The following is a 72,089-nucleotide window of genomic DNA, read 5'->3' on the forward strand; positions in this document are numbered from 1 at the left end:
TGCTTTAATGAAATGTCCCTTTTTAACATGATTTATGTATTGTGTGCATGTGGTCCTATACTTAGTACAAGTTATATTATAACCCATTTATCCCTTTTTCTCCAACATTTTAGGTTCCGGCAATCGAAGGGCTTGTGACGACTCTGAAGGAAGACTTGGATTCTCATTCTCCAAGTTGGGTAGGTCCTCACTACTTCGAGGACAATGCCACTTCTATAGCATTGGATATTGATTAGTCTTAAAGACACTATGTTCATTTCCTTTTATTTGAGTACTAAAGATTGTATAGATCATAAGTGGCTCTTAATGTATTGAAATTCATTAAATTGTCCAAGTATGCTCTATCCTTGGTTTCTAACCCAATGGATGAGATGAGTCATTTTCTTACAGGGGTGTCCAATGACTTGGAGGAAGAATGTCGTTCGTCTATACTTCATGATAATATGAATATTCTCGTCTCATGGTTCATGCTCAACAAGTGGAAGAAACTAGGAAAAGGAGAAAGAGAAGGGAGGCTAAGAAGGACAAGTCTTATGAAAGTGTTTCTTGAAAGGGTAGGCTTGACATTCAATACAAGCGTAGGTTCAAGAAGAGGTTTTCTAATTAATTTCCCACAAAATTTCCCAAGGCTCGTGATGATAGGGTGTCTAACCCTAAGTCTCAAAAAGAAAGAAGTACTAGCTCACCAAGCAAGAAGCCAACTTGTGGAAAGTGTGTCAAGAAGCATTATGGTAATTGCCTTGTCGGGATGGACAATTGCTTTGGGTGTGGCAAGAATGGCCACAAGTTTAGGGATTGCCCAAATTTGAAGGGTCAAGACAAAGGTAGCGGGAAAGCTCAAGCTAGTGGTTCTTGTGTGGATCCTCCAAAGAAGAATCACTTTTGTGCACTTCGCTCTAGGGGTGAACAAGATAATTCTCTCGATGTGGTAACCGGTATGTTACAAGTCTTTTCTATTGATGTATATGGTTTTCTTGATCCGGGTGATACATTATATTTTGTTACTCCCTTGATAGCTAGAAAGTTTGATATTTTGCCTGATATTCTTAATGAACCTTTCATGGTAACTACCTAGATATTTTAGTCGGTGGTTGCAAAAAGGGTATAGAAATTGTCTTATAATGTTTCTCAATTGAGTAACTCATATTGAATTAGTAGAACTTGATATGGTGGATTTCTATTTCATCTTCAGAATGGATTGGTTGCATGATTGTTTTGCTTCCATTGATTGTAGAACTATAATTGTCAAGTTCAATATTCCAAATGAACCCATTTTACAGTAGAAGTTTGAAAATTTTAGTCATAGAGGTCGTATTATCTCTTGTCTTAAGGCTTGTAAAATGATCTCAAAAGGGTGTCTATATCACTTTGTAAGAGTTAAAGATTTAGGCTCCGAAAATCCTCTCATTGAGTTAGTCCCCGTAGTAAGGGAATATTCAGAGGTCTTTCCTAATGTTCTTCTTATAATCCCACACGAACGGGAAATTGATTTTGGTATTGACTTGCTACCGGATACCAACCCCAGTTCAATTCCTCCTTATCGGATGGATCCGGCCGAATTGAAAGAGTTGAAGACTCAACTTAAGGACTTACTAGACAAAGGCTTCACTAGACCTAGTATTTCTCCATGGGGTGGTATGGTATTGCTTGTGAAAAAGAAGGATGGGTCCCTTAAAATGTGCATTGAGTATCGCCAACTCAATAAAGTCACTGTTAAGAATGAGTATCCCCTCCCTCAGATTGACGACTTGTTTGATCAACTCGAAGGGGCAAGCTAATTTTCTAAGATTGGCTTGAGATCGGGGTATCACAAACATAGGGTAAGAGGTGAGGATATACCGAAACCGGCATTCAAAATTAGATATTGTCACTATGATTTCTTAGTGATGTTCTTCACTCCCACTAATACCTCGGTGGCGTTTATGGATCTGATAAATATGGTTTTTTAAATTTACCTAGATTCATTTATCATTGTCTTCATTGACTACATATTTGTATATTCGAAAAATGAGGGTGTGCACATGGACCATTTGAAGATGGTGTTACAAGTGCTTAAGGAACACCAATTATTTGCCAAGTATAGCAAATATGAGTTTTGGTTGACGTCGGTGGTGTTTCTTGGTCATATCATCTCTACTGAGGGGGTTGGGGTTGAGGTTGATCCAAGGGAAACTAAGGTGCTGAAAAATTGGCATAGGCTATTGACTCCAACCGACATTATGAGTTTCTTGGGTCTAGCGGGATATTATAGGAGGTTTGTGGATGGTTTTGCGTCCATTTCATCTCCCTTGACTACTTTAACCCAAAAAGGTATGAAATTTGAATGGTCTGAGACATGTGAAAGAAACTTCTAAATCTTGAAAGATAGGCTTACTTCTACTCCGGTAATGACTTCACCGAAGGGTACAAAGGGTTTTGTTGTATAGTGATGCATCCCGGTGGGTTTAGGGTGTGTGCTTATGCAACATGGAAAAGTATTAGTCTATGCCTCTAGACAACTTAAGGTGCATGATAAGAATTATCCAACTCATGATCTTGATTTAGCGGTCGTAGTATTTGCCTTGAAAATATGGAAGCATTATTTGTATGGTGTTCATGTTGATGTGCATACCAACCACAAGAATCTTCAATATGTGTTTATTCAAAAGGAGTTGAATCTCCGACAGAGAAAGTGGTTGGAATAGTTGAATGATTATGACATGAGTGTTCTACCATCCCAGAAAGGCCAATGTGGTTGCAGATGCTTTAAGTCGGATGACCATGGTAGTGTGTCTCATGTAAAAGAACCCAAGAGAGACCTAGTGAAAGATGTTCATAGGTTGGCTCGTTTGGGTGTTAGATTGCAAGATTCCCTTATGGTCCATCATAACTCCGAATTGTCTTTGGTGGTTGAGGTGAAGTCCAAACAAGACCTTGATCAGCCATTGATGGAATTGAAGGAGTCGGTTATTGGTAACCTTAATGAGTCAGTCTCCTAATGGGGGATGGTGTATTGAGGTATCAAGGAAGGTTGTGTGTTCCCAATGTAGATGGCTTGAGGAACCAGATTCTTGAGGAAGCTCATGGGTCCCGTTACTCCATCCATTTGGGTTCTACAATGATGAATCATGACCTTAGAAAAGTATTTCAATGGGGGGGCTTAAAGAAAGACAAAGCGGAATTTAATGCAAAGTGTCCAAATTGCCAACAAGTGAAAGCCGAACACCAATAGTCGGGTGGTTTACTTCGAGAAATCTAAGTTGCTACTTGGAAGTGGGAAGACATTAGTATGGATTTTGTTGTAGGCTTGTGTCGGACACAAAAGCAATATGACTCTATATGGGTGGTTGTGGATAGGTTGACCAAATCCTTTCATTTTATTCCTGTCAAGTCTACTTACTCGGCAGAGGATTATGCAAGGATCTTCATAGATGAGATTGTGTGTCACCATGGTATTCCGTTATCCATCATATCGGATAGGGGTGCACAATTCACATCTAAGTTTTGGAGGTCATTCCAAAAAGGGTTGGGTACCAAGGTGAAGTTAAGCACCTCTTTTCATCCCCAAACAGATGGTCGAGCGGAGCGTACTACTCAAGCCCTTGAAAATATGCTTAGATCTTTTATAATTTATTTCAAAGGAAATTGGGATAAGCACTTGCCTTTGGTTGAGTTTACATACAACAATAGTTACCATTTATCTATATCTATGACTCTTTTTGAAGCCTAGTATGTTAGGAGATGAGATCTCCAATTGTGTGGTTTGAAGTGGGTGAGTATTTACTTTTGGGTCCTGAATTAATTTATAAGACTTTGTAGAAGGTTCATATTATAAGAAACCACTTGAAAACAGCCTATAGCGGCAAAAGGCTTATTCCGACCATAGGAGAAGAAAGTTAGAATTTGAAGAAGGTGATAAAGTCTATCTAAAAATTTCGCCTATGAAAGGGGTGGTGAAATTTGGCAAGGAAGGGAAGTTGACTATGAAATTTTTCAAAAGAATGGCAAGGTTGCATATGAGTTGAAGTTACCTAGTGAATTAGATTTGGTTCATCCAGTGTTCCATGTTTCTATACATAAGAAGTGGATTGGTGATGCCGAGTCCATTATTCCTATTGAAGGTTTAGGTGTTCAAAAGAACCTCTCCTATCAAAAGTTCCAGTTGAAATCCTTGATAGAAAAGTAAAGAAGTTAAGGAACAAAGAGGTGGCTTCCTTAAAGGTGTTATGGAAGAACCACCTAGTTGAGCGTGCAACATAGGAGGCCGAGGCTGATATGAAGTCTAGTTATCCTCATCTATTTGATCACTAAGGTTAGTTATTCATACTTGTAGTGAAAATAATGAGTTTATTTGAAATTGCCTTGACTTTTGGTGAAGTTGTGCAAAAAGGTGCATGTTACAGTGAATTTCGTGCCTAAAAATTAAAATGTTGCTTTTTACTTGTTTTGATCTTATTTTGTGAATTAAGGTATGTTGAGTCTTTGTAAGTATTTATGATATGAATAATCATGTAATGAAGTTAGGTGCAATCTCGGATTGCAACTGGCGTACTTTACCTGTCGGAGGTTTTGTACAAGCCCCTACATATCATTCATCGCATAAAACATAGTGAAAAGTAGTGCGGAATTAAAAAATTTCACTAAACATGTCATAGTCATTAAAAACTCTTTCATATAAAGCGATAGGAAATACTAAGTCTCAATCTCATCATCTTAAGAAACAAGAATACTTGGGACACAACCCATACTTCAAAATACGAATATAGATATACTAATTCTATTACAATACTTTGAATGTAAAATATAAAAGGCATATATGCCCTTGAGTCAAATGAGGACATACTTCAACTTCTCTTGAACAATGCTATGGTCCAAGTCTTCCTTCCCAAATGCTCCTCACCTACCAAGAACTATATAGATAGATAAAATCATGAAGTTAGTACAACCACATGTACTAAGTATAGCGTTATGGATAAAAATTATGAAAAAGGACATTTATTAGGAATATGCATATTTTCTGGTAGAAAACATATTATAATCATAAGAACAACATTTACCAACTTAGAAACACATAAGATAACATTTCAACGAATTAACGCATTTTTTTAAGATCACTTAACAGTGAGTTGATTCACTATTACAGTGAAGTCTCTTCATAGTACATTTAAGTATGTAACCTTCATTTTAGACACCCTTTAGCATGTAATTATCCAACTCAATTCTACGCTAAGATTCACTTACATCACACAAAGTGAGACCGCCCATACAACCTGTAAATGTTCCTAAACGACCCTTAAGATTACCTATAATGAGTCTCATACACACTTCAAGACATTAAGCATATCAACACATAGACACTATGACATTTCCTCATCAAAGGCTATCAAAAGACTTACTTAAGTTATAAAAAGACGATAACGTTAATGATTGACCTCTTCAAGACTACCTAAATAATCCTTAAGACTTCCTAAGTTTGGATCATGTCCACATAATCAACATCTTCTCTAACTAGAGTCATTCTTAAGACTCATCTAGATAAGATACGAAGTGACCATTTCAATGCCCCCTTCATACCTTAACTAGACAACCCTCAACTACTCTGTATGGGTACTTATTCCATTTACATACTTCATCACATGAGTTATTAGTTCATTAGCTCATTAAGGCTCATACACCACATAAAGGACATTCATGTACTGGTCTTACACAAGACATAGGGACTCTAACTAACACCTTCAAAGACTATTGTGCAATGTCTACATAGCGCCCCATACCATCACCTAAACTTCATAGAACTTCTCTAGTACTAGTAAGTATCCCACATGATGAGTATAGGAAATAACTAACATAGACCATGATAGCTAGACAGGAAATTCGGAGTTCTAACCTACTCCGGTGAGAGTGTTCTACTTTCCAAGGGTAGAATTAGGACACGTCCCATGTAGGCACATGTTTAAAGAATATGAAGGGCTTTTATGAACTCTAGTCTCATTCTCAAGTAGAGGTACATTGTACTCTAGTCTCATTCTCAAGTAGAGGTACATTGTACTCTAATCTCATTCTCAAATAGAGCTACTTCCTATTACATAATCACTCGGTGCTAGACTTGGTTCTCATACAGTAATTGACATTAAAGGATTACATGAAAAGGGTTCCTTATCTAGTTCATAACCCAATCAGATTTAACCCTACCAAAAAGGTCCACTAGGACTACCTTTCAATGGCGACTAAGATAGCTTATTATGACTTTTCTGAGGATTAATATGATGATGTTCCAGCCAATTAACCCTAAGTCCACCATTTCATTACATGAAGGATACCATTACAGCTCTCGACTTCAACATTCATAACATATTCTTTACCACATACATGACCTTATTATCATCCTCTAAGTTCTCACATATCTTTTATTCATACATGACAAGGGTGCACTGATCCTACCTAGTCAAGACATCTCATATTCACATATCATTCATGCATATATCAAGTAAGGGACACAAGTCTACCAAACAAGACACAACATTTTTTTCCCTTATCAATATAGCATATCATTCTTTTAAGATTTAGGAATGAACCTTATCTTCTTAATGTCATACTACACATTACCATATCATCATCAATATAACCATCTTAACTCATATAGTCTAGTAGGAACAATCATGTATCAACTCTAAGATTACACATATAAGCACATAATCATAGTCTAACATGATCACCCACATAACATCAATAGAATACATATACTTTCACATTGCTTAACATGTAGATAGATATCATCATACTTCACATAATCAACTACACAAATATCCACATTACTTCAAGTAGTGCCGACAAGTCCATGATCATCATATCGCATAAGGAAAATATGGCAACTTACATCCACCACATCCTAATCACCTCAATTTGATGCTAAATCATCCAATTGAACACCATATGACCCTTACCAATGGCCATGAACAATAATTTAATGTAGAAACTATGATAATAAATAAAACTAGGTCATTGAATAAAGATTAATCCATCTAAGATAACCTAGATATCAATTGAATAAAATTCTTACATCATAAGAAAGCCCATAGAAATCTACATCATAATTCATCAACATTTAATCAATATCAAGTAACCCATAACTTAGTCAAAAATCTAGGGTTCATCAAATTCATGGGTTCATAGGTAATTTTGGATAAAATCATCAATGCAACATCAATTAAATCATTATTCAATGTTTAGAAATCATGAATGCAAGAACCCATGGTAGAATCATGAAATTGGACAATTCAACTTGAAAACTTTAGAAAACATCTTGAGAATTGGGACTCCTCGATGAAACGATTTTCAAGGATCAATATCCATACCTTGATGAAGCTAATTCTTCACTTTGATAAGAATCTCCACTCAATTCTTCACACCATTATCTTCCTTGACATTGGACTTCAATGGAGTCTTTGGGAGTTCTTAAGGTATTTTGGGGTTTTGATTTGGAAGAATGAAATAGTCTAAGTGTTAAACACTTATACACATGTTTAAAATACCCAAAAGACTCCAAATGTTCTGCCAATACCCTAATTTTGAAGTGGGGTTAAATTACAACATCACCCCTCAAATTAAAGTGAAAGTGCACGCAGGTAGGCCACCATTGACGAATGCCCCATCGACGGGCCATAAGCCCATGCACAGGACGTCCTGTCCTTCGTCGATGGGTTCAACAACATGCATCTGGGAGTTTTTATCCCCAGTCTAAGGACCAGATGACTCCCACCACCTACCGGGAATTGACCAGGCCAACGGCCGTCGATTGCCATCCATAGGTGGACTGCCTTGGGCAGTTTTGGCCACCAACATGGGTCCTTCCTCAAGGAACCTTAGTTGGTCCTTGGAGATGTTTTCCTAGACGTTTCCAATCCAAAAATGATTTTATACAAGTTTATCACCTATCACATGAATTTCATCCAAAAATAACACGTAAAACTGAATGAAACATGCCTAGACACACAAGGTCATTTTAAGGCACATCTTTCGAACGTCACGGACGTTATTGGACGTTTGACCTCCAAACTCCATGAAGATTGACACACTGATTTTATATGGTATAATAAATCATTTAATTACCTTAAAACCTCATTAAGCACACATAATAAGATAAAACCAAATATGAGGCACATAGGTGACTTAGTCGTTGACGTCTTAGTCGACCATTGATGTTTGACTTCCAATGCACCTAATACTTTATACACTGCCTCAATACCATATATTAGACCTATTTAGGACCTTATACTATCAATGCCAACATTTTAGTCTCTAGTTTACATAAATTATTTTTGGGGTCTTACAAGTCTAAAGCTTAATCTAGAGCCTAACATGAGAGCCTAAGAGTTGTAACATTGTTTTAAGTTAATTATAATGTATATTAGTCAATTAAGAATTTTTTGAATCAAAACGTCAAGGAATATTCATGACGTCCGAAAACTAGTTCAAAAGGTGCTAGTGTGCCTTAGCCTATTTGACTAAGTTTTAAGAGTAAGAAAAAGATGAGATTTTATGGTGAGGTTTCTAACACGTATTATAGTTTGTTTATAGTCAAAACGTTTGGGTACGATTTCCCAAGGACCAACCAAGGTGCCTTGATGAGGACCTTGCAATTTCGCAAAAAGTTGCCATGAGGTAGTGTCCATCAACGGTTGTAGCCGACGATCCTTTGGTGAAATGACGGGGCTTCGATGCCTCCATCGATGAGGAATTATATAATTTTGTGGATGTAATTTTGGAAAAATATCTTACCAAAACCAGAACATACAAAACGGAGGCCACACTGCCCATCGAACTGACCTACGACACGTCAGTTGGGGACTCATAGGTCAGGTCTGTGTTTGGCTATGTTATTTTAATTAATTCATTTAATTAGTTAATAGGTTAATTACTTAATTAAGGATTAATGGAGGTTCAACTAATTTGATTAAGGACCTCTACATAAAGACTTAGCCTAGTTAAACTAGACCTAACTCTCATAATTTCCCAAAAACACAATTGGTTTTCCTTTTCTCTTCTTTCTCTCTCCCAAAGAAACTACATAGAAGACTAAGCAAAGGATGGTTCTAGGGCTGCAAAGGATCAAGTTTTCTCAATAAAACTTCATCAATTAGTAATTTATGGGATTCCTTTCACCTTTGGAATCTCATTCCCCAAAGGGTTCCTCCATTTTGATTTCAAAAATATGAAATTCAAGTGACGTTTCTTCCAATACAAAATTGATCTTGTCAATTGCTTTGTTTATGATTACTTTTGGTTATTATGAGTAAATAAACATGTATTATGAATCAATTATACTACTTCCTGATGCATTGGCCTAGTTGGTGGAAATATGACCTTTGCCCTTTAACCATAGGTTATGATCTTAAATTGAATTGACTAGTATTGATACTATTGGCTTGGTTATTGTGCGAATGATTATTATATTTTTTTATGTAAATATATGAGTAGATTGTGATATATTGTAATACAATTATGATAGTTCTTGAGTAATTAACATAGGTTGTAGTAGATCATGAATTTGACATAAGTCTCTAATATTAGGCTATGAACTAATGATGAATTAGTATAGTGTAGTGATTCAATTGATTTTATTATTATGTTGGTTACCTTTGTGTTATGGTATTAAAACCATTGTTGGGTTGAATTGAGGATGGTTGATGGTAAGACATTGATGATGGCTTGTGAAGGAGAGTGGGGTAATTGTTGTGATCTCAATTCTTTACTTTAATTATGATTACTTGTGACTAAGTGATGAAGTTGTATTGCAGTATACCTTATATTAAGATTTATAGGGTTGGTAAGATGTTGAATTGGAATGACTTGAACTATGGTTTGTGAGTTGTTGGCTAAGATGTAAATGTTATAAGGATGGTGATAACTTACCAATCTGCCTTATCATGATATGATATGTAAATGTGCTAACCTCACATGTATAAATTGTAATGAAAGGAAAATACTCATGCATTTCTTATTGAGCTATGATGATGATGATATATAAGGGATAAACCCTAAGACCTAAAATAAGATAGGATCATTAATAAAGGCTTAAAGACCTTTCAAAAAAGGACTCTAACTTAGCACAGAGTGAACTACAGTGAGGAGTGTCCGTTCCCACATAGGGAAGGTAGGATCACTAATATACTCATGAGATTGGAGACTATAATTCATGTAACATAAAGAGGGTCCCAACTACATCTCCTAGTTCTTTAACTATGTTGCCTCACTAGGAATACTAGCTAGTGGATCCACATAGATTTTATGTTTATATTTTGGTACTACCTTGTCAAGTAGTCCACCTTCTTTCGATGTAGGTTCCATAACACAAGATTCGACCGTAGCTCATGTGATCTATGTGGTTAAGGTAATATGTTCCCAAAAAGTAAAATAAATTAATGAATGAACTCTAACTAGGATGACCTGTATGAGACTATACCTATACATTGCACTAGTTAGCCTTGAGGGAAGTCTTAGAAGGATATTCTTATGTATGTATATGCTTATAATTTTAAATGATATGTATATGATGATCTTACATGTTAACGATATTAGGTGACGAGGGTTTCACTATGAACATGTGGTTGGTCTCTATTGTTAAAGTATGTTGATGTTTACTTCTAATGATATAGTATGTGAAGTTGGACATTGTTCATGGTTCTTTTTGGGCTTACTAGATTGAGTAAGATTATGGTTCTTTGCTTGGTCATGGCACTAGTGGACTTAATGAGGATTCATGCATAATGGTCTTGCTTTGGTTATGATGTTATGAAATCTTACCCATGCTTGTTGATATTACAACTTGATAATAGAGTTTTCTTGATTATGATTCCATTATGTTGATATATATGTTGATTTGACTAGACTTAGTATTGTTGGTCTTGTGATGTACATGGTCTTGACTTTATGTTTTAGATTCTCATTCTTGAAGTTGGATAGGTCCTCACCACTTCAAGGACAATGGTACTTTTCTAGCATTGGATATTGATCAGTCTTAAAGATAGTATGTTCATTTCCTTTCATTTGAGTACTAAAGATTGTATAGCCTATACTAGGCTCTTATTGTATTGATGTATGGGCTATGCCCAATTGTTGTAATCTTGTTTAGATGGTTATGAGATGAAACATTCGTTTTAAGACTATGTTCTATCTTATATATATATATGTGCTATAAAAGTAGAATACTATATAATCTTCTTATAAGAAGGCTCTATATATACTCAATATGAATATTTTATGTGTATGCGAGAGGTCTAAACCTCATGATACATAGAAGAGAAGTTTTAAATTTTCCGCATTTTTAACCTAAGAATGTAATGATGTAAGGTAAGAGGCTATTCCTAGTCCTTTTCGAGGACGACGACGCCGGTTACGTCTAGGGGGTGCTCCCCAGATGTGAAAATATAGACATCACAAGACCTTACTCATAATCCCAATCGAAGCCTACTAGTACAATGTACATATGAAGTCCCATAACCTCACACATACTAAATAAACTTTGAAAGAGACCACAAACATATCATTTACTTCATATCTCAACATAAAAACCATAGTCAACCACACACATAAGTACGACCTTCATCATATGACAAGTAAAACCAATATCATGCATATTCAAGGTACAGCCTCATCATATAATCAATAATACCAACATCTTGCACATGGAGTGAGACCTCATCGAAAGACACCATAGGACTCATACTATGCATATTACCATAACAATTGGTCAATACATAATATCTTGTATATAAGGTATATAGATATTCATATACATATAGAATACCTTTCTAGAACTTCCTTCAAGAGATACTAAGCAACTTCCCTTAGGTTATCCTAGTTAGGGTTCATTACTTTACTTCCATTGTCCATTTTACTTTAGGTAAACTACAACCTTAACCGACACTAAGGCCATGGGTGCAAAATATTGAATCCAGTGTTGTAGAACCTCACACCAAAAGGAGGTGCTCTACCTTGCCAAAGTAGATCATTAACATCATGCTAGCATATTAGGTGATATCACTTGCTAGATCCTATGGGGCAAGCATAGTTTATGGAACTTGGCGGCATATATGGAAACCCTCTTCAGGCCTATTGAGGCATTGTAGTTATCCACCTCGTGAGGACTATGGTGAACAAGCCTTCTGACATTGGGAAGGTGCAACCCTCATCTAAGTTCACTCGGTGCTAATCTAAGTTCCCTTTATTGAAAAGCCTTTATTGTTACTACTTTATAAAACATAGGCTTTAGGAGATTAACTCCTCATATTCTTAGCTCATAGGTCATAGATGAGAGTATCCTTTCATCAACCTAATTCATGTGAGAAAACCTTTCACATGGGCATAGCATATTATAACACCATTTAGTTTAGGATACAATTCAGAACATCTTTCAAGAGATCCTCTATTTACTATATCATCATACAAGCTTCATAGACACGCTTTCATGTGTGTGTAGGTGTACATGTTTGTGAGCAAACCTTTCATATAAACACTCTTGACCCACACATGTTCATACTTCACTTAATTCATGCATAAGTGTATAGGTGTAACTATATGACAAATCCTTTCATATAAAAAAATTTAGACACTATACATATTCATACTTCATCATATCATAGACTTGACATCATAGCATATACACTACTCCATTTTAGGTCTACAACAACAGTAATTCTGGATTATGGTTATAAAGTGTTGTCTAAAGTAGTTTTTTGGGAACTCTTTTAATGCGTATAATTTTTTTTTTACTTTTAGCTACAATAATGTTGGCAGCACTTCAAAAGTGTACTCTTTAGTGGTATAAGATACACTTTATAAGTGTTTTTACAATATGGTATAATTGACAACACCTATTTACATATATGGCCACACTTCTAAAATGTCCTATTTTTATTATTGAAAAAACAACACCTTATAAGTGTTGCCTTAAAATTTTTCTCTAAAGTATTATATTCTCTCCAATAATTTTAACTCTCCCTCCCATTTCTATTGGCCAAAAAAAGTAAAGATTAATAAATCATAAAATATTATCTTTTTTAGTTTTCCCCTTTGACTTCAATTTCCACTTTCACACTTCCCTCTTTCACTGAAGAACGCTCTTTCACTAAACAATGAATGAACAATGAATGAGATAATGAACAACTGGTAAGAGAAGTGAAGAGAGTTGAGAATGGATTATCTTCTGTGATTTGGGAGAACAACTCCCTAAAGAGTTGAAGTCATAGAAGAACTGAGCTGAAGAATTGAAGATTTAAAGTCACTGATAGTTCAAGTCGTCTCTCCGATAATGAATTCTTGAAGAGTAAGTCAAATTGTCTTTTCCGATGCCTATTTTGTCAAGAGTAAGTACTAAAACTGTCTTCCTGTTAGCTGAAGTGGCTGTTTCTTTGTTTTGTGTTTCTAAGGAATTGGATACTTTGGGGTTGTTGGCAATATGATGAAATAAAGCTAAATAGTCTCTTTGTCACGTTTTTCTCTCCAATTTCTCACTGAAGAGAAGGATTTCAGACTGATTTTGTTAGAATAGGATTTATCAGGTAAAAACTTCTATTTTGAAAGTCTAATATTTAACTTTAGGGTTTGGATATTCTTGTGTTCTTATACAATTTTTGGGAGTGTGGATAGCATTATAGATTCATTAGTTGTTTCCAGATAGTTCACTTTCATCTTTATTGAGTTCTGTATGACAGTTTGGAGGAACTATTCTATTACCTCTTTGAAATGTTCTTTGCTCGTTTGCAGTGCCTTTTTTAGCCTACCTTGTGAACACTATCTACAGTAGATCAGATCAGTCTCAAGGTCCATTGATGAGGAGAATTCCATTGTTGAGAGGTATCATCATGACTTTCTCTGTCACGTCTCATAGTTGGATTACTTTTTACTGAACTTATTATTGTTAGGTGGTAGTTATAATGGTGAAGATTTAGGGCATCAAAATGTGTAGGTTGTGGTTTTGGGATCATTTGATTTGCTGTTTTGAGAGTCTATTTCGATGTGTAAGCCTTATTTTCTTCTCCAGGTTAAATATACCTCATCGTTCAGTTTTTCCCTGCAACTTCATTTTCTATGGTTCATCTTTTTTTTTTTTTGGGTAACAACTATCAACATTACTATTCAACCAAAAAACATTTACATCTTAAAGAGCACCTATTCCTGGAACAGTCATAGGACTCCAACAAACAGAAAAACTAATTACATATTGTTGCAATCCCATTATTTTGAATGTTTGCACCTGTCCAAATGTTGATCTTACTCCACATATCATGTATTTGCACTCATCATTAAAAGTAGACTCACTCTGTTAGATGAAAAGTTCCGATGAATATAGAGAACATGAAAATGTTAGATGAACAATTCATATGAGTCTTAAGAGTACACTAAGTTTTGGATTTTCTAAGCAATTTGTGAGTGAGTATAAAATTGGGGAGGAAGTGGATTGAGGCCAATTCGGGTATACTTGTTCTACTATTGTGAAGAAGGTGAGCTTGAAGGATCAAAAAGTTCTTCGACTGCATATTGAATTACCTACAATGTCTGATTGTTGAAGTACATGGTGGGTAAAATTTGTCAATTTTATGAGTCCATCATTCATCTTTCATCAAGTTTGGGGTTTTAGATTTGTTCTCTCTGTATGTCAGAAACACCATTAGATTTTATGAGTCCATATTCTGCAGCCAATGTTCTTTTTTATTTTCTACTAATATTTGTTGTGTTTAGAAGGAGTTGATTACTTTGTGGTTGTTGAAATGAAACAAATTACGAGTTACAAATAAAATTCCAAAGAACGAGAAGAAAGTGTCAAAGATCATGAACATTAAAGTGAGTCCTATGCATATTCAGTAGGCGAGATACATTGAATTACTACTTGGAAGCATTTGAATCAGTAAGTATATATCTTGTTTATAGTGCGTTCAACTTTTTTTATTCCTCTTCTATTCATTAATAGCTTGTTTTAACTTTCATTTAACCTTTATAAGGTTCATTTTTAGCATCACAACTTGTTCTATTTCTTTCACTTTGTAAATTCAAGTGATTGATGATATGTCCTTGTTTTGTAGTTTGTCTAGGTGTAACTATATCAATGGGTGTTGAATGTGCCTCAAGAATTTGCCTTGAGTCTTGCAGCCAGAGTTTAAAACATTGTATAGGGAGCTGGCTCTGTAATCTGAATCTAATTTGAAATATTGTATAAAGCTATTACTTTTATAGTTTTATACCTTTGCATATGCACATTTTGATCAAATTTTTTTATAAACCAAGATGATCTGGCGGATCTAGTTTCATATTGATGATCATATTTGTGGGGGTGGGGTTGTGATGCAAATTCCCAATTTCAGTGATGTAGCCATATTGTTGGTTATAATTCATGAATCATTGTTTATATTGTTTATTTAGCAAGTCGATGCAGGGTCAACTTCCCGGGCTTGTCGTTGATAAAAATAGAGTCGAGGTTTTGCAGCCTATGATAGGATATTTGCTATCATTTGATCTGAGCTGACTCTTTTGAAATTCATGTTTTGTATGCTCACTGCAGAATACAGAGACATCACTGATATCTACAACTGGTAGTCTATGATCCTAGTAAACTACTTCTTCTGGCCTAATTAAGCGCATTTGATTCACAAGCAGTTTCAAGATTTTTCACATTGATGTACTGTATTAAAAAAAAACTCTTCGTTCGCTTTGATCTGGTTTAGTATTCATATTTTAGGGTATCTTTCTTTTCATGCCTGAAAAAGTTAATTTTTTGCTCTTATCTTTTGTATGTTGTTGCCTAACAGTGACTCTTTTGATTGAACTGAAATTTAGTTAATGACATTAGGAGAAATATGAGGCTATAAGGATTTATAATTTATAAGTTAAAGCTAAATAAAAAATTTGATTTAATACTGAAAGACAATGTCCTACTTGTTCATTATGCCCTTAAATGTACAACCATCACCTCTTGCAGCCTGTAAGTACTAGTTATAATATTCTCTTTTTTCTTGAAGTATCTCTCCTCCTAGATGATCCATGTATGTGTGGAGAGTATGAACACTTTTTTTATCAGAACATTTAATGGTGGAACTTGTAATAGGGTCTTGAAAACTAAGTCAAGAACTTCTTGATCTTGACAATTAATGCCCTACTTAGGGATCTTATCTTCTATTTTATGGCTTAAAATTTAGAATTTTTTTATTTTCCACTCAAGGTTTATTCTTAGTGCCTAAAACAAGGAATTAGAAGTTTCATATAAATTCTTGGTTTATGATTCATAATCTGATAAGTTTCATGTTTACACAGTGATACTTTCAATGAGAACACTCCACCAACTGATGATTCAACATATATTTCATCTCTCGGATCTGCTGTGTACAAAGCAATGTCAAAAGCAATAGCAACGCAGTGTGGTTGATGCAAGTATACTTCTTACTCTTACCACTAGTGCTCTTACTTGGCTACTAATTTGTTTAATGATAGCATAAGGTGAGGTCTATGTGCTCTGTTTTAAATTTTGACATCTCAAAATAAGTAGTATATAATTATTTTTGGAAGTAAACAACATAAGAAATGTGAGCTCAGTTCCGCTATTTTTATTTTATAAGATGAGATTTATGTTAAAAGCTTCAGTAAAAGGTTGTAAACATCCTGGACATTACTGTGTCAAAAAGTAAAAAAAAGCTAACTTAAGAAATGGGGATTTAGGGTGTGTGTGTGGTGGTGTTAGAGCGGTAAGATAAGCGAGTTGACTACCAATGGTTGGGATCAATCAGTTGTGAACAAATATAGTATATGTTTGAGTTTCGTAATCTCTTATTAATATTGATCCAAACAGATACGAAAAGACGGTTTAAGTTATCAAAAAATGAACCCCTGATATGGTAAAAGTACTTGTCTGGAAAGAAAAACATCTAGTCGTTGGAATTCACTTTCTGGTTTTTCAAATTGTCTTTGTATATGTATTAAGTAGAAGATGGAAAACCTCTGAAGCTCAATGGCTCATTGTGTTATTACTTCGACAATATATGATTATGAATGTGAGTCTTTGATCCTGGTGACTTAGAGCTAAAGTTGAATCAGTCACAAGATCTTTCTTTCATCACTTTTTAGCAATCCATAGATAAAATAGTATGTCATTATGTTTGGATCTTGTGGTTAATGAGAGTTCATTTGTCATTGACTCCATTTACCTAGTATTGGTATTTGTCTAAACATATGCCTTGAGACAAAATTTTCTTGTGATTGGCCTCTTTGCTCTAGAGTACATTAGAGTTTAGTTTTGTATTTCTACATTGCTGCATAAATGCATGAACAAACTTCTATTTGATTGACAATATGCAGGGCTGACTATTTTAAACTTACTCCAAAACTGGAAGTCAGCACAGATGGAGGTACAATTTAGTAGGGGAAGTAGACTTATTTCTTTTATATGACATGGTCAGACGGCCATATCATTTTGTACTTCAGTATATCCATTTATTGCTTCATATTTTTTTATGTGTTGTGTAGTATTAATTTTACTATTTTTAGAATGTTAGAACAACAAATTCTAAATTGTTTTTATAAGTATAATGAGTATATTGTCACACATTTGACAAGTATCATATGTATTGAAATTGACACTCATCACTATGTGTGTCTACTGTGACAGACTTTGAATACATGCCCTATTGCTTTCTCCCAGATCTTATACTTTTTGTACATGTTTAGTGATCATTTAACTGTGAAGGGATTGGGAAGGTGTTGGGTATTGAACAATATATTGATCATATGAAATACATGATTCTCTAACTTTTAATTACTTTTGAATGTGCAGGAAAATGTTGTGGATTGAGTTTTGATGTCTAGAGGACAAAAGTACACTCGATCTATTGTAGTGAACGACAAAGACTATTATCATAAATGTTGTTTGAATACATTTGGTTTTGTGGAATGTATTTCTAGTAAATATTTTTAAGTAATTTCTTTCTATATGTATGGCCATATTCTTGAAGTTTATTCAATTTGAAATATATTATTTTGGATTAATTATAATCTAATTTTGTGCTTTATATCACTATACAAAAATTCTTCATTTGTCATACTCCAAAAGTGTGGCTGATTGTTTGTAAATTTTATCTTGTACATAAAGAAAAGTTACACTTTATAACTGTTGTTTTAGGTGAGATAAAGTCTACACTTTTAAAGTGTAACCAATAACAACGCGAAGGTCACACTTTTAAGTATAGTCTAATTAGATAAATGTGTTGCTAATGAAATACTCAAAAGAGTAGCTTTTATAGCTCTTTGGCCACGATTTTTGAGTGTTTTTGCTTTGCAACACTTCAAAAATGTTGTCTAATGTCAAAGGTTACGCTCCTTTAGGCTACCCCATAAAAAGTGTTGCTAAAAGTCAGAAAGTGTAGCCTTTTATCAAAGGCCACACTTTTCTAAGTTGGCCGTAATCCTAAAATGGTGTAGTGATAAGACATGTTCATAACATGTTCATGCTTTAATATTTATGTAAATAGTTTACAACCTAGTAACTATCCTATCAAGACACACATGTGCAATACATAGACAAGTTCCCATACCCTTGTCCATACTAGTACACCTATCGAGTCATCATAGTTAAGAGATACATGACATAATTCATGTACATATACTTTACATGAGTATTAGTAGACATTTGTGCATATGAGAATATCCTTTCATTCGACACCATGAACTTATACTACTTGTAAGCATGCATTAGGTGTGTATGTACATTGGACAACATGATCACCTAAGGGCAACAATCCTAACATTGAGGCAGCAACCCATTCAAAGGTCACAATACACATTTCGGTCCCTTAAACTTAGACAACTCACATATAGAGTATAGGAACTATGGACCACACATAACAACATTATAACATAGGAGGTTCTACATCTTAATACTTGAGTGTATGACTCCTAAACATGCTTAAGACCGCACCTTCATGTAGGGGTTCATAGGTAGGGGTCAAGATACACAAGAATATTCTATCATCAATAGACTCTAACAAGGTCAAACACATAGACCCCTTACCCTAAAATCTCCATTCATATATAGAAAGCATCATAATATACTTATCCTGAATTAGCATAGAAGACTAGGCATAATATTACACATTTAGAAAAATCATAACAAAACCTTCATAATACGATCTCCTTCAAGGCCATGATCACATCACATATAGAACGACAAGAATGTAAACACCGCCACCATAAGTGGACCATACCACACAATGCCATTCAAGGCCAATTCCATACTAAGTAGGGAAATCTAGATCAATCCAGCAAGTTCTCCAAGCTACGATCACCTTGGATCATTCCTCCACAATTCATATTCAATTCACATTAATAACAATAGTAGTAGACAATTCCACATAATTGAAAAATAATTCAATCAACATAAAATCAAGATCACAAGGCCCACATTATATTATAATTTTAGAAAATTAGGGAGATCGTGTGTTCTTCATGGAATTGGATTTAAATTCATCTTAAATCATTGATTAATCATAAATTCGTCATAGAATGATTTTGAAATCAATTTGACAATGAACCCATGGCTAGGTTGAAAATTGGGAATTTTTGTCTTTGAATCACTTTGAAAATCCTTGATTGAACTCCTTTGATTAATAGATAACTAAGGATGAAGGATCACCATACCTTATTGAGTGAAGACCTATGAGAAATTTGAGAAGAAACCATGAAAATCCAGTCCCTAGCTTGAACTTGATTTTTCCCTCCAATGGAGGTCTGAGAGAATTTGGAGGAGAAGAGAGTTTTGGGATTTTTGATTTTCTTATTGAGTTTTGGGGTTTGGACTTAGGAAAGGCATTAAGTAACTGTTAAAAACTGTTTGTAACTGTCTCCAAAGTTAACAAAACACCCACATACTTATTTGGACTTTTAGACATGTGAAATTTAACTTTCATTTTTGAAATCTTCATCGGGGAGAAAGTCCGTAACACGGAGCTTTCCCGCATAATTTTTAGAATTAATTTGTAGAACAGTAGAGTTCCGTTGTGTCTATGATGCGGACAAAAAATTTGGACAAACGAAACCCTAGTCCATGATGCATACCCATTACATTCATGAACAAAACGTTGCTGCCTTGGGCAGTTTGTTGGCCCAAGGTTAGGTCCTCCTTAAGGACCTGTAGGGCGATCCTTGGGGAGTCTTACTCGGATGTTTCTTTCCTTAATACACTCATATACATGTTAGGGACCTATCCTATCAATTTTAGCAAAAAAACATATAAAATATACCAAGATACACCAAGACGCATATGCACGGCTCAAGACTAACTTTGGAACATCTCGTACGTTCTTGGTCGTTTGACCTCCAAATGACTTCAAATCAAGTATACATACTGTAAAGCACTTACATAACTTATTTTAAACTTTTTAGGAACATGTGAGTCTCTAGGAACCTTATATCATTTTGAGGGTCCTTACATGATGGCAATGAGATTAGTGGTGCGGGATGGATGTGCTAGAACCCGCAGCTCAAAGGCATGAAGGCGTTTGTGGACCGCCTGAACCTTCTGCTCGTCTGCTTGGCTACCCATTTATCTATGTGGTACTGTGCCTCAGCAATGGATTTTTGCATCCAAGGTTGAATGTGGTGAAGAAGAGTGGCCATATGAACCTCCATCCTCTAAACTCGAGCTAGAGGAACCAATGCCCCGAATGTTGGTGTAGATCTCAAAGAGCTTGGGGCCTTGGTTTCTGCATGTGAAAAAAGATGCCGGAGTGGGGTCAACATTCTCTGGTTTAGAAAATGCAGCCCCTTGGGCTAACTCCCACGTTTCAGCCAATTTCTGACTTAATGGAGGACCCTCAATCCTAGGCCATATGTGTGGTGCTTCCAAATTAGACTCATCCTTAATGAAACCTATGTCCAATGTCACTGATGGTTGGTGGAGTCTATCACAGTGCCAAATTGACACTCATGCATCCTTGCACAGCTGAAAGATCAAACATGGAAAAGGGTAGGTGGTGGAGGTCTTAAAGGACCTCTCATGTATCACCTCCAATGACAACTTGGCAAAGTCAATCTCTAGACTAGCTACCATCGCTGCCACTACTATCTCCCTATCTCAAGTGAGGAAGTTATCCGCCTGTGTCGGTGACTTTCTATTTTAAACAAGAATCAAGAAGAATTCAGTAACAAACTTCAATGTGGCCTTTCAGATTCTCACTCGGGGTTCTATGACCCAATAAGATCTCACCATCTTTAGTTATATATTGGTCCAACCATTTTTTAATGGCTCTCACTGCTCCGCGTTCCCATGAAATGCACCACTTTAAATAATTTCCAACCTATAATCAAACTGTAAGGTACTTCAATTCTACTGTGAGCCTCTGGGGGTGTTCTATAGGAATCAGAGGATGGTGGCCTTAAATATGTAAAACCAGAAGCCTTGGACAAGTGTAGAGGTCAGAGGGGCTTTTTTGTAGGCCTTGCCCGCCTATCGATGGACCCTTAGAGAGTGGCAGCATAGGAGGTGTAAAATTCCTACACGATCTGCTCCCTATATGAGACCAAGTCTTGGGAAATCCATCCACACCTGTGGAAATCAAAGTGTCGATGCACCTCGGGGACTGTAGGCAAACTACCTGTTAGGAAACGATGATCCTCCATCACCAACTGGGTCATCACCGCTTTTTCATTCAGCATTTTCGCATCCTGATACACCTACCACTATCCTTCTACGCACCACCAGTTTAGTTCGTTTGTAACCGGAGTAGGGTCATCCATTTGGGGTTCTGGTGTAGAGTTTGAACTAGTAGCCTCATCACTCGAGGCTTGGTGGTTTTCATCCCCAGATCAAGAGGTTCCCTGAGATTTGGAACATGAGGTAGTGGCAGTCTTCGACATTGAGGCTTGGGCCGACTGAGGCTGAAGAATCCTTGGAGCCGGATGCTTAACTTCCTTCTGAACCAGAAATAGCCCCGCTCGGTGAACTGATCAGTGTGCACCCCTCATCAGAGTGGGAGACAGTGACTACGTAAAAAGCCACCTTCTTAAGAGGTTCACCTAGTGCTTCGTGCAAATGTTCTTGGTGATGTAGTGCCTTGAGGGACATAGACTGGGTCCTGCTCCGTGTCCATGTCCTTGTTGATTAATCGATTCATTGGGGTAAATGACTTTGATTTACCCTTCATGGAGTAGACGCTGACCTTTTTTAGGGACGTTGGTACGTGTAGAGTAGTTATTAGTGTAAGGGTAGCATAACAACACAATTGAAAACCCACAGACAAAAGAAACTTAGAAATCCAAAACATAGATCATTGACAGAGTCACTACGGACCCGAGGGTAATCGACGGTCCGTAGACCATGTTTGTCATCTCACACATAATATTATTTAAGGATGGGTGGAAAACATACTTCTCCGATAGAAATGGCATACGTGCAGAATGGCATGTCGATCAATCGACGGACCGTAGTCCACTTCTGTCGTCTGACACTTAGACTTATTTCAGCATGCGGCAGAATCAAGTGCTCTAATGGAAATGACAGACGTGCAAAACGGTCCATCTTTCAATCGACGGATAGTAGTAGTCCACTTCCATAGATGGGGTCTCGTAAGAACGGCCTGAGACAGAATTCAAGTATGTACAAGTTCAAAATTTTAGTTTCTTTAGTGATTTATTTTTTCACAATGAAGTTTAAACAAGCATTTTATCACATAAAATACTAGTTCGTCATTCAAAGGGTTCCAATTTTGTGCAATTATTAAACAAATTCAGTAAAAACATGGAACCCTAAATTAGAACTTTCAGACATACGAAGTCACACCATAATTTAGATAGACCGATTTTCTAAACAATAACAGTCTATAATTCAAAGGGAAGTAACTACGTACTACTACCATGCAAATTTGGTTAATTCAGTATTAAGCTCAAGACCCACTGCTGGATTTCTATAAAAAACTATGAACGAGAATTCAAATTTGATGGAAATCAAAATAAATTTGGTAGTAGTGTTGATTTATGTGGTTGTGAGACTTGATGACATGTCCTAAGCTTCTGAGCCCGATCACCGACCTCGTGTAAGTAGAAGAAAAGAGAATTTCGGAGAGAGGGAGAGTTAGTGTACTAAGTAATCACATGGGTGAGTGATTATGGAATTTGGAGAGTTTATTTCGAGTGAAATAGGAAGGAAATGGTGGGATGAAACGGTTATGGAAGGGAATTTTAAGAGAAGTTGAAAGAAGGAATGAATTTGAAAGGGCATGTCTTTTAATATTACCAATCGGGTTGAGTCGGATCACTGGTAGATTTGGATCGACGAAACCTCATCGACGGATTGTAGATCAATCGACAGTCCGTCGATTGAGGATGTTGATCACTTTAGATTTAGAGAAAACTGGAAAACATTCCTGGGATCTACAGACACCATTGACAGTCCGTCGATGGGGTCTGTAGACTTTCACACTAAACCATTTTCTGAAAATTTCTGCTTTTGTTTCCTACACATGTAACACCATTTTGGACATTCTTTTTATGTTTTTGTGGACACTATTAAGACATAGACTATATGAAAATATCTAGCTAACACTAGCACACCATAAAAATGAAGTAAAGAGAACAACTAAACAAGATTACGCCTAATTCTACAAGGAATTCAAAACCTATTGTTGTCTAGAGTGTATACCTTGGGCTTATTCCCAAGAAGCACATGATTTAATATTGCGACACGACGTAGGTTCCTTGATTACTCAGACTTCATCAAGAATGTAGGCTTCAACAACTTTAAGCACACTCTCTTCTTGCCCCAGATATGTCTTTATTTTTTGTCCATTGACAGTGAACCTTGAGCCTTTCTTGTTCTCTTGCTCAACTGCTCCATGCGGGAACACTTTTGTAATGAGGAATGAACTAGTCCACATGGAATTGAGTATTACTCGAAAAAAACACAACCTAGAGTTGAATAGAAGCACAAAATCACCAACTGCAGATTCTCGCTTTTTGATTTTTAGTCGTGATACTTCTTAATCTTCTCTTTATAGATGGATGAAATTTTATAGGCTTTTAGGCGATACTCATAAAGATCATTCAACTCATTGATTTTTTGTGCTCATACTCTGGTCCAATCTAAATTCAGTTTTTTCATTGCCCACATCGCCTTGTGTTCTAGCTCGACCGACAAGTGACAAGCCTTCCCATATACAAGTTGGTACAGAGACATACCTATGGGAGTATTGTATGTAGTGGGATGACCAATCCATTTTATTGGCATTCACAGTCTTTGCCAAATTGTTTGATCTCCTTATTTGACACCTCAACTTGCTCGTTTGTCTGCGGGTGATACGGAGTAGCCACACTGTGGTGAACACCATATTTCCAGTATCCCTTTGAATAGTTTATTACAAATGTGCGAGGCACCATTGCTGATAATGTCCCTAGTTGTCCCAAATATAGAGAAGATATTTTTCTTCAAGAATCCGGTGACATTCTTTCCTTTATATTTGGGGAGCGCGATTGCTTCAACTTATTTTGACACATAGTCAATCGCCACAAGAATATATTTCATCCCATGAGAACTCACAAATCGTCTCATGAAGTCAATACGCCATACATAAAATATCTGAATCGCCATAATGGGATTTAAATGAAGGTTTTGCCTCTTTGAAATTCCTCCATCTTGTTGGAACATATCACATGACTTCGCTAACTCATGAGCATCTTGGTGGATAGTTGGCCAATAAGAACAACACTGCAAGATCTTGTGTGCAGTTTGAATACTACTATGGTGCCCACCTACAGGCGAGGAATGACATGCCTCCAAAATACTCAACATCTCAACCTCAGGTACGCAACTGCAAATTATCCCATCGGCACAACTCCGATATAGATAAGGCTCATCCCAAAAAAACTTTTTCACATCATGTATGAACTTTTTCCGTAGGTGAAATTTCAAATCTGATGGAATTAAACCATTTGATAAATAGTTTACAAAGTCAGTGGTGTTATCTCATAAGATCTGGAGACAATATTTGTATAAATTTAGTGTGAGGTGTTTACTAATCATCATAGTTTTCAGCATGTATTCACCCAAAAGGATTTGAACTTTAGACAATGAAGATGGACCAAATTACTCAAGGATTATAATGTGAATATTCAATTCCATCCGATAAAGGGAAATGTTGTGAGAGATGTTTTGAGTTGAAAATAAGTAAGTATAGGTAGTTTATCTCATTTGAGTAGAACCAAGAGGCTGTTGGCCAAGCATTTGGGCTTTTCTGAAAGAGGTCGGTTGTTAGCTAGCATTAAATCTAAGACCATGTTCATAGAAGAAATCAAGTCCAATCGATTCGAAGATTGAGATTTAGATGAGCTTAGAATAAGGATTACAATAGGTAAGTCTTAAGTAACCACTCTAGATGGAGATAGAGTGTTTAACTACTAGGGTAGAGTATTTTTCCAAGAGTTGATGAACTGATCCCAATATTGTTAGCGGAGGCTCATGGATCATACTATTATATTTATCCGGGTGTGACCAAGATGTATAGAGATATGAAACAAAATTTATTGGTGGTCAGGTATGAGAAAATATATTAAGAATATTGTGTCGAAATGTCTGAATTGTAAAAAAGTGAAGTATGAACAGCAAAGTCCTGTAGGGCTACTTCAAAAGATGCAAATTTCAGAATGGAAGTGGGAAATAATAACCATGAATTTGTGGTTGGAGTTACTAAGACTTTAGGGAAATTTGATTCTATTTGGGTTCTAGTTAATAGGTTGACCAAGTAAGCCCATTTCAATCTGGTAAGGGTGGAATACAATGTTGAACATTTGTCTAGGATTTATGAAAATGCGATAGAGAGGCTGCATGGTATGCCTCTTTCCATCATCTTAGATTGTGGTACCCTTTAACTTCCAAGTTTTGGAGAAAGTTGTATGCTGAGTTGGGCACATAACTCACATTTAGTTCAACCTTCAAGTGGGTAAACAGACAGGACTATACTAGTGTTTGAAGACATGTTGGGATCTTGTGTAATTGACTTTGGAAGGCACTGGAATAAGTTCCTACCACTATGTCAGTTGTCTTATAATAATAGTTATGACTTGAGAATTGATATAAAACCATTTGAGGCATTATATGGGAGAGGATTTAAATATCCCATATGTTTGTTTAAATCCAGAGATGTAAAACTGTTAGGTGTTGACTTAGTGAAGGACACTCAAGATAAGGCGAGAAACATTAAAACTAAAATTCTAGCCACACGGAGTAGACAAAGAGTATGCATATCACAATAAGAGAGACATGTAATTTCAAACGGGCAAGAATGTTCTTATCAATGTATAACCCATGAATGGATTGATGAGATTTGGTAAGAATGTCAAGTAGAGTCTGCGATATATTGGTCCCTTTTAGATTCTTGAACAAGTAGAACCGGTGGTGTATAGATTGGCGCTACCTCTTTTCATGTGTACATCCCATATTTCATGTGTCTATATTTAAGAAATATCACAGTGATGGAGAAAGTATGACTGAATGAGACTCAATAGTGCTAGACAAGGACCTCAAATATGAGGAGGAATCGATTGCTATTCTTGATTGTGATGTTTAAAATTTGAGGACCAAAGAGATTAAGTCTGTGAAAGTTCAATGGAAGCATCATCAAGTTGAGGAAGCTACTTATGAATGGATATGGATATGCGAGAAAAGTATCCCTAATTGTTCGGCGAATCTGGTACAACCTTGTTCCTTTTCTAGCCTATCTTCTGTAGTCGATCACTAGGGGAAGAGTGATGGGTAAATTAATATCGATTGTAATGAACATGTTTCATTGTTAAAGAAATGCCAATGGGGAAAATTGGTGCAGAAAAAACTTTTTTGTAATACTTGGATTTTCCCAGCATTGTTCAGATTTGAAGGAATTTGGAGTCATCAAGATTTATAAAAATATGGTAATAATCAGGTGGAGTAAATGTAGATTTTAGTAATAAATGAATAGATAACTCTTTAAGGAATTCGTACGACTTTATGAATTTGAATTTGGATAAGTACATCATCGGGAATAGACCAGCGTTAAGGTCATATTCTGAGCGTTGTGAGTTAGAGTTTGTTCTAAGAGGGGGAAATTGAAAATTCCTTAGGAGCTCACTGCCTCATTTCGTACCAATGCAGCGGGATTCTTTCCACTTCATCGACGCTGCTATAGTGGGATGATAGGTTTTAAAATCGTAAATAAAAAACTTAAACAACATTATTTTGTATTTTTTGACTTTTACATTTAAGAGATGACACTTGGGCTATTCCAACTCATTTTCCACCATTAATGAAGATAGAGGTATTATCTTTTCACTCCCCGAATTTGATTTTTCGTAGAATGTTTTAGAATGGGTCAATATTGATGGGGCTTGATTTCTCGATGAATCCTATGGCGGAATTAACCCTGAATTGACTAATTGGGGCATGGGTTTGGAAATAGGGTTCATAATTTGTTAGTATTCCAGGAATTTAGTATTTATTGATTCTCATACCAAAATTGTTGTTTGTAGACCACGAACAAGCGAAACAATTTTGGAAAAGGAGGGATCAAATTGTCTAGGTTTTAAAGCTTGGTTCGAGGTAGGTGATGGTTGTGATTCTATGAGAGTATGATATGCACCTTCTTTCCTTCATTGTGATACTTGTATATGTATGCATGTTGCAATATTGATCATAGATGTTGAAATAAGATATCTGAATATCGATGACATGAAATAATTCTTGAATGTTTGATATTTCTGTGTAATTGTAATGTGGGATTGGGATCAGCTGCCGCGTAATGGGCATACTAACTTGTATCGAATTACCACGTTCCAGCATGCTAACAAGGATCGGTTGCCACATTCTGACTTAAAAAAGGATCGCTTACCATGTTCCAGCATAAAAAAAGGATCAGATTGCCATGTTCCGACATGCTGATGGTTTGAATTTGGGTTCCGTGAGAGAACAACTATGTGATGAAGCATGTGAATTTTTTAGTTCATTCTTATGATAGTATTGAAAATGTAAGGACCCTAAAATGCATTAGGTCAAATATAGCCTAACATGTGTTTCATGATATTATGAGGTCACTAATTATAGTGTCAAGAGGAAGTTTATAGATTTTGGAATAGTTTGGAGGTGAAACGTCCAAGACATTCGAAATTTAGCCTTGAGACGTGCTTGCGCGGCTTAGTATGATTCATGAGGTTTTAAGTAGTGATTTGGTATCAAACTTATAGGGAAAGTTCTTAATATCTCGACACACGTATTTGGGGTTGAAACACCTAGGCACGACTCCCCAATGAACACCCAAGGGGTCCTTGAAGAGGGTACAAAAATAGGCAGTACACTGCCTTAGCAATGTCAAACCACGACCCTAAAACGATGCCCCGTCACTCGAGCCACACCCCGTCAATTGGGGGCGTCACTTCACACTTAGATGTGGGAGTTGAATCCCCCAAATGGAACTCTATGACAAGAACAACGAACCTGAAGTACGGCGCCATCGTTCAATCAACTGTCCGCCAACTGCATGCGTTAATAGGACCCTGGAGTTTCTATAGAGGTTCGGCAAAAGGTGGGGTATTTTGTTAAATTCCTCCCCATCAAAATAAATGTATGGGTGGTTATTTTAGGTGTTTTTAAGTAATTAAATAGTATTTAACTCATGAGATCACCATTTAGACCCTAGACTTCAAATAATAACTTTTGCCTCTCCAAAACTCTCTCAAGAACACAATAGAAGAAAAGAAATTGGAGGCTGCTCTTAGGAAGAAATTCACCAAGGATTAATCTAGGATTAAGTATCTAATCTAAGTTATGTGGAGCTTATTCATCCATGGATTGTTCAAAACATGGAGTCCCCCTAGTTTTCCTCAATTGTGAAACCAACGAACGCCAATCTAGAGATGGTTGTGATTGCTTTGTGGGTAAGCCTTGATAGTGATGCCAACCTAGTGGGTAGCATTAAATTATGTTCATAGGATGATTATGTGATGTTTTCATGAATATTTCATGGTGAATTGTAGTATTTGATGTTGAAGGTGATCATGCTGACCTTAGGCCATTAGAGGCAAGATGAAGGTTCTAAATTCCTAATTCAATTGTATTTATAATAATTCATCATGATTGAAGCGATATGAATTGAACCAGGTCTAATTTGTTAGAGATGATCTTGACTTTTAAAGTTGGAATTGAACCTATGTGATCAATTATGACCAAAATTACCTTCTAATGATCTAATTGAATGAAGTAAGCTTGTAATTGGACATCAATCATGATCAAATGAACTTAGTTTTGATTATTGGACTTGTAAATCATTGTTGTTAGTGCTTTGGAGTTTAATTCATTATGAAGAGATTGTTATGATGTTTTCCTTCTTCTTCATACTTAGACATGAACAAGCTAGGGGAAGTAAGTTCTCTCACATAAATGGCCTCTAGGTTGACATAATAACCTAAAATAAATCAATACAGGATGAATTAGAATAGCTTGAAGCTGTATTGAATAGCCTCTTCTTTTGTAATTGACTTGGTGAGACAAGGTATGATAGCTTCAGATAGTGGATCTCATGATAGCTTGAGGTGGTAGATTTCAAGGATAACTTGAGATAGTAAATTTCAAATAATATTTAGTTGAACTACTCATGGTATATATAGATGTTGAATCTCATGGAAGCTTGAGTTGAATTACTCGTGGTAGCTTGAGGTGATGTACTTCATGGTAGCTTGGGATGGAGGAAATGATTAGCTCGGTCTTGTGTTTATAAGATGCGTGATAATGATAAGTTGACCTGGTTTGGCGAAAACCATTTCATTACAGCATTATGGTAAATGCCTATACTCTCGTAATGTTAGCTTTATTTGCCTGTAAGTTGTATTTCATGAAATAGCTTGAGATAGGTTTCTCATGATAGCCCAGGGTGAGGATTCTTGCTCCCATATGATTAGGTAGCATCTACATGATTTGTTGTATGTTTGTTAGATTGGTAATTATATATCCTTCCTTGGTATCTATGTTTGTATGTAAGGTGATATCCATGGTAGTAGGTCTTTTATGTTTGTATGTGAAGCTAAATTAGCTTGGATTAGGTTAGTCTGCAGAAGTCGTTAGTGTGGATGGTTGTCTGGATGCTATCCATATATGGAACTAGTATGAATTGAGTCTATTTATGACATGACCCCTATGAGATGTATGCTTAGCTTGGGTAGTGGGTATGGTTGCTTTCACTGACATGATTTACTTAATATGATAGTTCCTTGTAAATATGAAGTAGGTCTATTAGTGACATCTAAAGTTAATGAAAAATAATAAGGTGACTTCAAGATATGCTTAGTGTGTGAGGTATAATGGGATGTCTCACATGCATTGCACAAGTGTGCTTTGACGTGGCCTAGAGGCATAGTTATCATAGGATTATGATGAACCTATGTATTAATTATGAATGTATATTGTGATCAACAATGACCAAGGAGAGGTACTTAGCTTTGGAAGTATGAATTGCTACCTTAGCCTTTCACAAGTATACTTGGAGGTGACTTATGAAGTAGTTCATTGAGTAATAAGGACAATGAATTAAGTATGAACTCTTATATGTCTTGTGATTCTTTATTATTATTATGATATTCATGTTATGCTTATGCCTTTATCACTTATAATTATGTCTATTATTGACTAACCCTTTGAGATATGTTATGTTTGATATGATAGTTTCCACACTTAGTACATTTCGTACAAACACATATTTTGCCTACATTGTAATCCAATGTAGGGTCTTGAGGAGATTGAGTTTCTTTAAGGGTAGAGTTTCCAGGCTTGTCAAGAAGTTAAGATTGGTGAATCCTCATAACATCTGAGGACACCACCCCTATGTTCTTTTTTGTTCTTTACTATTTGAGACTTTTGTGGGCTGCGTCCCAAGACATTGCTATTCATATTTTCATAGATGGTTTTTGATACATATGATAGAATGGCTCCCGTTTTATGAAATGACTTTCACATTATGTTTTTGAGAAGAAGTTTTTAATTTTGTGTTACTTTTCATATATGAAATGAATGATTTTCAAGGTCTTGTACAACACCTCCAAGAGGTCAAGTACGTCGTGTGGCGACTCAAGAGTGCTCTATCTTCTAGGGTATACTTGTGGGTCAATACAGAAAATGTTAATATTTATGCATGTGTTATAATGTTGTAATTGTTTGTTTATCTTACGTTAGTGGGATAGACTCGTGATCCTACGAGTACACGGTGGTTGTGTAGTGCTTCTGCACTTGCTCTTATTTTTGTTGAGTACAAGGCATCTTCACGCGACTGTTGATAGACCTTGCTTAAGAGATCGGTGATCACTTTAAGTTCAAGGGTGAGTCACATTGTTCGGGCTGCCATGAAATTCTCTTTAGTCTATATACACCACTTTCAGACCTAGACCTTGTTTTAGTTAAATAGATAGTTCACTAGATATTTTTGTTAGATTTGGTTCTCGTTTCTAATGTTGGTACATTGACTTTAAGATTCTAAGTTTATCTTATGCATTTTTGGTTAGTTATTACATCTTGAGTTAATAATGAAACCTTGTCTTCAGTTATTTAACTTGCTTCCATAACTTAATTGCCTTAGTTTAGAGTTCTCGCTTTAGTTGAATGATAGTAACAGTTCTCCCGATGGGTTGTTCATGTTAATGTCAATCATGATTGTTTGGGTCATGACAAGCTTATACTTTCAAAATTCATAAGCCTAGATTAGATCTATTACTTTATAAATACTCTTGATCTTCTATATATTCATAACTTAGGCTTAGTCATTACTAACACAATGACACATTATCATGACTCTTTTTTAGTTAAGGTACACTCTAACTGCAATATTTTCTCTACCTCTTATCTTGAACTCTTAACAACTCTTCGCTTCTTAGTGTACCCATAAGGGAAAACTCTTCATTATTATCTTACTAGGTGCATGGCTATAATAAAATAGCTTGTCGAACACCATATTCCTTAGTTTAGATTACAAACCTCTACATACTTCACTCTAACTCTAGCTCTTTCGCTACTGCTTCTCATGATCTAATAATTCATATTATCATTTTGGGATGAAAATACTACCCAAGACCTAGACATACTTCCTCATAAGTCTCAGCTAAACGAAGGCTTATACAAGAGAATATAACTCACTTTTATCTCAAACGCTCGATACATATGAACATATTACTCTTAAACTGAACATATAACTACTCTTGGTTTTCTCTCAAGCCCTTATAAAGTGTCATGGTTTTCTCAAGATTTTGTGAGGACCTACTCATCTAATAAGGGCTGACTTTTCTATTCAACCACCTCTAGTATGATGGGTAGTCGAATGAATTTGAGAATGCACGTGGTAGAATAAGTTTCTATGACATAACTCTATTGCACGATTAAGAGTATGAAAGAAGGGAAACTTTTCTTAAATGTCTACAGTCACTTGTTCATAGAAATGGGGCCCTCCCAACCATAAAAAAGTTCCTACTTGACACAGCTTAATAGACACCGTAATGCTTTTGAACTCTGTGTTATGATACAAAGTTTGTCAACGACCCGAGCTTACACCATGGATGTGGCTGACACTCAAGAACCATTATTGGTCCCCAAGCGAACCTTCATCCTGGATGACTACAAGTAGAAAACTAGATTAAGCATGCAAAAGATCAAAACTAAAATAAAAGTTCATAAAACTTAAATACAAACTTTAAGTCCAAAGAGAACTCTATAGAATAAAACATATACAACTTTCTATAAAAAGGCAACTTTAGTGTTTAAAACATTTCCCAAAATAAATGGACACTTCTAACTCTATTGTCTATCCATGAATCCTCTAAATTACAATGACTGAAGTCGGGAAAATACACACGACCTCCTAATATTTGAAAGTAAATGGAATCCTCTGTAAGCAAGGAGGCTCACCATATCTAACTCAAACTACATGTGAAATCAACGAAACTCTTGTTGATGATCCAAAATACCTGGATCTGCATTATGAGAAGATGTACTCAAGGATAAGATACTAAACTCATAGATTAGATACTAAACTCAAAGATATGATATTCGACTCTAGGTACTCAAATCTGAATGGTCGACTCAATATAAAGAAACAATACACGTGCAATATATGAAAGCTTTATAAACAGTAAAACAACTCAGTTCATTAAAGAAAAATGCAATAAAAAACTCAACCTAACTCATATAATAAAGTATAAACAGTAAAGCAACTTAGTTCATTAAAGAAAAATGCAATAACAAACTCAACCTTACTCATATAATAAAGTAATATAGTATTTGTGGGAGATTCTCTAATCGACAACCATCACTATGAGCCTAAATAATGGTAGATTATCTTACCTCACGTTGCCAAGGACTGTCATGTGCCCTTCAATCATTATAGAACCTGACTACTAAGTGGATCCACTAGTCTATACTAAAAAGAACTAAGGAATTATTTAAAACATATGACCCTTTTTCTGCCCATGATGGCTATTATCATGCTCCGAGCTACCCCCAAGACGCGGACACGAAACCTAGGACCACAAGTGATACCAAGCTAACCCTGCTGGCACGATCATGAGCATTCTAAAGATAATAAACTGATGCGGAAGCTAAATCATAATTAAATCTAAAAATATAGGGAATACCCATATTCTATAACAGAGATATTTGAAAACAATAAGTTTAATACTAAGGAAATAGTAACTCAATACTAAGATAAATCTAACTATGTCTGAAATAAGCCTTTAAAATGGACTAGAAATACTGGGACAAGCCCCCAGCTAAATCTAGCAAAAACTGAAACTAATGACTAACAAAAAACTAAAATGAACTCATCACTATTGTCATCGGAGAATGGGGACTCACCACTGAATCTGCTGAACTGGAGATCAAAAAATTGATCTATGCGTGATCTGGATGCTAAGAACCTGAACCTATATCACGAGATGATGTAGCGCATGTATGCGTTGCTACTTGAAAGGTACTGAGCATGTAGGATAAAGTAAAGTTGAAATAGAACATAACTGAACAAGCATAAAAGCAAAGTATAATAATCTGACATGATAAACTGAATTCTGAGCGAACTGGATGCAATGACCAATTTATAAAATTTCAAAACTAAATACTGAATATACTGGTAAATTGTCAATGTAGAGAGTCTGACTGATCTGCGGGAGATACTAAAAAATGATAATAAAACCACATGAGCTAAATGTGGAGTCCAATGTATACGCCCCATCGAGAGGACCAATATACCCTGCCAAAGGTATAAAGTCATGCTGGCATGATCACTAAACTGATTGCCCACAGAGGCGACTTACAACCTACTTGTCTAGTAGTTTTGGGACTAATTGGGTACACTGAACCCTAGTCCAACTCAGTATTATCCTACTCCCATGAATTCTATAAGTTTATTCATTATGTCTGACTTTCAATAAATACTGGATAGATCGAAATTGAACAAGCAAACTGAGAATGCAACAATTAATCTGGTAATGATGCATTTATGACTATGGCATGTATATCTGAAGTGTCTGAACTATCTGACCTAGCATGTGTAATTCAAAACTGAAGAAATACAAAGCTAGGGTTCTGAAATTCATGCAATAAATTGAATAATAACAACATAATCTGATTTGGAACATAAAACTAATAAGTTCATGAAGTTCTTTTGAAGTTCTAGAAACCCTAGGTCTAGTCATGATATAGGAATAAAAACTCTGACTGAGAACTAGGGACCCAATGGGTGAAAGGAACCCACCAGTGAAATCCCACATACTTGGTAATAAAATCCAAGGAAAAATACTTAAGTTTGAGGGCTGGAACTGCTGGAGTTTGCGGCGTTCTCGAACTAGGGTTATTAAGCTTTTTCTCCTTTCTTGCTTCTAATTTTCTAACTTTTATTCTAATGATTTAACTTAGATATGTTTTAATTATGTTTCTAGGCTTAAACTGACTAAAATATGATGATTTTGGGTTAAAAATACGTATCTTAAGGTTTAAACGAAGTGGAAAAGGTCAAAAAGACCCTTGGGAAAGTTGCTGTTGGACCAAACGACGGCCAGGACCGACTGTCCGTCGTCTGACCTACGGACCATCGGTCCGTCCGTTGTCTATGACATAGCTAATTTTTCCCGGCTGAGTTTTTGGGAGTCTCTGATCCCATTGACTGTTGTGCAGGACATATCGTCGTCTTTCCTAAGGACCATAAGTCCGTCTGTCGTCCAAGACTTAACCAATTTTTCTGGGTTGATGTTTTTGGGAGTCTCTGATCCCATTGACGGCAGTGCATAGCAGACCGTAAGTACGTCCGTCGTCCAAGACTTAACGAATTTTTTGAGGCTGAAGTTTTTGGGAGTCTCTGATTCCATTGACGGTTGTGCAGGACTGACCATCGATGCCACCATTGGTTGAACCTATAGATTTTTCTGAAAAACTGACTTTTGGTCTATTTTGATTATGGGGTGTTACAGCTACATAGTTTTTGAATGCTTGAGTTAATATGATCTTGCGTTCCTATATCACTCCTCTATACTACTCCTATTATGTAGTTAGCTCATATGTTTTTAAAACAACTTCTTCTCTTGCTTAAGATACTTACTTACTCTTAGCTAAAACGCTCTCTTCGAATAAATGTTCCTTCTTGTTGTCTAGAACTCTTTTTGATATCTCAGTTTCCCCTCATCTTAATTGTTATAATATTTACTCTTTGGAATACTTAGTTCCCATATATCATATAAAAGAAAATGAACTTTTCTCTTACTATTTACTCAACTTCTAACCTTTAGTATTAAAATAATTCTAAAAAAGACTTCTTAAAATATTATTTGTGTCGAATTATGGACATGAACAACTCAATTTTAGGTTTTTGATAACCATGCATAGAAATCAATACTTGGAACTCAACAACTCTAAAACTAAAGAGTCAATGATACTAATCATCTAAAAAATGGTCAACTCGGAGGGTTCATGAGCAATTATAGGCATGAACTACTTAATGTAAGGATTCAATGATACCTCACATCTTCAGACTGCTGAACTTGTTGATTTAATTGGAATTATAGACATGAATAACTCCACTCAAAGACTACACAGTTAACATGTATAAGTCCCATGACTAGGAATATAAAATCAGGGATTAAAAGCTCAATACTCAAGACTTAGAACTGGAAGATACTGCTTCTCTCAGACGTAGCCAACTGATCAAGTTTATGTGGAAGTTATGAGCATGAAACATTCATTTGGATGTTAATTGTGTTAGCTATGGTATATGACCTCTAAATTCACCAAATGAATGTGAAAATGACTCTCTTAAATGGAGAATTGGAGAAAGAAATATACATGAAACAACATGAGGATTTTATGGTCCCTGGTAAATAAAAGAAAGTGTGCAAACTTATTAAGTCACATTACGGATTAAAACAAACACCCAAACAATGACATAAGAAATTTGACCAAACCATGTTGACAAATGAATTTAAGAATGATGGAAGTGATAAATGTGTTCACATTAAAATCACAAGGTCATTGTTCGTTTGTATATTGGAGATAATGTTGATCATCCATAAAGACACTAATGACATAAAATGCTACTAAATGTATGCCTGATAGAAAGCTTGGAATGAAAAATCTTGAAGTTTTTTATGCGATCTTAGGTATAAGAATCCTTAGAACTCTATAATGTTTAGCATTTTCACATTCTCATTGCATTGAAAGGATACTTGACTAGTTCAAATATTTGAATTTCAATATTTTCAAGTCTCCAATAAATGTGAGCTTTGCATTTCAAAAGAGTGAAAGCGAAAGTGAATCACAATTGGATTGTGCTAGAGTATTGGAAAGTATGATGTACATTATGAAGTGTGCATGATCGGATATAACATTTTCTGTTGATGAATTGAGTTGGTTCACGAGTGATCCCAATCGTACTTATTAGATGAAAATGAAAAGAGATTTGGAGTATTTAGGAAATACTTAAAACTATGTCTTGCATTATAACAATATCCATAAATATTTAAAGGATATATATAGTGATGCAAATTGGATCACCGAACAAATGAAGTAAAATTCATGAGTGGATATGTATTTACACTTGGTAGAGAATTATTCTCTTTGAAATATTCCAAAAAATACATGTATCGCTATCTCTACAATAATCTCTGAGCTACGTGCTCTAAATAAGGTCGGTGAATAAGTGGAAAGACTTCGAAATTTCTTGATAGATATTTTTGTTTGGTCCAAACCATTAGAAATAGTATGCATACACTTTGATAGTCAAGATTCAATAGGTAGGGAATGGATCATGATGTATAACGGAAAGTCTCGTCATATAGGACATAGACATGATACCGTTAGAAAACTACTCTCTAGTAGAATTATAAGAATTGACTATGTAAAGTCAAAGGATAATGTGTCGGATCCACTTAAAAAAGGGCATAATTAGAGAGAAAGTTTAAAGATAATCTAAGGGAATGAGTACACGGCTTCGGACAAGTCATCATGGTGGTAACTCTATCTAGTGTACTGGATATCTCAAGAGCTACATTCAAGGAGAAAAACAAAGTTGTGACTGACGGTTCAACATTGTCAACAAACTCAATCCATTCTCATGATGAATACAATGATCGGTAACTGTAACATCTCTTATTCTAGATAAATTAAGTCTAATCCAAGAAAAACAAGAAGAATCAAATTTGGAATAAGTAAGGAAATCCGGAAAATTTCCAGATTTCTAAAGCGAGTTTCGTCCATTTTCAAACAATCATAACTTCCATCTCATGAAGATTTTTGGTGATTTTTTTATATTTATGGAAATAAATTTGGAATATCTTTCCAACGATGCCAAGTTTGTGAATTTCTGAGGTTGTATGAGGGAGATATGACCTTCGGAAGTTAGACTATAGAGCATGGAAAGTTTCAAATCTGGATTTGTTAAGGGTGATTTGGTCTTTTCCTAAAGTCACTAATTAATTTCATTTCGGGGTAATATGTTGGGGTAAAAACTTATCTCATTCAGCTTACGCACTTAGAAAAATGGACTAAGGCTTTGAAAGAAAAGAGAGAAGAGGAGAAGGAAGAAGAAGATGCAAGAACGCCAAGTTTTAGCTTCTTGAATTTCGTTGAGGGTGATTCCTAACAAGGTTTGTGAGATTATTCAGTGATGAATTATTTCACCCACCTTCCAATTTGATTCATTACAACAATTAGAGTTCAATTGAAAATAAATCTTGAAACTTTTGAAGTTCTTGTTGATTGAATTGTTATTGATCACTGTTAGTTGTAATCCATATTTTCGGACTGTTTTCTGGTCTAAATCATTGGGTAATAAGTTGTTGCTATAGATGATACATATTTTTTATTTGTAGTATATTCATGTAAGTTTCCCTTAAAATTCCAATCAAATTCATAATATTTTCTTTGTACTATTTTAAAAACTATGTTAATGATCTATCATGTTTTAAAAATATATTTAAAGCACTTAACTCTGAAAAATTAAAATTTATGGGCTATTTTTTAATATAATAAAAATTAAGTATACCTTCTAAATTTATATTATTTATAATTTAATAAATTGTTCCATTAATAATTTGGCTCTATTTTAATCAATAAATAATATTTTTAAATTTGTGATCTTGAATTATACATATATAAAATATATAAATTTGGTTTTTTTTATAGTATTAAATTTCATGTTGAGAATTGAAATTTTCTTTTTTTATAGGAAAATAATACTTTTTTAATAGTTTAAAATAAATATTTTGTATGTTTGATAAGTAGTTGATCATAACAATTAATATATTATTATAACAAATAAAGTTATTATATACTAAATCATTAAGTTTATATGATAATGTATTACTATAACTATTTAAATAATATATTAACAAGTAATATTTTTTATAAAGTACTTTTAGTTTAAAAATTATGACATTTAAAAATATCGATGTAACGTGCCGGTATGAATATTATTTAGCAGTTATAACTGAGATATAGAAACGTTTGTAGGAAGCTTCAAAATTAATAAGTCTAAAATGTTGTAACTCCTAGATTAGGCTTAGAGTCTCTGAATTATGAAAATAATAATTGAATTATTTTTTTTGAAACACTTTAATAAATTCAGATGACTAATTTGGATTCCTTTCAGTAGATTTTCCATCCAGTAAAAACTAAATGATCGATCTTTAGAGATCCTCAATCCCACAACTTTTATTCTTGTTATTGTTGATCAAGCTATCATCCATCTTATATATCACTATCCTGTAAGTGATAAGCTTCATTCTAATTGTTTTCATATTAATTCTTGACTTAAATTGATAATTATAAAAGAGCATCTTGACACTTAATCCAACAAACACATGCTTAAACTCCAAGATTTAGTAGGTGGGACTAATCTTTCAACCTTAGAATCATAACATGTGACAAACCTTTCACATTCTATGGTATTCATACCTAAGTCTCTATGTGTCTGAGTATACTCATCCAATTAATACAAGAATTATATCATAGTATATTAACATTACTCTCGAAGCAATATAATTTACTTTGCTCAAACGAATATAATTGCATACACACAACTCTCACACATAGAAAATTCTCATGTTTTCCCTCTAAGTAATGTAGATCACATTTAACCAACCTATCTAGAATTACTACATTAAACATATATGGTAACATGATTCAAATAACTACTACAACATAATCTTCTAATATTCATCTCAATTCACCCACATCACAAAGTCACAAATTAGGGACATGGGAGTTCATGGATTTTTTGAGGAAATTCAACATCAAAACCATATAAATTCCTCAATTAATACATAATTCAAGTAAATCAATTCATTACATTCATGATTCTATAACATAAAACTTGCATCAATCAATATCCATACTTTAAGATCCACTTTGAGAAAATAGGGGACAATCATGGATTCCATGAGATTTAAGTCAAACCCTAACTTTTAGTTCTCTAGTTTTGTAATTAAGAGTTTTGGAAGGATTCTATGGGTAAAGGCTACCCATTGATGAAAATCTATCATACCTTAATGAAGATTCAACGTGAATTTGTTGAGAAAAGCTTGATTCTTCAACCCTAGCTTCTCTTTTCTTCTTCTTTTTTGAAGTTCTTGAGAGACGATTTTGTGGGAAATTTAGTTATGGATTTTGGGTCTTGAGATTTATGAGATGTAAGGGTTAGTTAATGAATTAAAAATAATTATGTAAGTATATTAAAACAATATAAAATGACTCCACATTAAATGAACTAAAAAGGAAATTACCTAACACTCCATAGCCTTGGCCGAATTGAGGAAGCCTACAGACAAGACCTACGCCAAAGCCCCACGGACCATGAGTAGTTCTATGGTGTGTGTTTCAGGTCTTTGGTTCATGGACTGCAACTTCTCAACTTCTCCATTGGCCAACAGTACCCAACCACAGGGCGTGGGTTCACCTACAGGTTGTAGGTGCCATCCGTATATAGCCTTTTTGGGTAATTTTAAGGTGAAAGTTTACGGTCTCAAGGACCCTTGGTTGGTACTTGGGGAGTCGTACCTTGATTCTTAACCCCTAATCCCCTCATTCTAAGTATAGGAATCCATTTTATAAATCTAAACCACAGATTCTAATGTAAGGCTTTAGTTTCACCAACTAGTTTTTTCGGGTGTTACATGTAGAAGCCATTGAAGGATACAAAAATCAACTAGACTTGTTCAGGAATACATATTTTGGTCACTTCAATATTTTCTATGGCTAATTGAAGTTTCTCGTTATTCTTCTTATATGGTACGCCTCTTTTCTTGACGATCTCAGCAATCGCACCAACCTCTTTTCAAAGGTAAATTCTCAAGACCTCTATTAAGTTTGTAGATTTCTTCAATGTTCATGTCCCTCTTTTTCGAGGGCTTCTTCTTCCTTGGATGATTAGTTGTGCCGGTAATTTTGCTATATCTTTTTAAAATTCTTCGTTGAGGGACATGTCTAAGTATTTGATACTCATCGAGAAAGTGAATAGGATGACGAGTATTTCTACTAGTGGTCAATGAGGGAAAGTCTTCTCTATTCCAATTGAGGGAAAACCCTTTGTTATTCCTATCATTTTTGTTACTCTTTCATTTTTATTGATTCTAGTCGGTGGTTTTTCTCTCCCAAGAAGGTACTCACAGCTATTGTAATGTTGATTCACTTTATGAATCCTCTTCTCTCTCTCTAAAATTTCACAAACTGTGGGGTGATATTAGGACTAGGCGGTCGGTTGATCATATAGCCAGTAAATTATGGATATCTACAAGATATTTTAGGAGTACGTGGATCCAAAATTAGACGATGTTTGTTGTTATGATTGTAAAAGGAAGTCTTATTAACTTCAATCTTCTTTACCAGTATTCTAACATCAACTAGTTTGCCTTCTAAAATACTCCTGACATTTCTAATCACAACTATTGACTTCAACTCATTAAGAATTATTGTAAGTACCTTTGCACCACTCTATCTACCGGCTTCCCTCAATTCTACACCACGTTCGGGCACATCTCCTAAATTAGTAATCAAATGATTCTGATTAAAGTATTACCTTTACTAGCTACTCTCCATCTAGGGTTCATGAATCCTTGGTGATATTGGTCAAATGGCTGTAGAAGCATCTTTCTTCATGGTTTTATGGTTTCTCCGGATGTAAACTTTCCCATAGAATCTTTGTCTTTCTTATGAATCTATCTAAAATGTAACCTGGCAAAAAAAAACATAAACCCCAATTTTGAAACTTAGGATTTCCAAGAAAAGAAATCCAAAATAGTTTAGTGAAGTAGAATGAAAATTTAAACTTAAAAGATAAAAGAAATTGATATAGATTACTGCCATCGATCGGAGAAGATGATCGGAAATGAAACTTGCAAACAAAAAGAAGAGAAGAAGCAGAAATTATCAGAGATGATTGATGGAGGTTTTGAGAAGATGATTGGAGAATAAATGGAAGTAATAAAAAATTATCGACAATAGTTATGCGCTTGTATAAGTCCTCAAAGAGGTCAAGTATGCCATGTTACTTCTAGAGGGTGCTCCCCCATCGTGACAAACGTTGTATTAGAGCATGAGGTTTATGAAAGTGGTTTTAGGTTCCAAGAGTCTTGTATTACCATGTCTAGTAGAGTCTCGTTCATCTTTTCTGAGTCGCGACATATCTATGGGCGAAAGTCTATAGGACGATAGAGTTTCCCTTCTTCATCATTCTCATGTCGTGCTATAGAACATAACTCTATAAGATCTCTCTTTTATGTTTTCTAGTCGGGTGGTCTTTTAAATGTGATTGCTTGGATGAGATGGTAGCTCTACGCTTGAGGAAGAAAAGTTGAGTTTTGATATTTATCTTGGTTTTATGGTTTGATGAGTATGTGTGAAGGTGATTTTTGGTTTATGTTGATATGATGTCCTTTTTGGCTATATAGGAGATCTATGTGAAATGACATGTTATGTTGAGAAATGTATGTAATCATATGGTTAAAGCATGTTAGAGGTTGTTATGGTTAAAATGAGTCTCTTTTTGAAATGGTGTGTTGCTTTATGGTTTTGTATGATGATAGTTCAATGATGTGGGTTAGACTTGAAATGCTTTAAGAAGTGTGTTAAAATGGCCAAAAATGCATGTTGCCTATATATATGTTTAATGGTTCAAATATTACCCTTTTGTATATGTGTGGTTCTTCATAGTTGCCTTGTTGGGATAAGAGTCTTTCGTATTGGCTTGATCCTAGAAGTGAGGGTAGCATGCTTATCTTTGTAGGATGATGATGTGGATATGATTGACCTAGAAGTTACCTTACTATAAAGTTGAAGGAAAAGAAAGAGTCTTTACGGCTAAGTTTCCTCTATTGTTTCCCCTAAGGTTGTCATGACCTTTGGTGTCTATGGTATAGTGGAGACCTTATGTAGCTGGGTAGTGATACGCTCAAACTTAAATCTTAAATAAGAAGTAAAACGGTCATATTGAGTAAAGAACCCAACTAATGAGGTTAGGATCGTTCCCACGAGGAAAATAGTTCAGACTTAACTTCAATCTATTATTAATACTATTTAGAAAATTTTTTCCTTGAAAAACAAAGACAATAAAGGGGGGGGGGGTTTACTTCTAAATGAATAAAAATAACTAGCTAAATTAAAGGAGACAACTAACAGATTCAAATGTTGGAGTTTAATCAATTAACAGACGTAACTAGGGTTTACGTGTTCCCCACAGGTTCCTAACTTGATAATTCTAACTTTAACAATTCTTTCCAAGTATATTGCATGCAAAGTGATAGGTTATGTATTTCTAAATCCTTGGTTCGACATCTAGAAAATTTCACTCCGCACCTTGGTCTGACTGCGTGTGTTGCTATACTATCCCTTACCTTTACCTCATATTAAACATCGTATTCGATATTTGACTAAGTTATTACCTCGTACCAATCAATACTAGCCTATTAGATAGTATACACTACATCTATGTTGATAATTCTTTTCCTATTATCTACCTCCTTGGTCCGGCAAGTAGCATTAAGGCGAGTTCTAATGTTGGCCATTGTTAAAAAGTATTCAAAGCGAAAGAATTATCAATACATGCAAGACACTATTCTAGAATCGCTATTTTAGTTAGATTTTATCTTATTATTCGCCCATGGTTCCCACAACCCTAGTTATGGAGTTTAGTCAACCATAGTCATAATCACAATATTCAAATATGTAATATAAGAATTCATCCACTTACTTCAATGAGAAAGAATAAATCCAGAAATTCACTTGATTAATAAACAAAATCACCAACAATCAATTACTGAAATTAATCGAAGACTAAAGATTCTCCCAAAGTGTAATAATAATCACAAAGTGTAATCCACAAAAGAAGCTAAAATAACCAAAAGTCTAACTATAAGAGAGTCTAATCACCAAAGAGTCTAACCCCAAAAACGAGGTTTTTCTAGCTATTTAATCAAAAACAAAAACCTAATCAAAGAAGCACTCTATTTGCTGAAAATCTTTCAAAACACGGCTGGGTCAACGTAACTCACGAGGGGTCATCGTGGTCTCTACGGGCCGTCATGGAATCTGTCGTCCCATACTTTGCAAATTCTTCTATTGCTCTCTTCATTATACTTGACGCCAGGTATGACGGATCGTCACAGGCACAACGGTCCATCGAGAATCTCCGTTCCATAACACTTGAACTCTTGGAATTTGTGTACTGGGACTACTTCTCTGATCTTCATGATGAACCAGCAGGATGGACCGTCATGGCTATGACGGTCCGTCATGCACTCCGTAACCCCACACTTTGTCAGACCTCCCCATCTTCCTTCAGTAGCTTCAGTACGATGCCACCTACGGAATGTCATGGGCACGACGGACCGTCACAAGCTCCATAGGTGGTACTTTTCTGCATTTCTTGCTCAAAAACCTTTGCGTTCATCTTTTAGACAGATTTCCTGCAAATAAAGAGAATCTTACATTAAAATTAATATAAAAAGACTTTTGGACACACAGTAAACTTAAGGAAAAAGAATTAAATATACCATGAAACCACGGTATATCAGGTAGTACGACCTAATTTGTGTGTTATGGATTTCCTTTGGGTTTTAGGCCTAGAGGGATGGTTATGATTGAGTTAGTAGGCTCCTTGATGTGAGATTTGGAGTGAAAACCTCAATGATGTTAAATCTTTTTGAGTGATGAGTATGAAAGGTTGGTTTTGACTTGTCTTGATCTTGGTGTTTAAAGGGAAGAGGTGAATAGGCATACCATAACTGGGGGATAGTTTACCTAGATAGTAATATTTTAAATGCCTTTGATGTCCCTATGTTAAGTTAGTGTAAATTCGTTTTAGGGTGGTAATCACTATTAGGTGATGGTGATGAAGGTAGATAAGTTTAGATCCTCTTAAGGTTGGGGTAAGTTGCTCTTAATTGGGTTTACCCTATGTGGGGGATGGTGATGGGAGTAGTAAGATTGTAGACATTTCTATCTTGTCTTTTTGTTCTTACTTGAGCTTGAAACTAATGAGTTCCTAGAAGCTTGTTCATGATAGGAGTCTTGCGTTGAAGTATGAGTTGCATGATCTCCCTATGTTTTGTATGTCTTAATTGACTCTATGTTAAGCATGTTTTGAAGATTATAAAGTGCATGAAAAATGAATTTTGATCAAATTCATGTTTTCTCATGTTGATTGTACATCTTGATATGCTAGTTGTGCATCTAACTTCATGAGATAATGTAAGAAACATGATTGTAGTCACTTTTGATGTGTAAGGTTTAGCCTTATAATGAGAAATTGAGCCTCTTTAAAAAATGGAAAATGTTGAGTCTATTGAAAATTGTATGGTTTTTATGTTTGGAAAACATGATTGTAGGCTCATTCTTGAAAAGTGAAGACGTGTTTAGCCATTGTTCTTGTGTGTACCTATAAACTGTAAGATTTTCCCTAAATGAAGCATGTTTATGAAAGCTAGTGTTATGCTAATCCACAAAAGAAGCTAAAATAACCAAGAGTCTAACTATATGAGAGTCTAATCACCAAAGAGTCTACCCCCCAAAACGAGGTTTTTCGAACTATTTATAAAAAAACAAAAACCTAATCAAGGAAGGACTCTATTTGCTGAAAATATGTCAAAACGCGACTAGGTTGACGGGCCTCGTGACGGGTCACCGTGGTCACGACGGGCCATCATGGACTCCGTTGTTCCATACTTCGCAAATTCTTCTGTTGCTCTCTTCATTATCCTTGACGGAAGGTATGACGGATCGTCACAGGCACAATGGTCTGTCGAGGGTCTCCGTTCCATAACACTTGAACTCTTGGAATTTGGGTACTTGGACTACTTCTCTGATCTTCATGACGAACCAGTAGGTCGGACCGTCATGGCTACGACGGTCTGTCACGCACTCCGTAACACCACACTTAGTCAGACTTCCTTTAGCAGCTTCACTACGATGCCACCTACGGACCGTCATGGGCACGACGGACCGTCACAAGCTCCGTAGGTTGTACTTTTCTGCATTTCTTGCTCAAAAACCTCCGAGTTCATCTTTTAGACAGATATCCTGCAAAAAAAGAGAAACTTACATAAAAATTAATACAAAAAGGCTTTTGGACACACACTAAACTTAAGTAAAAAGAATAAAAAATCCCGTGAAACCACGGTATATCAACACCGTCAACTTAAATTTGTTGTTTGTCCTCAAGCGACGCACTATGACTCAATACAAAATCTTTGTACAATAGTATCCATGTTTTATTCTCAATCATTTGTCTATCAATCCCGATTAGTCTCATCATATTTATGCATGCTATCACTATTAGGCTTGAATTATGTTGAATCAGACCATGACACAGACTACGAGGCACTAACACCTATCCTCTTCAATTTCTCACCTAGGTGCTAATATTTTCGGTATTGAAACTAGTGTCCACACTTCAAAACAATATCCTCATTTTTCACACAATGATTTTAGTTTGAGTATAAGGATTACTTTACAACACTTAATCTCAGAACAGATTCACAACTCATTCATACATATTGCCACAAGCTTGACCTTATTTTCAGTGCTTTAAGTTCGCTATACAACTTTTAGGATCACGATAGGGCTTTCTTAGCTTGTAACATAGGCTCAGGTTCAGGTAGGGTATATTTAGGTATACTTTAGTGACTTTTTTCCCTTTTTGACGTATCAGCTAAATATACCACTTTTTATCTTTTTATTTCGCTCAGTTTCTCATATTCTTTCACCTTGCTATTTTCCCTTCTTTCTTCATTTGTGTAAGTGACTCTCTTCTTTTCTTGCTTGTATTTATTGTATTTTTTTATTTCACTTTTGTTTCAACTGATTCTTGAGTCACTTTACTTTTGTTCTTTCCCTCTCTTTTTTCTTTCAACCCCACTTTCCAGAGCATTCCTCATAATAACACACTTCAACTCATGACTTTGCCATGAGTCAAAATACACAATACCCAAAGTTGGGTCAGGGCCATAAAAAAGTTGTTTACTGCATTAGCCACCCTCAACTTATGCTTTTGGCATAAGCTGAGGTGCACATGTCCAAGGAGGGACCGGGGCCAATACATTATTCCCAGAAAAGGTCAGTTGGGGTGAAAAAGAAAGGTCTAGTTGAAGCTCATATCATTTGGATCAAAGAAGGATTAATTTTATTTGTTTTTTTTACTTAGGCTAAAAATGGGCTATATTGAACAAGGGCTTATAATCATTTCCTAATTGTCTATTAAAACTTACTTTTAGCATGACTAACTTAACAACTTCTAGCTCAGTACAAATAGTAGACTATTCAAATCTTCCTCACACCCACTTGAAATCTCATTACTCTACCAGATTATCAGACACCTAGTTTGAATTTTAGACTTAGGGTCATGCAGTGGTGTATATCTATGTCATGCTTAGACCATAGATTTATCAATTACTATGCCTAGTCATGCATCATTTTCATTTAATCAGGATATCATTTTAGCCATCATTCTTTAGAGTTAAACTATGTACACAAGATATAGACATGTCGGTTCAACAGTAAAAAAAATCACTCTTGGGGAAAAGGAACACAGGCAAGAAAACCCCAAAAGAGGATAGTGAATTGGGCTACTCCGACTTCACCGTAGCACTCACTTTCCATTGACCCCAACCCCAACAAAAAGACATGCTATTGTCCCCAATGCATAAAAATGTTGAAATACGAGAGTGGTAGCTAAAGCAAACATGGGGTGCAAAGCACCAACGATCAGCAAGCTGGTGGGTCCGGTTCCCCAGAACCCATTACCTCTCTAATCTGGACACCCTCAGTAGTGTCCTCATCAGCAATAGCACTATCAGCAATGCCTCCCGCTATCTCCACATTTCTGGAGGTAGATGCCCCAGCAGCTAACTCTACAACCCTCATCCGACGCGCCTCTTCATCAGCAAGCGAGGCTCTCCTCGCAGCCTCTATCTCATGACGCTCCTTCTTCCGTGCTCTAACCTCATCCTCCTCGCTACCCCTACGCTTCTTGTCATGCTCTCGAGGGGGAGGTTGTGGAATCTCAGAAGTGGCGTATAAGGCCGCCATCAGTGTGTCCTCAACAGGCTCTGCAGAAGGGGCCTCAGACTCAGCCACCCTAGCCTCTAAGATAATATCGATGTCTGCGCGAAGACTCTCAACCGCAGCCTAAAGGGTCAACACATCCACCCGAGGCGCTGTCCAGGATAGCACCCGTAACTCAAAAGCGTCCAAGCGCTGATGAACCTCAGTGATCTTCCGATCTGAGTGGTGGACCATTCTCCCTCCAAGCGCTCTTCTTCCTCAATAATAGACCTCTGCATCCAAGGTTGGATGTGATGCAGAAGTGTAGCCGTTTGTGCCTCTAGTTTCTGGACCCTAGCAAGCGGGACCAGAGCAAGAAAAGGGGCTGAGTGAGAGGAGCTCGGGGCAGTTCTACTACCCGGGATAGACTCGACAAGGGTAGTGTTAGTGGAAGCAGCCTGCGTAGCCGCGCGAGCCTGTTCTGCCGTAGCAGCCATATTTTCACCAAGTGGAGGCAACTCTGGACGAGGCCCTCTGTGTGGAGCCAACTCATTGGCCTCATCCCTGATGAGGCCGATATCAACAGTGCCCAGCGGGGTCTTGAGCTGATCAATATGCTAGATGGGCACACCTGCGGACCTGCATAAAGAAAATATCATGCACGGGAAAGTGTAAGTAGTTGTGACCTTAAAATCCCTCTCGTGCATGACCGCCTGTAGAAGCCAAGCAAAGTCCACCTCAAACCTGGTTATCATCGCCGCCATCAGTACTGCACGATCCCATGTGAGGCAGTGGCGGACAATCAACCATAAGACCTTCGTCGTGAAGGTTAGGTTAGCCTTCTTGATGGATCCCTTCGACTCGTTTACCCAGTAAGCACCTTCTCCATCAACAGACAAGTGCAGGGTCATCCACCTCTTGGTTGTCTCTCTCAGCAATGGCTTTTGCAAGAATTGGCCATCTTTGACAATTTGCCACCGGTAGTCAAACTCGGCAGTGATAGGGGTCCGGTTGGCATCAACATCCTTGCCGTATAGATACCGCTGGATGGAAGACAAGGAGATAAAAACCTGAATGCCACGTACTCGGACATGCTCTAGTGGGGCCTTTTTGGCGGGGGCAGCTCGCCTATCAATTTGTTATCTAAGAGTAGCCACGTAGGAGGCGTAGAACTCTTGGAGAAACTCTTTACTATAATGGCCCAATGAACGCGCTGTCCACTCCTGTCGATGTCTGGTAAAGAGATTGTGGATCTCTGGCATAGTCGGGAGACTTTCTGTAAGGACCCGCCTCTCCAATGTAAGGGTCTATGCCATGACTCCTTTGTCATTCAGAAACTTTGCGTATGAATAAACTTGATACTAATCGTCGACACACCACCGATTGGGTTGGTCGGCAACCAGAGTGAGAGCATGACTCAGTGAAGTGTGGATTCAGAACTGTCAGCTGCATCAGACGAGGCAGACTATGCAATTGTGGCTGGTGTAAGGACTTTTGCAGACCCGGAGGCTTCCTCCGACCACCAAAATCCGAAGGATCCTGACGATCCTTCTTCATGAGTAGCTGACCTAGAAGGTGTGCCGGTCAGTGTGCGCTCCTCATCAGACTGGAAGGCAGTGACTACGCCGGATGCCACCATTTTGGGTGTAGCTCTTGTTGCACGTGCAGCTCATGATGGAGTGGCAGTGCCTTGGGGCACGTACTCGGGATCATGCTCATCATCAGAGCCTATAATCAGTCAGGTAGATGGGGCGATAGAGTTTTAACGCCCACGTGCGTAAACTCGATCTTGTTTTTGTGCCATTAGAGATAGTACCTGTAAAGAATCAATATTAGTACTAGAAGGACCAAACAAGTCAAGCAAAAACAATACAAAATAAATAAAAGAGCAAAGTTGTAATGATATCTCTGTAGTAAGAATGAAATAAAATGGGCTAGGTGATGACTCATCATGAGTTTAACGGACCGTCATGGGGTCCGTCATTCTTACTTCAACTATGTTTATGTCAAAAACCTTTAAGGAAAGTCTCAAACAATTATGACGGATAAGCAGGACGGACCATCGTGATAATGAACGATCCGTTGTTGATGTTCATCGTGGGAACTTAGAAAAAGTATAGAGATCATTAGGAGAGGGGTCTCAGACCATCATGACGGTTGTGTAGGACGAACCGTCAAGGGTACGATGCTCCATCGTAGATGTCCGTTCGTGGACACTTAGAAAAAAATGGAGATCCTTAGGACAAGGGTCTCTGTCTGTCATGACGTTTGTGAAGGACTGTCCATCGTGGTAATGACGGTCCTTCGTAAATGTCCATTAGACAATACTTAGAAAAAATTGGAGACCCTTAGGACAAGGGTCTCTCATAACCATGACGGTTGTGCAGGATGGACCATCGGGATAATGACGGACCATCTTAGATGTCTGTTACAGGACAATTAGAAAAATTTGGAGACCCTTAGGACAAGGGTCTCTGACAACCATGATGGTTGTGCAGGACGGACCGTCGTGGGAACGATGCTCCATTATAGATGTCCGTCACTGGACACTTGGAAATAAATGGAGACCCTTAGGACAAGGGTCTCCGACAACCATGACGGTTGTGCAAGATAGACCGTCGGGATAATGACGGTCCGTCTTAGATGTCCGTTAGAGGACACTTAGAAAAAGTTGGAGACCCTTAGTACAAGGGTCTCTTACAATCATGACGGTTGTGCAGGACGGACCGGCGTGGGAACGACGGTCCATTGCATGTGTCTGTTGGTGGACACTTAGAGAAAATGAATAGTAGGGTGTTGGAATAGAACCTATGATGGTCCGTCATGGGTACGACAGTCCGTCATTGGGTATCGTTCTGTTATTCAGTGAGAGAACTGAGGATGACACAATCATCCCTTGTGACTCAAATGGAATAAGTAGTGTTAACCTGCATGTTTCTAACCCAAATACCTAGCAAACTAGCAATGCTAAAGCACCTATTTCTCGAGTTTTAACAAGGAAATTCGAGGATTCTCAACCTAGGTCAGACAAAATTGGATTAAAGAATGAAGATCCACCAAAAAAAAATAGGCGAATACGAACTTAAAAACAAAAAAATGCAATGTAAATGGGTAGAGATTAGAGACATACATGAGAAGAGGAGAAAAAAAAAGCAAATGAGGCACTTGGTTATCAAGAGCAGAACCACAGCAGCAGACTCCGACCAGTAGAAAGGAGATTTCCGGAAATGGGGGCTTTTAAATGATGACAATTTTTGTAAAAATACCCCAGCCGGGTCGGGTCGGGTATGGTGGTTAATGACGCAATGAGTCCCCGATGACGGTCCGTCGTAGATGCGATGGTCCATCATGGGTTCCGTCGCGTGTGCCCCAATTTTGAAAGTTAATGAAAGACATACCTGGCACGATGGATTCATGCAACGGTCCGTCGCATGCGTGATGGTCCATCGATGTATCCATCAGTGACTGTTGCAGAGAGATTTTCTGCAGAATTTCATGGTGATGTGCCTGTAAATTTAAAACTCATTAGTAAAAAATGCTACCATTATTAGAACTAAAACTATAAGTATTGGGTTGCCTCTCAACCAGCGCCTGATTTAATGTCGCGGCATGACTGAAGACACTTGATTACCTAGACTTCATCAAGATGGTATGCCTCGATCACTTAATTTGCTGATTCAGCATGTACCAAATAGATTTTTATTCGTTGTCCATTCACCTTAAACCCCACATCTTTGTTTTCCAACTCAATAGCTTCATGAGGGAATAGTTGGGTAACCAAGTAAGGGCCAATCCATTTGGACTTGAGCTTGCCCGGAAACAAGCGCGACCTAGAATTGTATAAAAGTACAAAATCCCCAACCATAAACTCTCGTTTTTCAATTTTTAGGTCATGGTACTTCATCATCTTTTGTTTGTAGGATATAGCAGATATGGATTGGAGCTCACCACTCTACCTCATGGACCTACAAATGATGAAGGTATCTTCTTCATTGTTCAACCAAAATTTCATCTGCCCCTTTTCTATATCTACTAAGGCTCTACCCGTAGCAAGGAATGGCCTCCCATGAATAATAGACACTTCAAAATCGACTTCACAATCAAGAATAACAAAATCTACTGGAAATATGAACGACTCCATATTTACTAGCACATCATGGAGTATCATTATAGGACTTTTTACTGTTCGATTGGCCATCAGTAGCCGCATCGCAGTGGGCTTTGGATCACCCAAACCCAACTTCTTGTAAATCGAGAGGGGCATGAGATTTATGCTTGCCCCTAGATCACATAATGCTTTCACAAAATGTAATGACCCGACTGTATAAGGAATAGTGAACGCACCCGGATCTTTTTTCTTTTGTAGCAATAGCACTACAATGTTGCATTCTATCATCATCCTCAAAAGTGACCGATCTTTTCTTTGTAACCAGATCTTTCATAAACTTGGCATATCCGGGCATTTGTTATAGAGCTTCTACCAAAGGGACATTGAGGGAAAGCTGCTTCAACATTGTTATAAAACGCTGATAATTACCATCCTCGGTCTTTTTCATTAATCTTTGAGGAAAGGGAGGGGGGTCTAGGCATTGGAGTTACCTTTGTAGGCACTTGAGCATCTTTTCCAGTGTTATCTTCTACTTCACCACTAACCTCTACCACTTTATCATTATCTTTTATCACATTTACCTCATTCGACAGCATAGGTGGGTCAATGGTTTTCTTACCACCCCTAGTAGTGATTGCCATACAGTTTCCATCATTTTTCAGATTTTGGACAGTGTTGCTAGGAAAAGTGCCCGGTTGCCGTGTTTTCAAAGTCACAGATAATTTGGGCCAGTTGCAACTCAAGCTTCTTAATCGATATTGAATGTGTATCGGCTTTTTGCCCAATACCCGCTAAATCACTCCTAACTCATTAATGTGCTCATCACTAGCATCGAACCTCCTCATCATTTTGTGCACCATATCCTCAACTAGCTCCATAATATCTCCACAATCCCTAGGAGTAACTTCACGATTTTGAGGAGGGACATAGGGCCCATTCCTATAATTTCTGTTACTATAGTTACCCTTATTGAAGTTGTTGTCACGGTTGTTATTTCTATCTCGAACATAATAACCCTCACGATTATAGTTATCATAGATCGACATTGGTTTCTTTCACATTGGCGCCAATTCTCCTTATGTGAGACTTGGTAAGTCGGTCAAAAACCCGCTGCTGCTCATTTACCATATAGGAATTCTCCACATAATAACATTCATCATTTGGTGGGGGTGATTTAGAAAAGTAGTTAACTGCATTTATCTTTTCTGCACCCCGGTGACATGTTTTAATACCAACCCAAGCTCAATTCTCATCTGAGCCATCTCTTCACGAATCTCATCTGTGGCTGGGTTGTGAGTGGATTGCACTGCAAGGTATTTCTCCCAATATCTGACTTCCTAGTACTCCAATTTTTATTATTCCGGGAGATTTTCTCTAACTTTTCGGCAACCTCGGTATAAGGACACTCCTTATAAGAACCACCAGCTATAATATCATTATTATTATCATCTTGTCCCTGATAGAAGTATTCCTTCAGTGACTCATCATCTATGTAGTGATTGGAGAGACTTCTCAAAAATAAAGTGAATCTATCCCAAGAACTACTAATTGACTCTCCTAGTAGTGATACAAAGTTGTTTACTCTGTTTTTATGATTTAGTTTCTTGGAGACCGGGTAGTAACGTGCTAAGAAAACGTCCCTTAGTTGGTTCCAAGTAAACATTGAGATATAAGGGAGCTCAGTTTACCAAATAGCATTCTCTCTCATCAGTGAGAGAGGAAATACTCTTAGCCTTATTACATCCAAATCCAAATCAGGCCTCCCTTAAAAGCTTTTACATACTGCCTTTACCTTAGCTATGTAGGCATGTGGGTCCTCAGAAGTTAGCCCTGAAAACAAACCTCTAGCAGTGAGCATTTGCATCAGATTACTAGTTACCACAAAGGTGTGGCCTTGTGGTAGAGGGGGAAATAAAAGTGGCCTATCAGAATCTGCAATATTATCATAGCCTCTGTAGTATTCTTGAGGACGTGGAGCTGGATTTTGTCCCCTTTATTTATTTTCACCCGGATCATCGGGTAATAACTGACCATGAACATCAACTGGGGCTGGGATGTTCTTGTTTGGATCATCATCGTTAATTACCTAAGTTTCGATTCATATTGCTTTGTGTACGCTCTAATTCATGATCGTAGGGAAACAAGGGTTCTCTTCCTCTTTGTGTATTTGGTATACAAGGAAGATAGTTCTGCAAGAATAAAAAATAATAAAAAAATAAAAATTAAGAAAATATTGACTAAACATTAGTAATAAGTTTAAGTTAATCTAAAATCTACTATCCTCGGAAGCGGCGCCAAAATTTGATACGCTCAAACTTACTTCTCAAATAAGAAGTAAAGCTGTCGTATCAAGTAAAGAACCCAACTAATGAGGTTGGGATCGTTCCCATGAGGCAAATAATTTAGACTTAACTTTAATCTATTATTACTATTATTTAGTCAATTATTTCCTTAGAAAACAAAAGACAATAAAAGGGGGGTTTTTTTATTTCTAAATTAATGAAAATAACTAAATTATTAAAGTAAACAACTAACAGATTCAAATCTTGGAGTTTAATCAATTAATAAAAGTAACTAGGGTTTAAGTGTTCCCCACATGTTCCTAATTTGATAATTCTAACTATAACAATTCTTCCTAGTATCTTGCATGCAAAGTGATAAGTTATGTATTTCTAAATTCTTGGTCCGACATCTAGAAAATTTCACTCCGCACCTTGGTCCGGCTACGTGTGTTGCTATACTAACCCTTACCTTTACCTCATATTAAGCATTGTATTCGATATTTGACTAAGTTATTACCTCGTACCAATCAACACTAGCCTATTAGATAGTATACAATAAATCTATGTTGATAATTATTTTCCTATTATCTACCTCCTTGGTCCAGCAAGTAGCATTAAGGTGAGTTCTAACGTTGGTCATCCGTTAAAAAGACTTATAAATAATAGAATTATCAATACATGCAAGACACTAATCTGGAATTGTTATTTTAGTTAGATTTTACCTCATTATTTACCCATGTTCCCACAACCCCAATTATGGAGTTTAGTTACCCATAGTCATAATCACAACATTCATATATTTAATATAAGAATTCATGCACTTACTTTGATGAGAAAGAATAAAATCCAGAAATTCACTTGATTAATCAACAAAATCACCAACAATCAATTCCAGAAAAAGTGTAACAATCAAAAAGTCTAATATCAAAGAGTCTAACCAACAAAGAGTCTATTATCAAAATGTCTAACAACCAAAAATCTAACGCCAAAAACAAGGTTTTTTGAACTATTTATAATAAAAACAAAACCTAATAAAATAAGGACTCTAATTACTGAAAATCTATCAAAACGCGGCTGGGTCGACGGACCTCGTGACGAACCATTGTGGTCACGATGAGCCGTCATGACCTCCGTCATCCCATACTTCACAAATTCTTCTTCTCCTGTCTTCATTACCCTCAACGGCAGGTATGATGGTCCGTCGAGGGTCTCCATTCCATGATACTTAAACTTCTTGGAAATTGGGTACTAGGACAACTCTCTGATCATTGCGATGAACCAGCAGGACGGACCGTCGTAGCTATGACGGTCCGTCATGGACTTCTATAATCCCACACTTAGGTTAGACTTCCCCATCTCCCTTCAGCAGCTTCTCTATGATGCCTCCTACATACCGTCACAAGCGCGACGGACCGTCATAAGCTCTGTAGGTGGTAACTTTTCTACATTTCTTGCTCAAAAACTTCCACGTTCATCTTTGGACAAATTTCCTTCAAATAAGGAGAAACTTACATAAAAATCAATATAAAAAGTCTTTTGGACACACAATAAACTTAAGGAAAAAGCATTAAAAATATCGTGAAACCACGGTATATCAGTGATGGACATTGTTCTGAGTACGGTATTATAAAACGAAAAGTTTTAATTATAGAATGTAGATTGTAATTTGAGAATGCCAAGGCATATGTGAATTAGCTTATATATTATTGACTTGAAATCCTTGTGTGATTGTCTTTTCTTTATTATACCCGTATAGTTGTGATAATTGAGCTATTTATGTATTATGTTGGTACTTAACTAATTGAGGTGTGTCATCATCCCCTTATTTGAAATAATCTTGTGTACATGCATTGACATGAGATTGAGTATAAGTTGGGCATGTGGAGATCATCCGTGCTGGGGACGATGAGATGTTAAACTTGAAATTTGGGTACGTAGAGACCATCCGTGCGGAATTCGTTTGATTTTATGGAAGTGCATTGAGATCGTCCACACAGATACGTGGAGATCGTCTGGGGTGGTATATGGACCTCGCGAGTCCCCATGGGTCATGAACTGTCGATGTATTTACAAGGAGTATCATGTATATAAGGTTGAGAGTGTACTGGGTATTCTGAGACATATTATTTCATGATATCATATTGCATTATATTTCATCACATTATTCATTCTTGATGATTATGTGTTTTATTTGGTGGTTGGAAATTACTTAATGTTTAATTACCTCTATTTGATAAAACTAAACTGGTAAGTGAATTATAGACTTGTGTTGCGCCCCATTTTTCATCAAATGGGTTTTGTGCACGACCTAACAACTCTTTGTGGATTTTGAGCTTTTGAAGAGTCTCCACCTAACGAATTAAGGTGTTAGGGCACCCATCTAACCTAACTAAGTCTAGCTTAGGTCAATGAGACAGAGATCAGGGTAAGGGTTCAAATCACCTCAAGGGGAAAGTGTTAGGCATCCCTCGAGGTCCACAAATGTGGGTCTCAGTCGTATCTCATGCAATCTATGATGTGGTTAAAAGTAGCAAATAAGGTCACTTCATTTTTCAGTTAATTAAATAGCATGCTCGCTAAGTGATAACAAATATAAAACAATTTAGACTATTTTGTTATTTTAATTAATTTAAACATGCAAGGCTAGGTGATAGCAATAAATAAACAACTAAGCTCATTTTTATTTATTTTAACATACGAGACTATGTGATAAACAAATTGAACAAATAGTTCTTGTTATTATTTTAATTAATATTTAAACATGCGAGTCTAAGTGATAGCAATAAAATATATATTCTAAACTATTAATAAAGAGATAAGCGAGATGATAGAAAAAGGATAAATAAATAAGCAAACAATTTTATTATTTTATTTTAATCTACCCCAAATAAATATAATTTAAAATAAACAAGTAATGGGATAAAAAGGGAGGGATAATCTAAGAGACTTTTTGGATCAACACTCACCTTTCTTTTATTTTCCGATTGGCTGCCGTATAGGGACAGACAAAACTAAGGTTTGTCTTTCAAGCCTAAGTCGATGTCATCATTTCTGAAGGGTCAACTACCCCTGCCCAACCACCGCATACATTTCGTACCTAAAAAGTGCCTAATCATATCAATTGATTGTCCAAGTGGCAATGGACTCTTAAAGGGTGTTTTTAGACAAAATAGAATATGAGGCCCTCCTAGACACCAAGTCAAACAAACAAGACAAATAGAACGGTCATTTTAGCATGACAGGTCTCAATTTGGCGTCTAAATTTTAATTAGACATGCTTGCAAACAACACATAATTGTTAAATGTTTTATGTTAAGTGTGTGAGCATACACTTTTATAATAATAAAACAAAGATTAATTATGAGGGCAAAATATGACATGGATGTAGATTTTGATGTTGAACTAATTTTAAAGTGAGCAATGATTAGTGGCATAATAGATTTTACGGACAAGGGCCTAAAATACCCTTAAAGTATTGAAAATGGTACAAAATTACCCTTCATCCACCTATTACTCCAAAATGCCCTTTTCATCCACCTATAGTTTCCAAAATATCCTTGTCATTCACATTTGGGTTCAAAATACTTTGAGGGTATTTTATTTCCAAGTAGATAAGGATATGATCCCACATACACATATATTTTAAAACAATACAAAATTTAATTATTAATGTGAAATATAACTTAGGACAACAAATTTTATTTATTTCGGCAGAAAATTCATTTTAAGAACAACAATAGATTTAATACAGCAAATTATTTTAGAAAGAAGTAGTAGAAAAAATATTATGAGTACAAAAACTATTTTAAATTAATATTTAAAATGTAAAAATTAGTTAATTGAGAGCATTTTATAATAGATAATTTATTTATTAATGCAGAAATTATATTTAACAGATAGTAAATTTATTAGATGCAATAAATTAATAGGAATTGTTTATTTAAAAAAAAGTGTCAATATATGCACAACGAATTTTATTTCAATTATTGATATGCTGAAAATTTACAAGTCTATTGACATGATTTCTAGGTGTTTAACATACTAAAATGACAAAGTAAAGTAATAAATCAATTGTGAACATGCTAAAAATTAGTTAATTCCTATAAACATGATTTATAAGTGATTTAATAATCAACACATTTAAATAAGACCTATAGGCATATTTTCCAACTACAAATGACATGAATGCATAAATTCTATATACATGATTTATTCAATGAGTAACTAAAATGCACACAAATTATTTACTTAAGATTCTAGCGAATTAGTCATAACTCATTGCTTAACACACCAAATTGGATAAAATTAATTTCAAACATTAATTGGGCAAAATTAACTAAATGATTGAGCGAATATGATTTTCTTTATTTTTATTTTTTAATTTTATTTGTTTTGGTTAGATCTAAAATTACTTGATCACATTAACATTTATCAAACAAATTATGAATCTATAGGAATGCTTTTTAACACAAATAAGTTTGCACATAATTCCCCCTCCCTAGAAAATCCTCTAAATTGCGTCATATATAAGAGTTGCTTTAGAATTATACACATATTGTAATAAAAATAACAGATAAAAATATACACAACATTAAAATAAATAATGTTTTGTCCGAAATTTCTTCTAGGTCACTCTTCATCATCTTGAACTTTAAGTCCAAAACCTGCTAGAATAAGTAAGACTACACATATACAATGGAAAAATGATTGTAATGTAAAGTATTCATAGTAACAAATTACTCTCATATATACATATATGAAAAACACACATAAGAAATAAAAAGGACAAAACATAAGTATACACTTATCAACACACATAGGGAGAAAAGATATGGAGTGCTTCTTTTTATTCCAAACACACAACAATAATAATAAATGAAAAAAACTGAAAAATAATAGAGGGCTGACCAATAGTAAAATGCTAAATAAGAATACTAACCGGTTAAGCAGAAAAGAAATAGTGGCAATGATAACAAGTTGATCCAACTTTTATTCGAACAAAATCAAAGTAGAAAAATAGTAAAAGGAGAGCACTTGAATGTTTTACCGGAATCTTAATTTATTTTTTAAGAGTAGCAAGAGAGTAATGAGAGAGTGCGAAGTGATGAGAGAATTTGTGGTGAAAGTATGAATCAATGAGTTAAGTTAGTGAAATAAGATATGAATGAAAATGATGGAGGAGGGGTTGTTTATATAGTAGACGGAGGACACGAAAATATATATGAAAATGATCCATTAAAATTATTTTCATTTAAATAAAGAGTCAAATATTATTTTGCCAAACATAATAGCAAGATTAATGCAAAGAGATCAATTAGCAAATTTTATTTCCATTTTAATAATTAAAATAAAGAGCCTAAATCTATAGACAAACTCATTTAAAGCAATTACCAAATAAAAATCGAGGAAAAAAGGGAATTTAAATTAAGATAACATGATCATCTTACAGACAGATAATATGTAAAAAATCAACCAATAATTAATTTAAAGGAATTGCATGATTACAACTCAAAATATGTCAATATAACTTTACCATAATCATACAAGTGAAGAGAGAGTGGCATATGGTACGAAATAATTTCAAATTGTCAGTTAGGTGACAAGTTAAATCAGCAAGAATTAGTCCAAAACTAATAAAGATATAACCAAAATAAGGATTATGGAGAGATTCAAGCAAGGAGATATTTTTATTTTATTTTACTTTTGTAGGAGGAAGGACAATGAGAGATTACCTATTTGTTACCTCTATAGGAAATAAATATACTAATCATATCATATAACCAAGTTACACCAACAATCATTTTCGCAAAAGCATATTCATAACAAAATGGTATAATCACAATGAATGTTTTGGAGCCAATTAAAATCTTTAACCAAACCCACCAAATCAAAGGGAAAATAAGCAAGAAAACATGCTGCAATTTCTGACGGTAACATATTTATAGCAATTCTCAACTTCATCACATATAGCTTCAAACACCAAAATAATATTAAAACGCGATAAATAATACTTAAATAGATACAAAAGATGGGTTTCAAACACAATAAACTGACAAAAATATCAATATTAACATGGAACAGCTTCCTACATGCATTGATTTGAGTAATAAAATTTGTATAAAGAAATATGTACATGGGACGGATCTTAAAACATCTGCCTTATCTGTTGATTTACCTCTCTTTTATGATCTGATCATGCTCGTCTATCGCTTGTTCGGGTTGCTGCTTTCTATTGTTGGAGCTGTTGGTCAGAGTTCTGTGTTTTTTTTTTGAAAAAATGCAGAACAGAGGGTGATAGAGCAGTGTGCGCATCGCCGGCATTGCTGGTCGCTGCAGCTCCTTGCCGACCTGCTGCTGCGGTGGCCTGCAGGTTCCTCGCTATCGCCTGCAAGAGAATGAGAAAAGAAAGGAAGGAGAAGAGAGGATAAAGGGGCGATAGAGGAGGGAGGAACGGAGGAGGAGAGTGCCATGACCAGAATCTATACCCTAGATGAGACCGGCGTTGTTGACCTCTCAGAGGTCGCAGACAAGCCTACATACGTCATTTTTACTTCATCTAGGTTAACTTTTAGCGGATAGTTTGACCTTTTTATTTTCTAATTTCATGATAAACATTTTGAACTTAACATCATAGGCGTTCACAAATCAACCATCTAATATAGAGATAATCAAATGAAAGAAACAATTCATAATTGCATTAAATGTATTTTTGCCAAAACGACACCAATACAAAGTCTTAAATAGAAGTGGAAAGAAACACTAGTTGAACATGCTCCACAAGCTAAATCCTACATCTAAGCTAGTTAATAACAGTAGACAACCTCAAAAGCATGAGGTCCTACCAGGTCTGGATGAAAGCTCCATGTTCGGATAGCTGCAACGTCGTACCTAAGATCTAACATCCACCTGTGTTAGCACCTAAAAGTAGATATTTGTATGGAACATCCACCTGTGTTAGCACCTAAAAGTAGATATTTGTATGGAATTAGTACACACTTGTAATAAGTATGGGTATATGCAAGCACACAAAAAGGACATGCATGAGAAAGAATAGTTCTTTCCTAACAACATGATTTATGAAAAGTCAAGTCAGTGGACTTACCGAATTTTGATTAGGAAAGTCAATGGACCTGCCAAATTTGGATTTGGAAAGTCATGCCATGAGTGTAACATGCATCATAAAACTTATCATTTTGCAAACAGCACATAACATATTTTATATATCATATCACATAAAAAACATAACATCTTTCGTATAATTCATTCATATGCTATGAGACCTTGGAATCATGGACTTAACATTAAGACTTTCCAGAAATGAGGGCTCAACATATCGGATCTCAACTAGGGAGTCTACATTAGCAAACACAAAGTATGTTTCGTTTATTCATACGTACTCCATTTCATTTCATTCATGGGCCAGTGTAAACACCACTTATACCAAGGATGTAGTTTAAGACTTTCATCAGGTTCGTTGTGCAATGACCAAGAATGACATAATGTCATTACTTGAATCTAACTCACCGTTTGATTATCCTATCCTACCACTTTTGGTATCATTCATTTCATTATGTGCATCATTTGAGGTTGGCCTCCTTAATTCATTGGGAAGTGTAACTTTAATCGACAAAGATCATGTGAGCATCATGAAATCTATTGTCATGAAGCCCCACACCGAAAAGAGGTGGAATCAACGGTCAAAGTGGCCCAAAACATGCTAGCGTACATGAAAATTGAACCTCGCCAGATCCCTATATTGGCAGTATATGTTTGAAGACTAGGAGATATAAGGAGATACATACCCGACATGCCGGAAAATCTCATCTCATGAGAGTTACGTGAACATCCGCCCTTCTCGAAAGAAGGCATCACTACTCATAGCTAGTCTATCGGTGCTCGGTATAAAGTTTCATTACATTCTACTCATACGTCATGGAATTTGGCTTCTAGTTTGAGGACATCATAGCTCAATAGATGATTTCTCATCTCATCATTAGTATTAAGTGTATTAATCTCAATACTTTCATTAGAGTTTTCATAGAGACTGGTCTCTTCATTAACTTTACACTCTCATAGGTGAGTACGTTTTGGTAAAATTTACTTAGGCTCATTTGAGATTGCTCTCATATATTACATGAGCCTCATATCATGTTGTCACCACATCCATTAACATTAGCACATTTTCTCTTCATAATTACTCACCCCTTTTTACGTGACTGTTCATTTCATCATATGCCAATGCACTTGGCCATTTAGTGTGTTTCACACTCTTACTTAAACTTTCTAGGGTTTCATCACTTCATTGTTCATTTCATCATTCCATTGTTCATTTCGTCATATGCCAATGCACTTGTCCATTTAGTGTATCTCACACTCGTACTTAACCCTTCTAGGGTTTCATCATTTCATTACATACATCTTAGGTTCACTTATTTTTAATCGTATGCTAGACTTATGGGTCTATACATATAAGCCATGAGGCTTCATTCATAGTTTGTTAAGTGACTCATATCTTCCTAAGATTATGTAGTACAAGACTTATGTATCTTGTATGTATGCAAAGATCTCAATTTCGATCAAAGTAGGTGGCATTATTCTTGAACATTTAATTCACGTATGATTTGTGTATCAATACGGAAATTTGGGCAAGGGAACCCATGTTCGAACCCCTTAAACAATACTTACATTTTTCTTTGACTTTATTTTTAGTCTTCATGACATTGGGACCCTAGATCGAGCCTCAACATCACCATTCTATCTTTATTTTTCTCCTTGAATTCTCTTCTTATTTGGCCGAAGGGTTGTGGGATTAGACCCCCACAACCCCTTTTTATTTTTCATTTAAAATTTGTACTGTCCAATTCGCTTAGACCAAGAGGTTATGGGATCAAACCCCCATAGCCTCTTTTTATTTTATTCATTATTTCGCTGGAATTTGGGAGGTTGAGGGTTTGAACCCCCACACCCTCCTCCTCATCTTATTTTTAATTTCGCTACGGCTGTGAGGTTGTGGGTTCAAACCCCCCACAGCCTCCTTATTTTATTTTTAATTAAAATAGGCTTAGCTAGGTGGTTGGCAGTGAGGTTGTGGGATCGAGCCCCCACAGCCTCACTTTATTTTCTAATTTATTTCGCCCTTCTCCTTTCCAACCTTGAGGTCATGGGTTCGATTCCCATGCCTCCCATTTTATTTATTTAAAGTTTTTCATTCTCCTTACTCGCCTGTACACCCCATTTCGAATCCCCCCAGCCCCATTTTTTTCTTTCTTGCGAGAGTAAGCTTTCACACAGGTGAAGTCACAGGTTCGAATCCTGGTGGCCTAACCCATTTAAATTAATTTAATTTTCCAGATTTCCCTACTATATTTTAGCCTAAATTAAACTTATATTTTTGGCTGTACAATTAATCATTTTCTTAACTTATTTTAATCAATATTTCCACTTGGAAACCATGGAAGATTCATGGATCGTTTAACACTTTTTTTTGTGTATTTCATGGATTCGTTTAGCTAAATTATTGGCGCTCAAATCAGCCCACTTCCATTTTTATGAACATCACGATTTACATAGGTTTATGTATGTAAAATGACAACCAAAACAATATTAAACTTGAAGCCTTAACTTGACCTCATTCACAGTAAAATTCATAGTGACATTTTGCACATACACACACTTGCACAAACTTTCGACTACATTGTTGCATTTCATACGATTTCAAGTACACAAATATATTCATAGTCATCACGAAAATATCACATACACCTAAATCTACCAGCAATCATCGAAACCTACGATTCATTGGGAACTAGTGACAGGGGCATGCAAAGGGGTAACAATCCTAGTTTTTGAATGACTAATACGAATTTTAAGGGGTCTCTTGGGGAAGGCACAAAGAGATAAGAAAAACCATACCTTTTTTACGTTACAAACTTGAACAACTTCCCAAAACTCCTCCCAAGAACACTTCTAAGCCTACTCAATATCAACTCCGCTCGAATGACAACCTCCCTTAGTCTAGTGTGCGATTAATGTTTGTTTTGTTGTTATTTCGTGTGAGTTCTTCAAGTGTGAAGAACTTGGTTTATTTTTCTGATTTTGTATCTTATTTTGGCAGAGAAAATTTTGGGTGAAATAATGAGGGATATTGAGCGTTAGGGTTGAGACATAGACGAGAGAGAGTAGGAGTTATATTAGGTTTAGGAGTGTAGTTTAGGACTTAGTCAAATAAGGTTTACTTAATTAATACAAATCTAACTTTTATTTTTATTTTAAATTATATAATGAATAATAATTATTAATTAATTATATTAATTCAATAGCTTAAATAAAAATCACATTAATTCATTGCTTCAACCTAAGTTCGAACCCGGGTGCAGCAAGACTTCACTTCAAGAGCTCAATTTCGGCTCTCCCCAAATTTCCCCTCCACCTTATTGATTAAATAATTAAATATATATTTATGGTAATTATGATATTACCCTTACCCTGGAAAAAAAACCATTTTACCCCTAGATCCTCCAAACCCAAGATTTCCTCTTTTTAAGTCAGGTAAAGACTCCTTTGAGTAAATCTTCGTATTCGAGAGCCCTACATGGTTGGACCCAACCTTTAATATCTCAACTAACTCTCCATGTTAGTTGGCTTGGATATAGCAAGGGTTCTGAAGTCTTGTTCTACGCGCATCAATCCGTGTGAACCCTAGTCTAATCATAGGAATTCTTGACACATTAAGTATCTCTTAGTATATCTATTTTTAGGGTGTTACAGAGAGCGAGAAGGGGATGTGGATGGTTACTGCTTCGCGGGCTACTGTCTGCGTCGGACGCTGCTACTCGCCATTGCTGGAGCGACGAGAGGGAGGCAACAAGGAGAAGGGAGGAGAAGAGAGAGAGGGAGGAGAGAAGAGCGACGGGAGAGGGACAAAGAAGAAGAGAGAGGGGAGAGGGGAGGAAGGGAGAGAGAAGAGCAGTAGTGCTGCTTGGTGTTTCTTTCCGGCTGCCTCCCTCACCGGAAAAATGGAGGAGAGGGAGAGAGGGGCAGCGCTGGAGAGTAAGGGAGAAGAGGATGAATCTTTTTTAGGTTTGCCCTTTTAGGGTTTTAGAATTTAGGAAGAACAGGAGGTTATATCTTGATCGTAGTATTAGTTTAGATGAGAGATTAAGATTCAACTAGAGGATGGACGGGCGAGATTGAAGCTAAAATTAAATCGAATGGGATTTGAAATGGCCAAAATTGCCATAAAAATTGGCTAGAATTGAAATGAAAGAGTGGTTATAATTCAAATAAGATTTGAATTGGTTTGGCTAAAATTGGAAGGAATTAGGATAAAATGGGCTACAATTTAAATGATTTTGAGGAAAATATAGGAACTAATATTGAATTAAAATACTACATATCTTTAAAATATTTTTTATATAATTGAAAATCACTTAAATTTTAAAACATTTGAAATTTATTAAAGATTTTCATAATATTTACAATATTTTATTAAGTGAACATACTAGAATATATAATTTTCAAGAAAAATCGATTAAAATTCTAAACCTTAAATAAATTTTAAAATATGTAATTAATCGAATACTAATCATAAAAATGGTTAAAGGCCGGTCAAAATTGGGTGTCCACAACTTATATAATTAAAGAATTGAATTTTCTTATATAAACTCCTGTCACTACTTCTTCGTTGTAGGTCAATGAGACATACTAAATACACGTGGTTTTGTATTTATACTACAATTGTTGCACTCTTTTTTGTGCAGATTAAATTCTGAGTATGAGCGCATATCGTGGAGCAAATTGAGTCCGAGCCGGGAGTGTCTTGGAGTTGTGGTGAGCTGCTCGACTTTTCTGTGGCCCACACCTCCCTCTATCTTTTACTTATTCTGTTACATTAGTATTTAGACAGGATATCCCTTATGTTGAATTTGTAATTTCAGTTTTCAAACTTGCATCGTATTTTAGAAGCTCTTGTACTTATGACACCAATTCTTGGGTGATATTTTTAGCTTTCTGCAATTCTTACTTATAAAGAGATTTATGTTGAAGCTTTTCACTTAGTGTTTACTCTTTCTCACTATTTTGTTAAAAAAAATTGGTAAAATATGTTGGGTTGGCTCACTTATTGGTTGAGAACATAGGTGTCATCACGACTTGTGAATTTGAGTCGTGACAATTTGGTATCAGAGCCCTAGGTTAATTGGTCTCACGAGTACAAGAGCAATGTCTAGTAGAGTCTTGCGGATCGTTATGATGACGTCCATACCTATCTTTGAGAGGCTATAGGACATTTAGGAATAATTATTTTCTTTCATTCACTATCGTTCACATGTTACCTTGTTGAAATTCTAATCTTGACATCTCGTTCTCTTTATGATGGCGAGGACTCGTACATCGGCAAGTGGTATTCATGAGCCTATTCCTGCGCCTATTTTTGGGAGCACTATCCGAGGTAGAGGAAGGGGATGAGGTCGAAATCGAGGTAGAGGTCGTATTGCAGCACCTGTGGAAAGTCAAGTACGAATAGCTACCCTTGGCCGTGATAGGACAGTACCTCTTGATACATATGTTATTCATAGAGATGTGCAAGATCGTGTCGAGGGGGACCAGCTCAGGATCCACCCAATACTATTTCCACCCCAGTACTTTAAGATACCTTGGCTCGTATGTTACGAATCCTATAGGGGATGGCTCAGGCAGGAGCTTTGCCTTTCACTTTTAATGGCTCATCGACTTATGTTGGAGGTTAGACTTCAGATCCGATAGTTGCTCCAAATTCCCAAACTCCAAGGACTCAGCCAGCTGCTGTTGTAACTCCTCGTTTGTATGGTGTGGAGTTTCCAGATATTGCATCACATTTGGAAAACATGCCTTCTATGACAATTGATGAGCAAAAGATGTTTAGAAGGTTTAAACTAATGAATCCTCAAACTTATACTGGTGACTTAACTGAGGATGCATATGAATTTATAGCTAGTTGCCATAAGAGGTTGCATAATCTTGGATTAGTGGAGTCTCATGGAGTTAACTACACAACGTTTCAGATGACTGGCTCTACCAAGTCGTGGTGGAGGGATTATATTAAAAGTAGGCCAGCTGGATCTCCTCCACTATCTTGGACTTAGTTTACTCAGGTATTTCTATCAAAATTTGTTCCACATAGTGACAGGGAGCGCAAGAGGGCCGAGTTTGAGGGTTTGCAGCAAGGTGGTATATAAGTCGCAGAGTATGAGGGTAAATTTCATGCCTTGGCTAGGCATGCCTATATGATACTTTCTACACAGGCTTAGAGAGTGAGAAGATGTGTTAAGGGGTTGATTATTCCGATTCGTCAAGGAGTTTCTTAGGTTGTTGCTTCTAGTGTTCCTTTCCAAAAAGTTGTAAATGATGCTAAGGAGTTGGAGATGATTCAACATGAGGGATTTGAGCAGTGTGAGGGTAAGATGACTCATTATTCAGGTGATTATGGTGGTGCTCTGTCACGACCCAAAACCGGGCCGCGACTGGCACCCACACTTACCCTTCTATGTGAGCGAACCAACCGATCTAAACCTTAAACATTTCAATATAATATAAACAGAACGTAATGCGGAAGACTTAAACTCATTAATAAAATCAATAACTATTATTATCCCAAAATCTGGAAGTCATCATCACAAGAACATCTACTTTAAATTACTAAATCTAAGAGTATCTAAGAAGCTAAAAATACATAAAAGCTAGTCCATGCCGGAACTTCAAGGCATCAAGATATAAAGAGGAAGATCCATTCCAAGCTAGAAGCATTAGCTCACCCTGATAACCGGAGTAATGAAGACTGGCTAGAGTTACTGTTGAGTCGAAGATGACGGCACGTTTGCTGCACTCCACAAATAAACAAGAAGAAAACATAAAAGTAGGGGTCAGTACAAAACACGGGTACTGAGTAGATATCATCGTCAACTCAAAATAGAAATCAATATATACAAAGTAATATCATAAAATCAACTATGATACTCAACATGTAGCAACAGCAAGTACTATATCATTAACAATTACCGTCAAGTTCACACGTGAGGACTCAAGCCTCAATACCATACTCATTTGGGAATTATGTTCATTAGATTGAGTATATTAACATCTTTCAAGATTCATTATCTTTATTTCTCTTGTGTCGGTATGTGACACTCCGCTCCCTCATATTCATTAATTCTCTTGTGTCGGTACGTGACACTCTGATCCCCTAAATCTACGTGTCGGTTCGTGACACCCGATCCCCTAAATCTACGTATCAGTTCGTGACACCCGATCCCCTAAATCTACGTGTCGATTCGTGACACCCGATCCCCTAAATCTACGTGTCGGTTCGTGACACCCGATCCCCTAAATCTACGTGTCGGTTCGTGACACCCGATCCCCTAATCTCCTTCTATCAATTCATCAAGCCTTCTTTCTTACCAAGGCATCATCAATCTCATTATTTTAGTTCATCACACCTTCTTTTATACCAAGGCCTCATCATTAACAAAGAGATTAGGGTTTTGCAAGTTTTGGGATTCAATAACTTCATCATGCTTATATAATCACAGTTATATAATTACATTCATGCAAGCATACAATTAAGCACATAGCAGGGTTTACAATATTATCAATACATATCATTCGCTATTAAGAGTTTACTACGAATATCGCAAGAGAAACCATAATCCACCTCCACCGAAGATTAGTGATCAAGCCAGCAAATTCCCAAAGCTTTGTGTTTTCTTTTTCGTTTCCCCTCTCTCGATCAATCCTCTCTCTCTCTCTTTGTTCTTTTTATTTTCTTTATTCAAACCCCCTTTCTTTTACCCTAATTAGTATATAATTAAGAATAAAAGATGGCAATAATAACCCACTAATTAACTTAAGGTTACCTCTTTTAACCCCCAAGTAATTAGACTTATTAACATTAACCAACTAACTTTATAATTAAAGCAGGAATAGTCAAATACGTCTCTTAAAACGTATAAAGAAATCCGACCGAGACTGGGATTACGCAGCCTGCGACGGCCCGTCGCGCCTGCGACGGTCTGTCGTGCTGCTCCGTCACAGACTTCAGAAACTCAATTTCTCTGAAGAGTCTGTGAGGGTCCGTCACACCTGTGACAGTCCGTCCTGCCATTCCGTTATGAAGTTTAGAGAGTCAATTTCAGTACCCAATTTTCAGATTTTCTAAGTGTTTTGAAACGAGACCCTGCGACGGTCCGTCGTGCCCATGACGGTCCGTCGTGGGGTCCGTCGCCTCAGCCTATTTTTCCAGAAATAAAATCCGCTGTTCATAACGATGAAACAGGTCGTTACATGCTCCACCTAGGAGTTGAGGTTACATAGGGAGAGGTTATCACTCTCAGTCCATCAGACCCATTCATGCTGCTATACTAGTGTCTTAGGCTGGTTACAATGGGCATAGTTCTTCGAGCTCAGTGCATACTTCACAGGATTCATCTTCTAGACTTGTAGTTCGTGGAGCACATTCTGGTCATTCAAGTTCCTCTCATCAGCCTGCGTCTCATAGGGGTTGTTAATGTGGTGTTATGCGACACTTTGTGAGAGACTGCCCTAGGACCAGATGTGGTGGCACACATTAGGGTTCTTGGTCTTCGACTTCCAGGGCTACATAACCTCCAGCTAGGAGTGGTTCACAGAGTAGTGGAGGTGGTTCTCCTTCTAGTCGAGTTAGTGGTCATGGAGGTTCACAATATGAGGGAGGTCGTTCTCACTATTATGCTTTTTCTGGTAGGCCAGAGGCTGATATTTCAGATGTTGTTATAACATGTATTATTCCGGTTTTTCATCGACCAACTATTGTATTATTTGATCTAGGATCTATTTATTCTTATGTATCCACATATTTTGCTCCAAGTCTGGATATATTATGTGAGTATCTTGATTTTCGGATACATGTTTCTACTCCTGTTGGGATTCATTAGTGTAGACCCGGTGTATCGATTATGTATTGTTACCTTGATAGGTATGACACTCATGGAGATTTAAAGTTCTCATATATGGTAGATTTTGATGTGATTCTTGGTATGGGTTGGTTATATTTTCACCACGCAATTTTAAATTGTCATGCCAAGACAATTACTTTAGTTATGCTTGGAATTTCTATAGTAGAATGGAGAGGTTCTCTTAGCCACCCTCCTAAAGGTTTGATATGATTTCTTAAGGCTCTCCAGTTGGTAGAGAGAGGATGTTTGGCTTACTTGGCACATATTTGAGATACTAGCGTTGAGACTCCTATGCTTGACGTTATTCTAGTTATGAGTGAATTTTCAGAGGTATTTACGATGGATTAGCTAGGTCTTCCACCAGATCATGATATTGATTTTTGTATTGATGTGGAGCCAGAGACTCAGCCTATTTGAAATCCTCTTTATCGTATGACATCGATTGAATTGAAGGAGTTGAAGGATCAGTTGCAAGTTTGTTGAGCAAGGGCTTTATTAGACCGAGTGTATCTCCTTGGGTGCTTCAGTGTTATTTGAGAAGAAAAAGGATGGATGCGTTTGTGTATTGACTATGGACAGTTGAACAAGGTAACCATCAGAAATGCGTACCCGATACATCATATTGATGATTTATTTGATCCGTTGCAGGGTGCTTCAGTTTTTTCAAAGATTGACTTGAGATCTTGCTATCATCAGCTAAAGGTTAGGGCGGAGAATATATCAAAGACAACTTTTTGAACAGGTTTTGGCCATTGAGTTTTTGGTGATGTTTTTCGCATTGACTAACGCCCCTGCAAATTTTATGAACTTGATGAATGGGAGTGTGCAGACCGTATTTGGATTCATTTGTTATTGTATTCATTGATGATATATTGATACACTCACACAGTAAGGAGGAACACGAGCATCATTTGAGGATTGTTCTAGGGATTTTTAAGGAGAAGAAGCTTTATGCAATGTTTTTTCAAAGTGTGATTTTGACTGAGTTCGGTAACATTCTTGGGACATGCATGTAATGTCCAATGAGGGTATTATGGTGGATCCTAAAAAGATTTAGGAAGTTAGAGATTGGGCCAGACCTACTTCAGTTACAGAGATTTAGAGTTTCTTAGGAATTGCAGGTTATCATCGACGGTTTGTAGAGTGTTTCTCATCCATTGCATCTCCATTAACTAGATTGACATAGAAGGAGGTGACTTTTCAGTGGTCTGACGAGTGTGAGGTTAGTTTCCAAAAGCTCAAGACTTTATTGACTACTGCTACGATTTTGACCCTACACATTGAGGGAGAAGGTTTTGTTGTATATTGTGATGCTTCTCAGATTGGTCTTGGTTTTGTATTGATGCAGAAGGGAAAGGTGATAGCTTATGCTTTGAGACAGTTAAAGTTCCATGAGAAGAACTATCCTATTCATGATTTAGATTTGGCGGCTGTTGTGTTTGCATTGAAGATTTGGAGGCTTATCTTTATAGTGTGCATTGTGAGGTGTTCACCAATCATCATAGTCTCCAGTATATATTCAATCACAGAGATCTAAATTTGAGGCAGTGGAGATGGCTGAAGTTGCTCAAGGACTACGACATGACTATTAATTATCATTCAGGAAAGGCAAATGTGGTAGCAGAGGCCTTGAGTCAGAAGGCGATGAGTATGGGTAGTCTAGCCATGTTACAAGGTCGAGAGCATCCTTTAGCTAGGGATGTCCAATCCTTGGC

General features: G+C 36.3%; 1 long non-coding RNA gene across 34 annotated transcripts; it reads left to right on the forward strand.

The window, feature by feature from the left end:
- The first annotated feature begins 12,893 nt into the window (after window positions 1-12,893).
- On the forward strand, window positions 12,894-18,009 carry LOC101261894 (alpha-N-acetylglucosaminidase). 34 transcript variants are annotated; one of them, XR_011219944.1, is made up of 8 exons: window positions 12,992-13,303; window positions 13,407-13,538; window positions 13,744-13,833; window positions 14,719-14,884; window positions 15,397-15,566; window positions 16,285-16,401; window positions 17,323-17,372; window positions 17,798-18,009. It is a non-coding gene; the product is annotated as an alpha-N-acetylglucosaminidase (long non-coding RNA). The 34 variants fall into 34 exon arrangements; XR_011219943.1 differs by having other exon boundaries at window positions 15,536-15,652; XR_011219945.1 differs by having other exon boundaries at window positions 15,536-15,582.
- Window positions 18,010-72,089: the final 54,080 nt, after the last annotated feature.

The sequence above is a fragment of the Solanum lycopersicum genome, chromosome 3 (assembly GCF_036512215.1).
Source record: "Solanum lycopersicum chromosome 3, SLM_r2.1".
NCBI classification, from domain to species: domain Eukaryota; kingdom Viridiplantae; phylum Streptophyta; class Magnoliopsida; order Solanales; family Solanaceae; genus Solanum; species Solanum lycopersicum.